The sequence below is a fragment of the Amblyraja radiata genome, chromosome 12 (assembly GCF_010909765.2).
Source record: "Amblyraja radiata isolate CabotCenter1 chromosome 12, sAmbRad1.1.pri, whole genome shotgun sequence".
NCBI lineage: Eukaryota > Metazoa > Chordata > Chondrichthyes > Rajiformes > Rajidae > Amblyraja > Amblyraja radiata.
Window position 1 is genome coordinate 2,665,827 of NC_045967.1, and position 72,089 is coordinate 2,737,915.

Sequence of the window (72,089 nt, forward strand, 5' to 3'; positions counted from 1 at the left end):
TTATCCATCTCCTTATACAATCCTAAATGTCAATTCATCATATGGTGGTCGCAAGTAAAGCTTTTCCTTTAAAATTTCCATATTAATGGACTAACTCCTCGACCTTGATAATTGTGCCATCCGCTATTGGCATCAGAGCTACCAGTTTCAATGACCTCTTGGCTGCTTAGTTCCCTGTCATTGTGATGAAAGCTGAAAAAAATGATCAATTCATTCCTATCAGAAACATAGTTTAGTTTAGTTTAGAGATACAGCGTGAAAACAGGCCCTTCGGCCCAACAAGTCCGCGCCAAACAGCGATCCCCGCACATTAATACGATCCTACACGCACTAAGGACAATTTACACTTATACCAATTAACCTACAAACCTTCATGTCCCTTCATGTCTTTGGATTGTGGGAGGAAACTGAAGATCTCGGAGAAAAGTCACACGGTCCCGGGGAGAACGTACAAACTCTGTACAGACAGCACCTGTAGTCAGGATCGGACCCAGGTCTCTGGCGCTGCAAGCTCTGTTTGGCAGCAACCCTATCGCTGTGCCACCATGCCGCCCTAGTTATCGAGTGGCATAATTGGAACTTGTAAGTAGGCACACTGTAGCTGATTTATTGACTAGCATATAATCTGTATTTCATGCTTTTTCTTAACACGAGATTTTAGTTGAGCAGTAAAAAAAATCTGGCTTTCCATACTTGCTCTGTTAGTTGTTAAAATTGCAGTTAATCCATCAACCTCAACTCTATTTTCCATCTGGATCTGTATATATTCCATTAATATCCAGAAACCTATTAATCTCTGTTTTATAAACACTGTGATTTAGCCTCTACTGTCCATGGGGTGGAGGAGTCCAAAGATTCACTGCCCACTCTAAGACTGTGACCACTGGTCATCTGCACAAATATTCCTCCTGCCAACCACCCAGTAAGGTCTCAGTCTTGTTCTTTTACTCTCTGCATTGTAAAGGTCTCTTTTCCTACACAAACTCATCAACATGGGACAGTGCAATGGATCTTAGCTGCACTTCATCTGTTGCAAGTATGTCCTTTTATAGGTGAGGAGACTAAAACTGGACACAGTATTCTAGATGTGATCTCACCAAGGTCTTACATCAAAAATGCCAATCTCAATTCTGACACATGAATCCCTGTCACATGATAGGCATTGGGATTCTGAAGAGGTTCTGATCACTTTGCACCTGTTCACGTTCATAAATTCATAAGTGGTAGGGTCAGAATTAGGCCATTGAGCCCATTAAGTCTACTCCGCTATTCAAACATGGCTGATCTATCTCACCCTCCCAGCCCCATTATCCTGCCTTCTCCCCTGCCTTTAGCCACTGACCATATAACCATATAACAATTACAGCACGGAAACAGGCCATCTCGGCCCTTCGAGTCCGTGCCGAACACTTACTCTCACCTAGTCCCATCTACCTGCGCTCAGACCATAACCCTCCATTCCTTTCCCGTCCATATACCTATCTAATTTATTTTTAAATGATAAAATCGAACCTGCTCCACCACTTCCAAAGGAAGCTCATTCCACACAGCTACCACTCTCTGAGTAAAGAAGTTCCCCCTCATGTTACCCCTAAACTTTTGTCCCTTAATTCTCAAATCATTAATTCTCGAATATTCCCTACTCTCAATGGAAAAAGCTTATCCACGTCAACTCTGTCGATCCCTCATAATTTTAACGACCTCTATCAAGTCCCCCCTTAACTGTCTGCGCTCCAAAGAATAAAGACCTATCTTGTTCAACCTTTCGCTGTAACTTAGGTGCTGAAACCCAGGTAACATTCTAGTAAATCTCCTCTGTACTCTCTCTATTTTGCTGACATCTATCCTATAATTTGGCGACCAAAATAGTACACCATACTCCAGAATTGGCCTCACCAATGCCTTGTACAATTTTAACATTACATCCCAACTTCTATACTCAATGCTCTGATTTATAAAGGCCAGCACACCAAAAGCTTTCTTTACCACCCTATCTACATGAGATTCCACCTTCAGGGAACTATGCACAGTTATTCCTAGATCCCTCTGTTCAACTGCATTCCTCAATTCGCTACCATTTACCATGTACGTCCTATTTTGATTTGTCCTGCCAAGATGTAGCACCTCACAATTATCAGCATTAAACTCCATCTGCCATGTTTCAGCCCACTCTTTCAAATGGCCTAAATCTCTCCGTAGACTTTGAAAATCTACTTCATTATCCATAACACCATCTATCCTAGTATCATCTGCATACTTACTAATCCAACTTACCTCACCATCACCCAGATCATTGATGTATATGACAAACAACAGTGGACCCAACACAGATCCTTGATGCACCCCACTAGTCACCGGCCTCCAACCTGACAAACAGTTATCCACCATTACTCTCTAGTATCTCCCATTCAGCCACTGTTGAATCCATCTTACTACTCTACTATTAATACCCAACAATTGAACCTTCTTAACCAACCTTCCATGTGGAACCTTGTCAAAGGCCTTACTGAAGTCCATATAGACAACATCCACCACTTTACCCTCAACAATTTCCCTAGTAACTTCTTCAAAAAATTCAAGACTAGTCAAACATGACCTTCCAGGCACAAATCCATGTTGACTGTTCCTAATCGGACCCTGTTTATCAAGATGATTATATATATTATCTCTAAGTATCCGTTCCATTAATTTGCCCACCACTGACGTCAAACTAACAGGTCTATAATTGCTTGGTTTACTCTTAGAACCCTTTATAACAATGGAACAACATGCGCAGTACGCCAATCCTCCGGCACCATTTCCGTTTCTAATGACATTTGAAATATTTCTGTCATAGCCCCTGCTATTTCCACAATAAATTCCCTCAATGTCCTAGGGAATATTCTGTCAGGACCTGGAGACGTATCCACTTTTATATTTTTCAAAAGTGTCAGTACTTCCAATTCTTTGACACCCGTATTAATCAAGAATATATCTCTACTTTAAAAATATCCATTGACTTGGCCTCCACAGTCCCTGACAGGCCAAGCAGAAATGCAGAGTGAATGCAGAAACGCCCCAACAACTCACTGTTTGCCTTCCCCTGACACAAATGGAGCAGTGTGTGCTTCTTTACCTGTGTTAGTGTCTGATTGCCACTGGCAAAAAGAGAGCCCACAGCAGCGATGAGGAAGCAAATCATATTCCACTCTGAGGGGCTGTCTATGAGGAAGAATATTATTAACTAGACTAAGTGGGACCCGTTGGGTCCCATGTTCTCACTGGAGGGCTGGTCCCCCGACGCAATATTCCACCTCTCCACCAATTCCAATATTGGTGGCCAGTGGTGGGGGGGGGGGGGCTTTCAGGAGCGCTAGTATGGGTGTTGTGGGCTGAAGGGACTGGTTTCCAGAGGACATTGTGGGCCAAATGGATTCTTGGGGTGACAGCTCAGTCACTCAAGCCTGATGTGCTGGCAGCTCACTCACGGCTGGTGGGCTGGCAGTTCACTCATGGCTATTTCTTGAAATTCCATTTCAAGCAGGGTGCAAGGCCACCAAATTCAAGTGCAGTTTCATACCACTTCAAGCAGGGTGCAAGGCCACCAAATTCAAGTGCAGTTTCATGCCACTTCGAGCAAGGTGCAAGGCCACCAAATTCAAGTGCAGTTTCATGCCATTTCAAGCAGGGTTCAAGGCCACCAAATTCATGCATTTTCATGCCATTTCAAGCAGGGTGCAAGGCCACCAATTTCAAGTGCAGTTTCATGCCACTTCAAGCAGGGTGCAAGGCCACCAAATGCAAGTGCAGTCTCATACCATTTCATGCGGGGTGCAAGGCCACCACATTCAAATGCAGTTTCATATCATTTCAAGCAGGGTGAAACCACCATAAAACCACCATAAAACCATACAAAACACCAGATAAACACCACATAAACACCACACTCACAGTTCAGTAGACATTCTGTGTGTTCAGTTGATTCACAGCTCAGACAGAGTCGTGACCTCTCCCTCCCCCATCTTGCAGAGACTGAGCCACACCCACACTTCTGGGTTTTATAATCCCTCCTGCCTCCCACCGGAGGGGGGGAGGGATTATTATTATTATTTTTTATTTTTAAACACTAATAACACTTTTATTTTTCATTGATGGGAAGAATCCTCTGCACCTGATGAGCGGAGGGGAACTGAGTAAGATGGCCATAAATCACAGCCATAAGTGGTAGCGTTTTATCTAAAATCAGGAAGTTGTCAAATTTAGACTTTGTGCTTTATTGCAAACCAACCACCACCAACAACCATTTGCTGTACTTTATTTCAAACCAACCACAACCAACAACCATTTGCTGTGCTTTATTTCAAACCAACCGCATTTTCAATTTCAAACCACATTAAGGGCACTCAAGGTCAGTAAAACCACACTCACAGTTTAGTAGTCATGTGTTCAGTGTTACTCACAGCTCAGACTGAGAGACGTGACCCTCTCGCTCCCCCATCGTGCAGAGACTGACTGAGGCACTCAACACTTCCGGATTTTATAGTCCCTCAGGAAGGGGCGAGGCCTTCAGGAGAGAGAATCTCAACATTTTTTAAACACTAATAACTCTTTTATTTTTCATCGATGGGAAAAATCCTCTTGTCCCGCGCAGCGGAGGGGGACTCTGAGTAAGATGGCCAAAAATCACAGCCGTAAGTGGCAGCGTTTTTTCTAAAATCAATATACAGAACAACTGGAAGTGGTCACTTTTAGTAATATAGATTTCTCTAACTTCAAGTAACCCTTGCTTTTGCTCTCTGTCCTTACCTCCCCCACCCTAGTTCTCTGACTAGTTTCACTGTTTAATTTTAATGATTGTATGCCTCCTTATCACCTTTCCCTCAACTAACAATGAACCATTCTACATTTCCCTATCATCGTCTGCATTGATCTGTCATTTTCACACCTTACTCTTCCATATCTCTGGACTCCCTCTCCCCCGATTCTCAGTCTGATGAAGGGTCTCGACTCGAAACGTCACCGATTCCTTCCCTCCAGAGATGCTGCCTGTCCCGCTGAGTTACTCCAGCATTTCGTGTCTATCTGCAGTGAAACCCAGCATCTGCAGTTCCTTCCTACACAAGACTATTATTATCTCTGCAAGTCACACTCTAACTTCGAAATCATGATGTGGATTGGGTGTTGCGAGGCCTGCCAGTTATCTTTGGCAGAGGGAGGAAAAGAGACAAGACAAGACAAGAGCACTTAATATCCATTCTTGGAGTGGTCTCCACATGTGCCAGTCAATGTCAACCCTTCTTGCGTGTGAGAATGGCTAAAATAAATGTCAAAATGCCAATTTCTGTTTCCATTGAGACATAGTTCGTAGCTTTACAAACCTGCCTACTGGGAGCAGAATGCAGTTCTGTGCCTCAACCTCTGTTGAAGACAGTACACAAAGACAGTTTGTAACTTTACAAACCTGTCTGCTGGGAGCAGAATACAGTTCTGTGCCTCAACTTCTATTAAAGACCTCAGCTATACTGATCAACGACGAGACCACATGGTTGGTTAATGAATGGCAAAAGGGGACGATTGTTGCTGTGAACCCACCAATATGGAACGCATCACATCAACGTGCGCATTGAGTCGTGCAGGAAGAGATTACACATTTCACAGGAGGTTATGGGCTGGATTGACAGATTAGACTTCAAAATGTGAGGCTTTTGTATAAAAAAAAGTCCATCATGTGTCAGATTGGCACATCTGCTACCTTGCCGAGCCAAAGACCTTTGCTGTTGGCTGTCTGGAATTCACACATTCTCCCCATAACACCTTGGATTTCCTTAGGGTACTGATTTCCTCCCACTTTCCAAAGAGGTTTAAAGAGGTTAATTGCTAACTGTAAATTGCCCTGAGGGTTTCAGCAAAGGATAGAATCTGGGGCCTGAAGGGAATGTGGGGAGAATTTTAAAAATGGGATTAGTATAAAATGGGTGGTTGAATGTCAGCATGGATTTGATGGGCTGAATGGCCTGTTTCCATCTGACTATGACTTCAACAGTTGCCATGCCAGAAATTGTCCAAAGCACGTGAGCAATATAACGAGAGCTGAGCGTACTTCAAGCAATTATTTGCATTAAATATGTATCAATCATTGTCAATAGACAATAGACAATAGACAATAGGTGCTGGAGTAGGCCATTCGGTCCTTTGAGCCAGCACCGCCATTCAATGTGATCATGGCTGATCATCCCCAATCAGTACCCTGTTCCTGCCTTCGCCCCATATCCCCTGACTCCGCTATCTTCAAGAGCCCTATCTAGCTCTCTTGAAAGTATGCAGAGAACCGACCTCCACCGCCCTCTGAGGCAGAGAATTCCACACTCACAACTCTCTGCATAAAAATGTTTTTCCTCATTTCCGTTCTAAATGACTTACCCCTTATTCTTAAACTGTGGCCCCTGGTTCTGGACACCCCCAACATAGGGAACATGTTTCCTGCCTCTAGCGTGTCCAAACCGTTAATAGTCTTATATTTTTCAATAAGATTCCCTCTCATCCTTCTAAAATCCAGAGTATACAAGCCCAGCCGCTCCATTCTCTCAGCATATGACAGTCCCGCCATCCTGGTAATAAACCTATGCTGCACTCCCTCAATAGCAATAATGTCCTTCCTCAGATTAGGGGACCAAAACTGCATACAACACTCCAGGTGTGGTCTCACTAGGGCCCTGTACAACTGCAGAAGGACCTATTTGCTCAATTACACCTCAATGGAAATTACAAGTGTTAATACAGCAATCAATATTGGGAGCCTCAAAGAATCTTGAAGAATGAACAGAATTGATTAACATCTGTAATTTTTTTTTAAAGGAACAACATTCTTGGAATAACACAATTCTTGTTGGTGAGAGGTCTCGGTAAACATGGAACACAGGACAAGACAAGACAAGTACAGGTCAAGAACAATTCCTTCAGCCCACAATCTTTGTGCCGAACATGCTGCCAAGTTAAATTTATCACATCTGCCTGGACATGAACCATATCCCTCTCTTCCATGCACTTCGATGAGCCTATCTAAATGTCCCTTATCATATATACTATGCTCCCCACTATCATATTTGCCTCCACCACCACCACAATGCAATCCAGGCCCCCACTGCTCTCTGTACAAAAACCTTCCCCGCATATCTCCATTAAACTTCCTCCCTCTCATCTCATAGCTATGCCAAATAGTGCTGGCATTTCCCCCCTGGGAAAAGAAGCTGTCTACCCCATCTATACCGCTGATAATTTTATATACATATATATCAAATCTCCTCCTAACCTCTGACATTCCAGAGAAAACAATCCAAGTCTATCCAACTTTTCCCTCTCGCTGGAACATTCTAACCCAGCATGGGAGACCAAAGACAGAGAGGTCAATTAAAATTAAAGTGACACCAACAGACATAATGGAGGTGTTCTGCAAAGTGATCACCCATCCTGCGTTTGGTTTGTCCATTACTGAGCAGAGCATGAAGTAAATGAGAATAAATACAAGCAAGTCTCTTTTACACCTGGAAGAGCTGCTTGGATCCCTGGGCGATGGGGACGGAAAGTAGAATAGCAGGTGTAACATTTCCTGGGATTGCGTGGGAAGGTGCCCTGAGAAGGGAAGTGGTTGTTTGCAGAGATTCCCTGTGATTTCCACAACCTTCAATGAGATGCTACCTTAGTGTCAAAGGCCCAACTCAGCTCTCATCCACCCCTCACATGCAGCATGCTGATGGGACTCTACCCTCCATGACCCTCTCTTTAGATGCTCCTTGAGCTGTTAATTACCTCCAATATTTTATACTCTTACTTCAGATTTTCATTATCTGCAGTTTGTTTTTGGCAGATCATATTCTGAATATTCAGCAGTGGATACAGTCTGGATATTGCTTCAGTAATGGATATGATTCGCATCCAGAATAAAATGCTTTAGATGTCTTCTTCTTCTTCTTGCGTATGGCGTGCACAGCCTAAAGTTGTAGGACAACTTGTTCTATTTGATCTTATTTGATTGTGCACGCCGGGTTGATTGCATTCGTCGAAACAGGGCTGGCGGACCACGTGAAGGTTGCAATCTCCCACCCCAGATGCCTTATTGGTATGCAATAATAGATGCATTACAGATCTTCAAGTCAAGTCAAGAGTTAAAAAGATCAAGAATGTTTAATTGTCATATGCAGTGGGATCAGAACAATGAAATTCTTACTTGCCGCAGCTTTTACAGGCATATTAACTCAACAACACAACAAATAAATATACAATAAATAATAATACAATAATTTATCATTATACTAGGTAACCAGATTGCAATATTCAAGCCACTGTACATAGTGTAACCCTTAGACAAAGTCCATGGTGTTGGGGTAGGGTTGTGGCTGGGATTGTACAAAGTGGTTCAAGAGCCTGATAGTTGATGGGAAGAAAGTATTCTTGAACCTAGAGGTAACTGTTGTTAGGCTCCTATGCTTCTATCTAATGGTAACAGCGAGCTGAGAGGGTGGCCAGGGTTTGGCACTTTGATGATAGTAGTTGCCTTGAGGCAGAGTTTCCTGTTGATCCCTTCAAGAGTGGGAAGGTCAATACCTAGGATGGACTAGAACATAGTGATCATCCACCTTGTTGCACACTTCCGACGTCAAAGTTAAATTCCATCTGCCATTCATGTGCCCACCTCCCCAGTTGATGTGGATCCTGCTGTAACCCTCGACATCTTTCATCATTGTCTACTTTACCACCAATTGTAGTGTCATTCGCAAACTTACTAATTGTATCACCTGCATTCTCATTCTAATTGTTAAAAAGTATGAAATCAACAAAGATCCAAGCACTGATCCCTGCGACACATGACTGGGCACAGGCTAACACTATCAGACTCTGTGTCCTACCACCAAGCTAATTTTGTATCCAATTGACCAGCTGACTTTAGATCCCTGGTTTCTTTTGTTTACGTACACTAAATGACGTGCAACCTCCAGTGTAGGCTTTTTGTGAAAAGCATACTGAAAGGCCACATGCAACACATCCACTGCTTCCACACTGCTTGTCTATTCCACCAGACAAATCGAAGTAGATTAGTTGAATAGGATTTTCTCTCATAAATCCACGCTGACTCTCAGGGCCGACCTTAGGAGGTGCGGGGCCCAATTGGGAACAATTTTGGTGTGCCCCAGGTTCACAGCCAAGGTTTGTAGAATCGTAGAAATATAAATAAAGTCTATTCTAGACTTTATATCTCTATGGTAGAATGGAGAGTAATCAAAATGTGCGCTTAAAAAGTGCCTGCGACTTAATGGACCAAATAGATCTAAGCTACATTTTAATATAAAATTGCATACATGTACCTACAAATAACAAACAAAATGTGTAGATCACCTCTGAAAAGTACATAGTTACAATACCACTTGGTTTAGTGACTGTGAAATGAAAAAAAAAAAAAAAAAAATTTAACTAGATCCTGGAAAACCAATAACCCATTGGCGAAAAACCAGTCCAGGCATTAAATTTTGGGCTTTAGCCCCATCCTACCCATTCGGGCTTTGATTACAGCAAACATTTTTGAGTGGAAAACTTTTAACGGATTTTACGGTTTAATGACGGTTTCCCACCCAAGTTGACTCTCTCCAACTTTCCCCACGAGAGCTCGCTTAAACCAAATAAAGCCACGTCTGTTTATACATGTGTCATTCATTTATTTCATTATTTAAAAAAAAAAATACTCGTACTGTCGGTAAATATGACTGAATAAAACAGAAAACATATAACACCTGCCTATCACTTCTTATGAAAAGCCGAAACTGAAGGAAAGCTTGAGAAAATTAATTCATCCTCATTGTCACACATAATGATATATGATCATCTTTTACCTGATGTTTTATGAACATTTTGTACTGCTCTTCACAGTAAACTTCCGAAAATCAGTGACTTCATATTTCAGAAATATGTTTTTTATCTTGGTCACTAAAACTTACCTCATTTATGGGTCTGTGATTCAAAATTAATCAGCTAGTAGTAAGATCCAGTCAGCTGTTTTTACACTCGACGGAAGGGAAACTCACACTATGAGATGGAAACAAACGTAAATCTGACGACCTCTAGAAACTTTGGTCAGTCACCAAGCCAAAGAAAACGTTTTTTACCAATGCAGAGTAAACTCGAGGAAACTGAGATGAGCCGAGGGTAGATTACTCTAGGCGTGGGGCCCAATTGGGAGCAAATGATCCAATTGGCTTAAGGCCTGACTCTGCCTAGTCCTAGTATTCTTTTCAAGATATTCTGTTATTACATACTTCATTGCAGATAACAGCATTTTCCCTACGACTGGCATTATGGGCCTGTCCCACTTCGGCGAATTTTTGGAGGACTACAGGCAACTGCCGCAAAACTTTCAACATGTTGAAAAATATTCGGTGACAGTGGCAACAAATTATGCTGTCATAGGTTGTCGTAGGTTAACGTAGGTTGTCGTAGGTTGTCTTAGGTTGTTGTAGGTGTTGTCGTAAGTTGTCTTAGGCTGTCGTAGGTTGTCGGCAGGTGTCATAGATGAATTCCACTAGAGATAGATAGTGTAGCGATATAGAGATACACCTTTGGCTCACCGAGGCCGTGCCACTTAACAATCACCCATGCACTAGTTCTGTCCTGCACACTCGGGACAATTTACAGAAGCTAATTAACTCACAAACCTGCACATCTTTATAATGTGGGAGGAAACCGAAGCACCTGGAGAAAACCCACGCGGTCACAGGGAGAACAGACAAACTCCATACAGACAGCACCCATAGTCAGGATGGAATCTGGGTCTCTGGCACTGTAAGGCAGCAGCTCTACCACTGCATCACCAGGGCCGGTGCTAGGAATTGCGGGGCCCAATTAGAAAACTGATGGCGGGGCCCCTACTCTACAAAATTTATGTATGTTTATATTCTGTGTAGTATGCTCGTCTTTAACCAAAAAAAACATTAAATGCTTGATATACTAAAATTTTAAAAAACTATATGAAAGTTTTATTTTTTTTAATACAAAGTAAGGCAATTACAGACATATTGCTTATACACAGGTCTTTTAGAAAAATACTTTTCTGGCTTTTTTATTTGCAAAGTCTCTCAAAATATTTTCAAGGTCAATGGTTTTAGCAATGTCATTTTCTATAGATATCATTGCCAAATTGTTTAGTCTCTCTTGTGAAATTGTTGACCGTAAGTATGTTTTAATCAGTTTTAGTTTTGAAAAACTTCTTTCACCTGATGCGACTGTTACAGGCATTGTTAAGTAAATCCTCAAAGCAATAAAAACATTAGGAAATGCTGTAAATCGATTGTTTACTACCAGGTATTCAAACAGAGCATGAGGCTTAATGATACTGGAGGGAAGAAAAGTTTTCAGAGCTTCAAGTTCTTCAGCCAATAGGCTATGTTTACATTCATTACAAACAGGTGATTCCTAGCCAAACCTACCGCTAGATAAATTTTGAGTCATCTAACGAAACCAAACCAAACCTGCGATTGCACTTTTCATAATATAACATTAATTTAGGCCACATGTCGCCGATCTACTTACCTGGGCGGAATGATTTGGCGGCGCCGGGCTGAAGGATTTGCCGACGGTAATGCGGTGCGTTCCCCAAAAGTAAAAACTACCCTATATAAGTATCCATGGAACACGAAAAATAATCATTATATTCAGAATCAGCTATTCCACCCACAAGCCATTTTTGATGCATTGTTTACATTCATGACAGCTGATCGTAGGCTAGACATATTTCCATTTCCATGACTAATTTCGTACTGTTCTTATGTAGTCTTTCTCTATGATATCCCAAACACTCTCTAACACTGTCATATCATTATCATGCACTAAATATATATAAATATCCATGGAACACGATAAATAATCGGTATATTCTGAACCAGCTGATCACTCACCAACCATTATTTCGTCTTCAGAGACGCACAATATTCACACTGTCATATGTCATTTATATGGCTAATTAGCCCACTCCTTCTGTTTCGTTTTTTTCTATACACTAATGTTTTGTAAAATTATGTTGTTACAGCACAATATATCCTTAAATACGTTACAAAACACGATATATCCAAAGAGCAATGATACTCACTTGAAGAAAGTCTTTACACAATATACAAGGAACTTAAAGTACGACACATAAAAAATGAGTCACCATTCAGATAATAGTCTACTTTCCTGTTTTTGCCACCAAAGTGGGTAACCTCACATTTATCCACATTATACTGCATCTGCCATGCATTTGCCCACTCACCCAGCCTATACAAGTCACCTTGTAGCCTCCTAGTTTAGAGGGGTTTAAACGGTTTAGAGATGTTTAGAGGGCTTCAGATGGGTTCAGAAGTGTTGTAGAGGGAAATAGGGGGGAATAGACGGGGTTTAGAGGTGTGCAGAGGGTCCCAGAGGGGTTTAGAGACGTTATAAGCCCCCATAAGAAATTGTATTTCTCTGAAATCGAAGATAGACATAAAGCTGGAGTAACTCAGCAGGACAGGCAGCGCAGCGACTCTGGAGAGAAGACCCTTCTTCAGACTGAATTGAACTCTCGTCGGTGAGAGTACTTGTGATTGTCTGAAGAAGGGTCTCGACCAGAAAGGCAACCCTCTCCCCAGAGCTGCTGCCCGTCCCGCTGAGCCACCTTCAACTTCAGAGCCAAACAATAAACACAGTGCTGGAGGAACTCAGCGGTCAAGGCGGCTGCCTCACCCGCTGGGTTTCTCCAGCATTTTTGTCTACCGCTAAACATCAATGATTCCGGGAATGCTGAGGGGACAGGGTGATAGAGAGGGAGTGGGAGAGCTAGAGAGAGACGAGATGGGGAGGGGGAGAGAGAGCGAGAGAGAGAGGGAGGGAGGGAGGGGGAGAGCAAAACACAGAGAGACTCAACGTGGGTCGGTAGGTGAATGACCAACCTGCACACCAGGAAGAAGCCCCTTCTCACGGTCCGGGGCCCTCACTCATGATGGTGAGTTTAAAGAAATTCTCAATGTGTCATCGATCTACATTCCTCAGTAAATGTAATTGTGTTTTAAACAAGTATTATTGACGCCGCGTGAATTTTATTCAAATGAACACGGCGTCATTAATACTCATTCAAAACACAATAACATTTACTGAGGAATGTGGATGGGATGCAGATTGATATAACAACTTGTTAACTACTTCACGTTAAGAAGTGCTAACAGTACTAGTTAACAAATCGTTTGTGTCTGATGGCCGTGCAGCGGTTGTTATACGTGTTCGTTTAAAAAAAAAAAAATCCGCATGGCGAATTAAAAAAAAAAATCTTTATTTAGCAAAGAGAATTCGTATCTCCGTACGAAATACGGAACATTAGTGCCGGGCCCCCATTAGGCGCGGGGCCCAATTGGGGGCAATCGGTCAAATCGGCTTAAAGCCGGCCTGTGCATCACTAACCAGCAGGAGAGAACATTCCTACAAGTGCACATATATAGGTGAAGGAAAAGTCCCCCCCCCCCCCTAATCTATCAGTAATTGTGCTGCAGTGATTTGTCACTGAGAATCTTGCTACTCGCAGTGACCGCAGTGTAAATGGAATGTCATCCATCTCCTTCTGAAATGTATGTTTGCCGCAAGGGTGTAGAATAGTCCTCCGTTATCAGTGGGTGTAAATCCTGCATCTTCCTGCCCAGCGGCACTGTCTGAGCAAACCTGGACATAAAGCATTGCCAGCAAAGTGTCGCCAGCCGAAACGGCAGAAAGGAGGGCCGTTCCACTGCCAATACATCAAATTCTGCAATGTGAGTCGGTGGGACAGAGGCCGCTCCAAGATCCTGCCCAAGCTCCTGTGTCAAGGCAATGAGAGAGAGGAAGAGTAAAGGGCCAGTCCCACCAGCATGCGACTGCATGCGGCTAGCGCAACCCAACGTAGTCGCTTGAGCCGTACGGCCTCGAGGGGCCGGTCCCACTTCGATCGCCAGAGCCGTATGGAGTTGTCCGGGGCTGGTCCCGACATCGCGCGGGGCTCCGAAAAACTGACACTGTCCAAAAATTCAGCGAGACAACGACCTGTCGGCCCGCAGCTGCATTGAGGCCATATGCAGCGCCTCGACGGGCGTACGCAGCGTCTCGATGCCGTACGCAGCGTCTCGACGCCGTACGCAGCGTCTTGATGCCGTATGCAGCGTCTCGACGGGCGTACGCAGCGTCTCGATGCCGTATGCAGCGTCTCGACGCCGTACGCAGCGTCTTGATGCCGTAAGCAGCGTCTTGACGGCGTATGCCTAGCGCGTGGCGCTGCGCGATGACGTCACCGCCCGGTGTGACGTTGCGTGATGACGTAACTGCCCGACGATGTGCGACATCCAAATTCAGTTGGCCCGCCTCCTGCCCAGCTGATTGGTGAGTATGATGTCGGGACCAGCCCCGCACAACTCCAGATGGCTCCGCGGTTGGAAGTGGGACCTGCCCCGCACGGCCGTACGCCTCAAGCCACCACGTTTGGTCGCGCTAGACGCATGCAATCGCATGATGGTGGGACAGGCCCTTAAGAGCAGAAAACGCCAGCAGCCAAATATCATTTTGGCTTCAATAATGATAGTACAGACTCATAGATTCACACAGTGTGGGAGAAGGCTAGTTGGCCCTATGTGGCCTTGCCAATCAAGGTGTCTTTCTGAGCTAGTCTCTTTTGCCTGTATTTGGCCAATATCCCTCTAAAACTTCTCAATCCATGAACTTGTACAAATGTCTTTTAAATATTGTAATTGTACCTGCCTCTACCACTTCCTCTGGAAGCACGTTACATATCCTCACCACCTTCTGTATGAAAAAACGTGCCTCTCTGGCCCCTTTTGAATCGCTCTCACCTTAAACTTTTGCCCTATAGTTTCCTACCCTGGGAAAAAAGTCCGACCATCCACCTTATCCATGTCTCTCAGATGTTATAAAATTATATAAGGTCACCACTTAGCAGATGCTGGTTTAAACCGAAGACAGACACAAAATGCTGCAGTAACTCAGCGGGACAGGCAGCATCTCTGGAGAAAAGGACTGGGTGACGCTTTGGGTCGAGACCCTTATCCAGACCTGCAGACATGTCACCTCCTTGCAGTAATCAAACAACACAATTGCCTTAAAAAATGTACACTGTCTTTTCATTGCGGGAGGCCAAGAGATTTATTTTGGAAACTGGCAAGGCATTCTCTTCAGTTGACACTTGTGAAAGTAGGCATTAGCTGTGTAACTTCCAGATTCTGCACTGTTGTAACTACACAGGGGAAGAAATATAAATGGGTGCGTTAACTGACCTTCATTGAAATTACTCATTTGTGGCTCACGGAAAGATTGGTTCATGGACAGTCCACAGGAATGGAACCCCCTTGCCTAATCTGGGAACTCTCTGCATTTCAGGACTTCCTCTACAACTTCCAGTGTGTTATGTTAAAGTAATCCAGTTTATAGCTTCTGACATATGTTAATGTCATCTGATGACTGTGTAGTTTGCACGTTGAAGAATCTTGTCTGATGGGGAGCAGATTGTGAGGGACAGGTGACACTCACCAACCCCTCCCCACCACATGCATTGTTAGGGGCATCCACAGCCGTTACACATGGGCCCACCTCAGCAATTCTTGCCCTTAAAAAGGTAAGCATTTCATTCAGACAGACTCATTAAAAACATTACAATAAACTCAGACAATCCACTATCCCAGGCTTTGATAATCCCCATGGTTTTGCATGTGATTCATCGCAATACCATTCCCACGTTCCAGGTCTCGTCATCGGGTGGCGCTGCGCGTGGCAGCATCACCAGCAGTTTGTCCATCCTTTCCCCCATTTTGTTATTGTTGGTCTGTCTAAAAGTATGTTTTTGTAATTTTCTTAGTCTTTTTTATGTGGGGAGGGGGGAGGGGGGAGGGGGGAAACAGTTTCCCAGTCACTTCCTGGTCGAGGATGCGTCTTTTCACTGAGTCACATCTTCGCCCCCCCCCCTCGCGGCCGACCAACTGGATTGGCGTGACCTTTCCTGCTGGAGACCGGCCAGAGCTTCAGCAGCGGCGCAGCACTGAATAACCTTCGCGGGGCGGGACGATGCCTTACCAGGGATCGCCATATTGAAGCTCCGGAGTGTTGGGCCTGCTGTTTAACATCGTGGAGCTGTGGTTTGCGGAGCTTCCAGCCGCGGGCGGCGCTGACTCGTGGGACCCCTTGCCGAGGGCCGCCAGTGTTGGAGCTCCGCCCAGCCCAGCCTGTGGACTTCAGGAGCTGCGGTCTCCGGTAGGAAGCGGCCGATTGGGAAACTCCAAGCCGCTAAGAGTGTTCATCCGTTCCAACGTCGGAGTTCCAATCATCCTGGCGAGAGGGCCTGAACATCGAGCAGCCGTAGTGGCGACTGCGGAGGTTCAAAGGCCCCGACCACGGGTGACCAAAGAGGAAGATGACTGAACTTTATTGCCTTCCCTCACAGTGGGAAACGTTGATTCCGCTGTATGGGGATATTCATGTTAAACTCTATCGTGTATTGTGTACTTTTTTATTCGTATGGCTGTATTCAAATCTCACTGTATCTATTGGTGCATGTGACAATAAATGTAACTTGAACATGACTTGAACATTCATTTAAATATACTGGAGGTTTAATCTAAATAGGTTAAAAGGGATTTGTTTTGATGGGCATCTTAGCAAGCATGAACGAGCTGGGCCAAAGGGCCAAGTTGTATGAAGCACTCTTCCCATACTTTGTTTAAACTCACTGGGCCCCAAACCAACAACCCCTACAAACTCAATGTGTATGAAGGAACTGCAGATGCTGCTTTAAACCAAAGATAGACACAAAAAGCTGCAATAACTCAGCGGGTCAGACAGCATTCTGGAGAAAAGGAATAGGTGATGTTTTGAGTTGGAACAAGGGTCCCAACCCAACAAGTCACCTATTCCTTTTCTCCAGAGATGACCCGCTGAGTTACTCCAGCTTTTTGTGTCTAACCCGTTCAAACTCAATCGGTTTGCAGTAAAATCAATTTAAAAAAATTGATTTTAACATTTGTTGCTGTATTTATATATAATACTCAAAGGTTCGGAATATTTGTCAGGCAGGCACTATCAAAGTCCCAAAGGTGCAGGATTATCAACCTTTTACCATTACACAGACAGGCCTAGAAATTCAATGTTGCTAGCCGCAATGAAGGTGACACGACAAGTTTAGATTCTTTGTCCGAATCGAATGAAAGCAGTTCATGCTGATGGCAATAAAAAGCTGGTGTATTTTATAGCTTTGGCGCAGTGATTTTACACTCCATTTTACTTTGCTGCACTTTGAAGGTGTTGATGGAGAATAGCTGTTTGACAGGGCAGCTGAGACTTTAAAACCCAGCGATCCACCTCTTCTCGCAAGTGTGTGGCCTGAGATACAACATGAAGCAAATGGTGAGGCAAAATACATGTGTGAGTCAGTGTTGTGATTTAAAACCCAACTTCTCTCGTGTGTTCAGTAGAAAAAAATATGAGTTTATATATCAATTAAGGAAACCTCAGACATTTCAATTACATTGTGATTAAAAGATGTTATACTTATTTTGGTAATAAGCATGCATTTTAATTACCAGGACTGCTCCAGAATGCTTTCAACCATAATCAGACTCATATTGCTCTTGGAAATGTGCTTCATTAAATCTTTCCTGTCGATGAACACTATTAATTTTGCTTATGAAACAGTGGATTATTTGGCCAGTAAATTGCCACCTGGAAAACAAATTTGTAAACAATTAAATGCTTACCATACAGCTGTTCAATGCGAGTAAATTGAGATTAGTAACATCACCTGAATGTGGAGAAGACATTCAAATTCTGCAACTTTCTATGTTTCTATGTTTCTAATATTTTTTTGCTCAGGAATGTATTGAAAATCCAAAATTGAAAAACAGCGACAAGTTACAATTTTTTTTAACTGAAGCCAAATGAACCTATAAACCTGCATGTCTTTGGAGTGTGGGAGGCAACCGGAGCACCTGGGGAAAACCCATGCGGTCGTGGGGAGAACGTACAAACTCCGTACAGGCCGGGTCTGTGGCGCTGCAAGGCAATAACTCTACCCCTGCGCCACCGTGTCAACCGTGACCATCATGAAGATTCATGAAGATCACAGATTTTGCACTGATTTTGTAATAACCCTGCACTAATCCATACCTATTGATTCACCTAGGTGTGTGAAACAACACACAAGCTTGATCTTATCCTGACAAAAAAGCCCATTATTTGAAAATATATATTTTTAAACTGCAGATGCTGGAAGCAAAATAAAATACAACTACTTGGGACACTGAGAAGGTCAGGTAGCATCTGTGTAAAGAGAAATACATTAATGCTTAGATCTGAGACTCTTTGTCAAAATGGTGATGATGGATCTTTCCAATGATGCTGCCTTATTTCCTGTGATTACAGCATGTTCTCATCACCGCTCCCAGCAATGCGTTCCAGGCCCCCACTAGTCTCTGTGTAAAAAAACTTGCCCTGCACATCCCCATTAAACCTTCCCACTCTCACATAGCTCGGCCCTCTGGTGTTGGACATTTCCATCCTGGGAAAAAGGTTCTGACTGTCTACCGCATCCATGCCTCTTATAATTGTATACACTTCGATCAAGTCTCCCCTCAACCTATGTTAAATCTAATACACAAGTCTACAGGAATAAGGAATCAGAAATTCTTGATGAATGTCTGAACAAGCATCCTAATACTGAAAAACTAATAGCTTATATTTATAACACCCTACTAAACAACGAGGTACCACCGACCGAACCATATAGATACAAATGGGAAAATGAAATAGGTCACCCTATCACGAAAGATATGTGGGACGAAAGTTTACAACAAATACATCAATGTTCATTAAATGCCAGACATACTTTAATACAATTCAAGGTCTTACATAGACTACACTACTCTAAAATAAAACTAAATAGAATCTTCCCACAAATCTCTCCTATTTGTGATAAATGTCTACATCTAGAGGCTAATTTAACACATACGTTTGCAAACTGTATAAAACTTAAACATTTCTGGACTGATATTTTTGAAATAACTTCAGAAGTTATTAATACAAAACTGGACCCAGACACAAAATTAATAATACTTGGAATATCAGAACAAAGCTTAACACTCACAACAAACCAAAGAAATTTCCTCAACTACAGTATAATAACCGGGAAAAAATTAATATTAAAATTTTGGAAAGGCCCTACAACCCCCACAATTAAAATGTGGATTACGGAAATGTCGGTGACCCTATACTTAGAAAGAATTAGACTTGTCTTAATGGACAAACAAGATCTTTTCCATAAAATTTGGGCTCCATTCATTAACTATCTGAAGGGATAGATTGGCACAGCACGAGGACCCAACTGAAACTTGAACTCAGAAACAGATGAAAAGCTATACTTTATAACCTACGAACCTATCTCCATTGATGTATTACAGGTAACCCATTCCACCTCCCTTGTTTTTCTGTTGTGTTTTTTTTTTTCTTTCTTTTTTATTTGTAACTTTCTACCCTCTCTTTTTCCCTCTTTCTATAAAAAATAAAAACACTAGAAGCAGAAGTAATTGATAATGGAAAATTTTAATAATGTATGACTGATGTATATGAAAAGTTTTTTTACTATAATATGTAACTACATTTTATAATATGTCTACTTCTAATAAATAAAAAATAAAATAAAAAAAATGTCTCCCCTCAACCTCTGACATTCCAGAGGAAACAATCTAGGTCTATCCAAACTCTCCCTGTAGCTGCAAGCCTCTAATCCCGGCAGCATTCTGGTGAACCTCCTCTGCACCCATTCCAAAGCTTCCACATCTTTCTTGTAATGGGGCGACCAGAACATTACTCTAAATGCTGCAAACGCTCCGGATATTGGAATCGTGAGGAAAAAATAATGTGCTGGAGGAACTCTGGAGGATTCTGGAGGATGGTTGGAGAGTGCAGCGGTAGATCTCCTGCCTCACAGCGCCAGAGACCCGGGTTCGATACTGACTGCGGGTGTAGGCTCTACAGAGTTTGTACATTCTCCCCGTGACCTGCGTGGGATTCCTCCGAGTTCTTCGGTTTCCTCCCACACTGCAAAGACACAGAGGTTTGTAGGTTAATTGGTTTTGTATGAACATGAGATTGTCCCCAGCGTGTGTAGGGCAGTGTTAATGTGCAGGGATCGCTGGTCGGCATGGACTCGGTGGGCCTGTTTCTGCAGTGTATCTCTAAACTATATTAAACTAAATTAATCTCACTGGGTTAGCCAGGATCTGTGGAGGGAATGGACAGATGATATTTCGTGTCCAGACCTTTTCTCTGTTTGAAGAAGGGTTCCGGCTCAAACATTGTCTGTCCATTCCTTCCACAGATGCTGCCTGACCTGTTGAGTTCCCCCAGCACCTTTTCCTTGCATAGGAAATACATCACCTTTGCTTCATCACTGCTGTGTCTGAATCACGAATTACCCGGCAGTACTTCTGGAAAACATTCATCCGACTTCCAGTGATTCAAAAATGTTTACCACCATATCATCATGAACAATCAGGGAGAAACGCCAGCTCCCTCATCCCAAAAATGAATGAAAATTAAATCTCAATGAACACAAATAAGCAAATAGTACTCTCCTAATGTTTGCCAAATGGAGTTTCTAAAATTATTGCAGCGCCAGAGGCTTTGTGAATTACCACTAGCTTTGTTAAACTCTCGGGATGTCTTAAAAGATAAATATGAAATGAAGAAGCTTATTGTCTGTTAATGGTCAATAAAAACATAACAGAAAACAAAATCATGCTGCTTAACGTGTAAAAGTTCCATTCAGTGGGACCATTTATCTATTGCTACTAATGTGTGCGGTCAGATAATCAATAACCTGATGAATGTTATTATCCCCTAAAGATCTCCATGGGCCTGAGGCTTTGGCTACATAACTATGTGCAAAAGGTGTCATGTTCACAGGCAATAAATCAAATTGATAGCCAACTGATGAGAGTGCTTCAGCTATTTCAGGATAATTAATAATCCAATAACACTATTGATCTCTTTCAGTTGAGGAAGGATGCAAAAATGCCATTATTGCTTTTGGACTCCGTATTTCTCTCTGACAGGCAAACTTGAGCAGTTTAGTTCAGTTTAGTTTAGAGCGGAAACAGGCCCTTCGGCCCACCGAGCCTGCACTGACCAGCGGTCCCCGCATATTAACAATATACCACTCACACTCGGGGCAATTTACATTTATGCCAAGCCAATTAACCTACAAACCTGTATGTCTTTGGAATGTTGAAGGAAACTGAAGATCTCTGAGAAAACCCACGCAGGTCACAGGGAGAACGTACAAACTGTGTACAGACAGCACCCGTAGTCAGGATCGACGCTGTAAGCCTGTGAGGCAGCAACTCTAGTAACATACATCTGAGGGATAGGAAGGTGGTTGGGTGGTGGGAGCTGGGGGAGGGGGGGGGGGGGGGGGGGGGGGGGGGGGGGGGGCAGGATTTACTGGTTATGTCAGCTGTGATAACATAACATTTAAAAAATAATAAAATGTTCATGGTTTTGGTTCAGGCCTTTGCTCTATTCAAGCCTCCCCAGGAGATGCATAAATGTCCACTCCTATATAAATTGGTTCTTGAGATATAGGCGAAAGTGTTAGTGTTTATTGCACATCTCGCCTTTGACCTGGAAGGCATCATAATCGGGAATACACTCTCTGACAAAGTGATGAAAGTACTGCAGTTCATTAGCAATATCAAGGTAGGTGGGTGAAAAGGAAAGTAAAGATGTTGGGCTTAGGGGAGAAAACAACTGGAGACACAAGATCTTGTTGGTATCTCGAGTGAAAATAATGAACTGTCTTGCCCTTTCAATGGTCCGATACAAGGCAGGGCGGCAGAATATCCTCACACGCTGAATGATTCAGTTTAGTTTGGTAGAGAGATAGAGGACTGGGAGAAATTCAGAGTCCAGCAGAGGAGGATAAAGGGTTTAATTGGGAAAGGGAAAATAGATTATGAAAGAAAACTGGCAGGGAACGTAAAAACTGATTGCAAAAGTTTTTATAGATATGTGAAGAGAAAAAGATTAGTTAAAACAAATGTAGGTCCCTTGCAGTCAAAAACAGGTGAATTGATCATGGGGAACAAGGACATGGCAGACCAATTGAATAACTACTTTGGTTCTGTCTTCACTAAGGTAGACATAAATAATCTGCCGGAAATAGCAAGGGACCGGGAGTCAAATGAGATGGAGGAACTGAGTGAAATTCAGGTTAGTCAGGAAGTGGTGTTAGGTAAATTGAATGGATTAAAGGCCGATAAATCCCCTGGGGCAGATAGGCTGCGTCCCAGAGTACTTAAGGAAGTAGCCCCAGAAATAGTGGATGCATTAGTGATAATTTTTCAAAACTCGTTAGAATCTGTAGTAGTTCCTGAGGATTGGAGGGTAGCTAATGTAAGCCCACATTTTAAAAAGGGAGGGAGAGAGAAAATGGGGAATTACAGACCAGTTAGTCTAACATCGGTAGTGGGGAAAATGCTAGAGTCAGTTATTAAAGATGGGATAGCAGCACATTTGGAAAGTGGTGAAATCATTGGACAAAGTCAGCATGGATTTATGAAAGGTAAATCATGTCTGACGAATCTTATAGAATTTTTCGAGGATGTAACTAGTAGAGTGGATAAGGGAGAACCAGTGGATGTGTTATATCTGGACTTTCAGAAGGCTTTAGACAAGGTCCCACATAAGAGATTAGTATGCAAACTTAAAGCACACGGTTTTGGGGGTTCAGTATTGATGTGGAAAATGAACTGGCTGGTAGACAGGAAGCAAAGAATAGGAGTAAACGGGTCCTTTTCAGAATGGCAGGCAGTGACCAGTGGGGTACCGCAAGGCCCAGTGCTGGGACCCCAGCTATTTACAATATATATTAATGATTTGGACGAGGGAACTGAATGCAACATCTCCAAGTTTGCGGATGACACGAAGCTGGGGGGCTGTGTTAGCTGTGAGGAGGATGCTAGGAAGCTGCAAGGTGACTTGGATAGGTTGGGTGAGTGGGCAAATGCATGGCAGATGCAGTATAATGTGGATAAATGTGAGGTGGCAAAAACAGGAAAGTAGACTTTAATCTGAATGGTGGCCGATTAGGAAAAGGGGAGATGCAACGAGACCTGGGTGTCATGGTACACCAGTCATTAAAAGTAGGCATGCAGGTGCAGCAGGCAGTGAAGAAAGTGAATGGTTTGTTAGCATTCATAGCAAAAGGATTTGAGTATAGGAGCAGGGAGGTTCTACTGCAGTTGTACAGGGCCTTGGTGAGACCACACCTGGAGTATTGTGTACAGTTTTGGTCTCCTAATCTGAGGAAAGACATTTTTGCCATAGAGGGAGTACAGAGAAGGTTCACCAGAATGATTCCTGGGATGGCAGGACTTTCTTATGAATAAAGACTGGATAGACTCGGCTTGTACTCGCTGGAAATTAGAAGATTGAGGGGGAATCTTATAGAAACTTACAAAATTCTTAAGGGGTTGGACAGGCTAGATGCAGGAAGATTGTTCCTGATGTTGGGGAAGTCCAGAACAAGGGGTCACAGTTTAAGGATAAGGTCTTTTAGGACCGAGATGAAAAACATTTTTCACACAGAGAGTGGTGAATCTGCGGAATTCTCTGCCACAGAAGGTAGTTGAGGCCAGTTCATTGGCTATATTTAAGAGGGAGTTAGATGTGGCCCTTCTGGCTAAAGGGATCAGGGGGTATGGAGAGAAGGCAGGTACAGGATACTGAGTTGGATGATCAGCCATGATCATATTGAATGGCGATGCAGGCTCGAAGGGCCGAATGACCTACTCCTGCACCTATTTTCTATGTTTCTATGTCTATGTTTCTATCTGCAGTTCTCTCCTACACATTTTATCCACATACCCATCTGGCCTCTTGTGCTGGTATCAGCTGGCATTGTGTTGGTTCTTTCATCAGCTCCCTCTTGGGATGGCACGATCATAAAATAGGTTTTGCAAATTGTTTTGACAAACCACAAGATTGAATTAAAAACATTAACAATGCTTAAGATTATTTGGAAAAACCTAGGGATGATTCATCAAATATTCATCAAAATAGTTTGCACCTACTTACAAAATCATTTGTAAATCCATCTGACATAGTGCTTTGTATTAGCACTAATGATAATGGCAGGACCACTATTTAAATCTCATTTGGTAGCCTATTGCAATCTGAATCGGACATTTGATGCCCTCGACAGTACAAAGGCACTAAGAAGATTAAAATCTGAATATTACACCTACATGATGTATTAAATGAAATGCTCTACCTTGATAAATGAAAGAGGATTCAGAAAAGAACTACTAATAATAGATGACTAGATGAATCATCCGGTTCCTAAAGGGCTTGTCCCACTTTCGTGTCCTTGGCACGCAAATTACGTGACCTCGCGGTCGCGTTGAGGCGCGTGGGCATTGTATGGCCGTGCGGGGCCGGTCCCACTTAGAAGCGCGAATGGGTATGTAGTTGTGCGCGACATCGCGCGGGGCTCCGAAATTTTTGTAGCGAACAAAATCTTCGCGCGCCAACGGCCTGTCATGGAACTGACGGCCAAAGTGGGACAGGCCCAAGACCCTGGCGCGACGCACCGTCTCACCTTCAACAGCAGCAGAAGCAGGCAAACGATCGTCGACCTCAGCCTGGGGCTCACGGCTGTTCGGGTCTGGATCCGCCCCCACTTCTACTCCCAGAACGGGTCCAAGAAAATTGAAGATAGACACAAAATGCTGGAGTAACTCAGCAGGACCGGCAGCATCTCTGGAGCAAAGCAATGGTGACGTATCGGGTCAAGACCCTTCTTTCAGACTGAAGAAGACTCTCGACACGAAACATGACCCATTGCTTCTCTCCAGAGATACTGCCGGTCCCGCTGAGTTACTACGGCATTTTGCAACCATCTTCAAATGACGTCACGTGCTCCAGACGGCTGTGCGGTCGAATGAAGTCGCGTGCGACCTTCGCGGGACCATCGAGGCTTAACGCGACCACGAGGTTGCATAATTAGCGTGCCAAGGACACGTAAGTGGGACAGGGAGCTTTACTGGGTAATGCAAGAAAGTTTTATCCTTGATTTGATGCATCTATTGATTCTATGATTTATGATGCATCTATGATTTCTATTGATGGAAAGAAAGCTTTGGTAAGTTTGCCATTTTGGTATTTATACAAAATGTTGTTTTCTGGATTTCAGGTAGTCATCACTCTAAAAATAAACCAGTGCGTGCCATTTGCAAGGTCAGTAACATGTTGCATCAGTATTCATTTTCTTTTCAATTTTAGAGAGCTCCCCATTTTGGTTAACTGGTTGCTAACCAACCATACCTGACATAGTGAAAGAAAAGTGAAATAATACAATGCTTCATGTTAGTCTTTGTCCAAGATGGCTGCCGTGAAGGGAGAGTGGACGCTGGCGCGCTTTAGCTGCCGCTGCTCTCTCTTCACATTGTGTTTTTGATTTTTTGTTTTTGGACTGAATTCTGTTTTTAATTTGTGTTTCTGTGATGTCTTTATTATTTATTTTATTCTGATTATATGTTTTCTATTCCTGTTAATCTCTGTAAGGTGTCCTTGAGATTTCTGAAAGGCGCCCAAATTTTTTTTAAAAATTATTATTATTATTCATGTAACATCGCGTTCGCTGACTATGAAATAAGATTTCTGATAACTGAGAACAATTGGTGTGTGTGTGGAGATTGGAATAATGGTGGGGCAGGGAATGATCAACTTGAGCAAATGGCTAAAGCTGAGGCTTGCCTCCAGCTTCAGTAAGTGTTGTAATTATTTATTCTACCATAAAGCAGCTGATTAAATGCCATTGAAATGAGATATCAGCAGCCCTCTGTCTGACCCTCCCGCAGCTCCGGGCCTCACTCACCCACACCTGCAACTTGACTTCGTTCTACGCCAGATCCACTCCTCGACAAACGCATACTGGACTCTACTAAGGATCACAATCTTGCCCTCCTCCAGACTGGTCCCCCCAACGACACTCCTCGACTCGACCGCCCGCAGGCCTGTGGCTCCACTGCTGGACCGTGGCGCTTGCCCGACCACCACGGGGCCAAGACCTGCAATGCCATTGCCGCCACGAGGAGCAACACCAATAACCACCGCCTGTCCGACCCTCACCGCCTTCCCGGCTAACCCCAGGCCCGGACCACCGAAACTGCCACTTCCGCCGACCATCGTCGTCTCCCCGGGGGCCTCCGCTGCTGCCGCCAACCTTCACTGTCTCCCCAGGACTACGGATGCTTCTGCCGCTGACCCGTATCTTTACTCCAGCCCCCCATGTACCTTCACCAGCTACTCCGCCGACCCACGTCTCTGAACCAGACACCACCTGGTGGACCCATGGGGTCTGACTCTCCTGGACCCCATTGCTCCTCCCTCCTGCAGGGAACCTCAGTAATGATTCCATTAGGTCTTTCCCTTCCCCCTCTTTTAACCAGGTTACCCCCACCACCCCCCATCATACACTAGTCCTCACCCCCCCCCCCTCTCTGAACATTAACCATCCCCCCCCCCCTCCCAGATCTCGCCTCAACATTTGTCCACTCCCCGGCCCTCCTCTGACCCCAACCCCCACCCTTGTCATGTCTTCACCATCCCCTCTGACCTCCTCCTTCCTGATACAGAACAGTCTGTCCTCAACAGAGGCCTCACCTTTATTCCCCTCTGTCCCCACCTCAGCCAGTTCCAGGTACGTCACGACATAGAACTTTTCTTCCGTCGCCTCAGCCTCTGTGCGTTTTTCTATGGGAAAACCCAGTGACGACCCCTTCTCCCGTCTCCACCGGTCCCCCTCCTCTTGGACTCCTCCGGACAGCTCTTTAGATCTTTTCACTTTGAACCGTCGGCATGACATCCACCGCCTCAACTTTTCCAATCCCCTTACCTACTCCAACCTCTCCCCCTCTGATCATACAGCCCTCCGCAGCAACCCCGACATTATCATCAATCCAGCCGACAAGGAAGGTGCAGTGGTAGTCTGGCGCGCTGACCTCTATTGAGCTGAGGCCAGGTGAGAAACTTGCGCTGCCTTGATTGTGAGTCCAACCATAGTTCAGTGAGTTTGATAGGAGCAGCAACTGCACAAAGCTTCCAGCAGTTGTGGTCATCAGGATATATCCCCGATCTACACCCTGGACCAGAAGCATACCACTGCCCCCTCTTCCATAGCCTTTATAGAAACATAAAAACATAGAAAATAGGTGCAGGAGTAGGCCATTCGGCCCTTTTGAGCCAGCATCACCATTCAATATGATCATGGCTGATCATCCAAATTCAGTACTCCGCTCCTGCTTTTTCCCCATATCTCTTGATTCTGTTAGCCCTAAAAGTTAAATCTAACTCTCTCTTGAAAGCATCCAGTGAATTGGCTTCCACTGCCTCCTGTGGCAGAGAATTCCACAAATTCACAACTCTCTGGGTGAAAAAGTTTTTCCTCATCTCAGTCCTCAATGGCTTACCCCTTATTTTTAAACTGTGACCCCTGGTTCTGGACTCCCCCAACATGGGGAACATTATTCCTGCATCTAGCTTGTCTAATACCTTAAGAATTTAATGTTTCTATAAGATATCCTCTCATCCCCATAAATTTCAGTGAATACACGCCCAGGCGACCCAGTCTATCATCATATGTCAGTCCCGCCATCCCGGGGATTAACCTGGTGAACCTACGCTGCACTCCCTGACCTTTCATCTTGCCTCCCTGAAGCCTAATGTTCACCAAAGCCTGCACTTTGACCTCAGCAGTAGGTCTTCGAACCAGGGGCCACAGTTTAAGAATAAGGAGTAAGCCATTTAGAACGAAGACGAGGACTTTTTCTCACAGAGAGTTGTGAGTCTGTAGAATTCTCTGCCTCAGAGGGCGGTGGAGGCTGGTTCTCTGGATGCTTTCAAGAGAGAGCTAGATAGGGCTCTTAAAGATAGTGGAGTGAGGGGATATCGGGAGAAGGCAGGAACGGGGTACTGATTGGGGATGATCAGCCATGATCACATTGAATGGCGGTGCTGGCTCGAAGGGCCGAATGGCCTACTCCTGCATCTATTGCCTATTGTCTATTGTCGACCACAGACCCCTCTCAAAATGGTTGCTCTTACTCTAAATGACTTTCCTTTTGTGTCTCGCCTATGTGGACCAGGGAATTTTCGGCCTCTGAGCATACCACAGAGTTATTAGTCTGCAATTTCTTGCTCTGTTACCGAGGCAATGATTGTCAACATGGGATCATGTTGAAATGAAGTTCAAATGAATGTTTAGTTTAGTTTAGTTTAGAGATACAGCGTGGAAACAGGCCCTTTGGCCCACTGAGTACATCCTGACCAGCAATCCCCGCATACTAGCACTATCTTACACACACTGGGGACAATTTACAATTTTACCAAACCAATTAGCCTACAAACCTGCACGTCTTTGGAGTGTGGGAGAAAACCAGAGATCCCAGAGAAAACCCACGCCGGTCACGAGGAGAATGCACAAACTTCGTACAGACAGTAACCATAGTCAGGATCAAACCCGGGTCGCTGGCACTGGTCAGAAACTCTACTGCTGCGCCATTGTGCTAAGCTTTGTACCTTGTGAGCTGACTTCGAAGGTCTTTGTTTAAAAACAATAATTGAAATTTGGAATGTCATCAAGGTTTTTATTTAGATGGAGATGTAAACATTTTTATTTCAAGGCCAGATCTTCTAAATTTGACGGAGTGAGAATCTGATGACAGGTTCATAATTAGAAACTGTGCCTGTTCTGGCATCATTCAGTGCTGAAGAAGTTGCTTGAAATATAAGAAACATTGGCAAAGCATCAAACCACTCACACTGCCTTTGCTGGTTCATTGCATCATGTCTCCATTATGTTTCATATCAAATCTCCTGCTTCATATCCCTTGCCCAACAAAAATCTATTGATCAATCTTACGGACCAGTCCTATCATTTTTCCGGATCTATTTTGAATCTAATAGTATTATAGTTAGTGGTGCTCCCCCATCGACATGTCAGCCAACTTTCCTAAGTGGAGGTGAGTGTTGAGTATAGCCCCTTCTCCAATACCTATATTACTACTAGACTAAGTAGGACCCGTTGGGTCCCAGCATCACACGGGAGGGCTGGTTACCAATGCAATATTCCACCTCTCCACCAAATCCAATGCACTAGTATGGGTGTTGCGGGCCGAAGGTACTGGTTTCCAGAGGGCTAGTTTAGACATTGTGGGCCGTATGGATGCTTGGGCAGGTATCCAACTGTTGCAACGATTTTAAAAGCCAAGGCGAGGCAAACAATTGGGCTACAGACACCCGACAACCAAAATTCATTTTGTGAACACAAACTTTTTAAAAAGGGCTGCAGCTGCTTTACAGCCGTATCGAGGGTACTCACCGTGGAGTAGACGTGCGTTCAGTGTTATTCGCAGCTCAGTCTCTGCCAGACCCTCTCGCTTCCTGGGGAATGAGAGAATGGGGAATTCTGTAAAAACATTAATATCTCTCTAATTTTTCATAGACGGAAAAAATCCTCCGCATTCATACGGCAGAGGGGGGCTCTGAGCGAGCTGGCCAAAAATGACGACCGTAGGTGGCGGCGTTCTCTCGGAAATCGCAGCACAGTCGGCCAAAAGCGGTCAAGATCAGAGATTTAGTAATATAGAGTCTGATTTTGACCACTTCCTGTTGTTCTGTATATTGATTTTAGAAAAAAGCTACCACTTACGGCTGTGATTTTTGGCCATCTTACTCAGTCCCCCTCTGCTCATCAGGTGCAGAGGCTTCTTCCCATCAATGAAAAATAAAAGTGTTATTAGTGCTTAAAAAATGTTGAGAATCTCTCTCCTGTCAATTACGCAATGAAGGCCAAGCCGCTTCTGGTGGGACGGGGGTGGGATTATAAAATCCGGAAGTGTGGGTGTGGCTCAGTCTCTGCAAGATGGGGGAGGGAGATGTCACGACTCTGACTGAGCAGTGAATCAACTGAATACACTGAATGTCTACTGAACTGTGAGTGTCATGTTTATGTGATGTTTATGTGGTGTTTTGCACCCTGCATGGAATGGTATGAAACTGCATTTGAATTTGGTGGCCTTGCACCCTGCTTGAAATGGAATATCAAGGAATAGCCGTGAGTCAACTGCCAGCCCACCAACCATGAGTGAGCTGCCAGCCCATCAGGCTTGAGTGACTGAGCTACCACCCCAAGAATCCACTTGGCCCACAATGTTCATAATAGCCCTCTGGAAACCAGTCCCTTCAACTCACAACATCCATACTAGCAATCCAGAAAGCATCCCCCCCCCTACCCCCCCAAATGGCCACCAATATTGGAATTGGTGGAGAGGTGGAATATTGCATCAGCCCTCCCGTGTGAACATGGGACCCAATGGGTCCCACTTAGTCTAATATATTTATATATGCACACACACACTCACACACACAAACACCCACGTGCACACACACACACACACACACACACACACACACACACACACACACACACACACACACACACACACACACACACACACACACACACACACACACACAAACATACACACACAAACACACACACACAAACACAAACACACACAAACACACACACACACACACAAACACACACACACAAAACATACACACACCTATATATCTGTCTAAGAAGGAACTGCAGATGCTGGAAAATCGAAGGTAGACAAAAATGCTGGAGAAACTCCAACAGTTTTGCACACCTATATATACATGTCTTACAAAACTTTCCTCAACACACAACAAATTCTAATAAATGCAGTTTGGCTTATCAGATGTTCCCTGCGTTCTGTCCTTTCCCAGGCCATTGTCCTTGCTTATTATACCCATATTTGCCTCAACTTGGCCCCCTTCAGATCAGGTGCAATTCTCCATGCTACAGATCACCTCTGCCCCCAGGTTTGAATGATCCACAAGCCTGGATCCCTTCCTTCTGCATCAGCTCATCAGCCACACGCTTGTTTGCCCTGCACTCCAATTCCTCTCTTCACTTGTAAATTGCACCAGGAGTAATCTAGAGTTTACAATCCTTGAGGTCCTGCCGTGTAACCTCTGATCTAACACCCGAAATGCACCCTGCAGAGCCTCATCCCTTTTTCTACCTGAGTCACTGACAAATGTTGACTGCTTACCCTCCCTCTTGGGAATGTTGTTCAATCGATCAGAGATATCATTGACCCTGGTAATGGTTTCTTTATTGTCATTTGTACCAGGTACAATGAAATACAATTATCACACACAACTCAGTCAGACTGTCCCAGTACAGAAGCACGATCACCCCGGTTAGTACAATATGCGCAGAACAGCCCAGGGAGCCCATCAGGAAGAGACACCATTTTACAGTCCCAGCTGCAGCTGGACACAAGGCCCGTGCGAGCCGTTGCCTCCATTCCAGTCATCCCACAAAACGCCGTTCCCCCCTTAATGCCTAGTCTTCCTCAGCCCTTGTTCCCCTGGGGGGTGCCTACCACAGCCGACCTCGAGGGGTCGGAAGGTAAGACACCACCACAACTCCTCTCACTGGGCCCTTTGTCCAGTCTCCACTGCCGTCATCATCTCCGCCCACCTCCTCTCTGATTCCCGACCCATAGGGTTTAGTAGGGGCAGTACAGCTATAAATGTTACAGCTATAAAAAGCTGTGGTTAGTCTATGTGTGATCATTTTGATCAATTTTGAGTATAGCATCTAAGAACGGGCTTCAAGATATCCTCGGTTAGATTTGCCAGAATGATCCCTGAACTTCAAATCTGCTTGTCCATCGTTTCAGGTGAATGTCAAGGGTTCCGAACATTTATTTCAGAGACGATTATATGCTAAATTTAAAACATGGGTTATATTAACCTCTAGAGGAAGTAAATAATGTACTGCACCTATGTACTGAAATTGTCTGCAACCCAATTCAATTCTTTTCAGCAAATTGCAATTTCATCTATCTATATTACTAAAAGTCTGTTCTTGACCGGTTTTGGCCATCTGTGCTGCGATTTCCGAGAGAACGCCGCCACCTACGGCCGTCATTTTTGGCCACCTTGCTCAGAGGCCCCCTCCGCCGTATGTGTGCCAAGGATTTTTCCTGACGATAAAAATGACAGAAATATTAATGTTTTTACAAAATTCCCCATTCTCTCTGCTGCTCCCGCTGGAGGCAGGGGAAGGGACTATAAAACCAGGAAGTGGTGTGCCTCAATTAGTCTCTGCAAGCTGGAGCTCTGTCAATTAGTCTCTGTCACTCTGAGCTCTGAATGACACTGAACAAATGTCTACAGCACTGTGAATACCCTTAATTTGGTTTGAAAAGGAAAATATAGTTAGTTTGAAGTAAAAAAGCACTGCCTGCAAAAGGTTGTTTGGGTTGAATTAAAAAGGCACTCTCTCTCTCCCCTCCTCTCTCTCTCCACATCCTCTTCCTCCCTATCCCTAACGCTTCCTCTCTTCTCTCCCCCCCTCTCCGCTCCCCCCCCTCTCCTCCCACCCCTCTCCTCTCTCTCCCCCTCTCCTCTCTCCCCCCCTCTCCTCTCTCCCCCATCTCCTTCTCCCTCTCCTCTCCCACCGCCACTCCTCTCCCACTCTCATCGCTCCCCCGTCTCCCGCTCCCCACGCTCCTCTCTCCCCCCCCGTCTCCTCTCTCAAACCCCCTCTCCTCTCCCCCCCCTCCCTCTCCCCCTCTCCTCATCCCCCCCTCCTCTCCCCCCCACTCTCTCCCCCTCTCCTCTCTCCCCATCTTCCTCTCCCCCCCCTCATCCTCTCCCCCCTCGAACTCCTCTCATCCCCCTCCTCCCTTCCACCCAACCGTTACCACTCGTACTCACCTCTCCCCCCTGCTCCTCTCCCCAACCATCCTCTCCCCCCCTCTCCTCTCCACCCCCTCTCCGCTCTCCCCCCCTGCCTCTCCCCCCTCTCCTCTCCCCCCTCTCTCCTTCCCCCCCTCTCTCTCCTCTCCCCCCCTCTCCTCTTCCCCCCTCCTCCTCTCTCCTCCCCCCCCCCTCCTCTCCCCCCTCCTCCCTCCCCCCCTCCTCTCTCCCCCCTCTCCTCTCACCCCCCTCCCCCCCTCTCCTCTCCCCCCTTCCCCCCCACTCTTCCACCCCCCTCTCTCCATCCCCCCCTCTCTCCTCTCCCCCCCTCTCCTCTCCTCTCCCCGCCCCTCTCCTCTCCCCCTCTCCTCTCCTCCCCCCTGCTCCCCCCCACTCTCCCCCCCCCCTCTCTCCCATCCCCCCCCCTCTCCTCGCCCCCCTCTCCTCTCCCCCCTCTCCTCTCCCCCTCCCTCTCCTCTCCCCACCTCCCTCTCCTCTCCCCCACTCTTCTCTACCCCCCTCCTCTCTCCCCCTCCTTCTCTCCTCCCCCCCCCCTCCTCCTCCCTCTCCTCCCCCCGTCTCCGTCTCCACCCCTCTCTCTCTCTCCCCTCTTTTTCCTCCCCTCCATCCCCTCCCCCACCGTCCCTCCCTAAACCCCTCCCCTCCACACACCCCATCCCCCTTCCCCTCCACCTTCCCGTCCCGCCTCCCTGCTCCCCACCTCTCCCCCTCCCCGCCTCTCACCCCCCCTCTCATAGCACACCCTCCCCTCTCTCCCCCGCTCCTCCCTCTCTCTCTCTCATCCCCTTCCTCTCTTCCCCCCCGTCTCTCGCTCCCACGCCCTCGTCCTCCGCTCTCCCCCTCTCTCTCTCCCCCTCTCCTCTCGTCCCCCCGCTCCTCTCGCCCTCTCTCTCTCCCCCCACTCTCCTCTCCCTCCCCTCTCTCCTTCCGCCCTCTCTCCTCTCCCCCCCTCTCATCTCCTCCCCTCTCCTCATGCTCTCCCCCTCAGTCCTCTCCCCCGCCCTCTCCTCCCCGCCCCTCTCCTACTACCCCCCTCCTCTCCCCCCCCTCCTCTCTCTCCTCCTCCCCCCCCTCTCCTCTCCCCCCTCTCGCTCTCTCCACCCCATCTCCTCTCCCCCCTCTTCTCTCACCCCCTCCTCTCCCCTTCCTCTCCCCCCCTTCTCTCCCTCCCCCCCTCTCCTCTACCCCCCCTCCCTCTCCCCCCCACGCTCCTCTCCCCCCTCTCCTCCTTCCCCCCTCTCATCCTCTCCCCCCTCTCCTCTCCCCCCCTCTCCTCTTCCTTCCCCCTCTCCTCTCTCCCCCCCCTCCTCTCCTCTCCCCCCTCTTCTCTCCCCCTCCTCCTCTCCCCCCTCCCTCTCCCCCTCTCCCTCTCACCCCCTCTCTCCCCCCTCTCCTCTCCCCCTCCCCCCTTCCTCCCCCTCTCTTTCCCCCCCCGCTCTCTCCATCCCCCCCTCTCTCCTCTCCCCCCCCTCTCCTCTCCCCCTCTCCTCTCCCCCCTCTCCTCTCCCCCCTCTCCTCTCCCCCCTCGTTTTCCTCCCCTCCAATCCCTCCCCCACCGTCCCTCCCCTAAACCCCCTCCCCTCCACACACCCCTACTCCCTTCCCTCCACCCTCCCTCCCCCTCTCTGCTCCCCACCTCTCCCCCTCCCCTCATCTCATCCCCCTCTCAGAACACCCTCTCTCTCCCCCCTCCCCCCTCTCTCCTCCCCCCTCCCCCTCTTTCCCCCTCTCCCCCTCTCTCTCTCTCTCCGCTCCTCCCCTCCATCCCCTCCCCCACCCTCCCTCCCTCCCCTAAACCCCCTCTATAATATCAAGGGGGGTAATTAGCGTGAGTGTGGGAGGGGGGGGCGGGGGATAGTTAGTGTGTGACGCTGCATGCCGCCTCCCCCCCCACAACCGCACGTTGGGGGAATAGACCCAACGGGTCTGCACTTGGTCTAGCATGTTACTAAAACTAAGTTCTTGACCGCTTTCTGACTTTCTGTTTCGTGATTTCCGAAAGAATGCCGCCACCTACAGCCGTCATTTTTGGCCACATCGCTCAGAGTCCACCTCCACCAGATTGCACAGGAGGATTTTTCCCATCGATGAAAAATCAGAGAGTTATCAATGTTAGAAAAAATGTTGCCATTCTCTCTGCTGCCCCCGCTGGTGGCAGGGGGGAGGATTATAAAACCCGGAAGTTTTGTGCCTCACTCAGTCTCTGCGAGATGGAGGAAGCGAGAGGGTCACGGTACTCTGAGCTGCGAATAACAATGAACGCATGTCTACTCGACAGTGAGTCCCCTTGGTGTGGTTGTAAAGTATTTTCCAAATTGGCTTGGCTTTTAAAGACTTTTCAGAAAATGTGTTGGCTATTTGCAAAGTGTTTGCCAAATTGGCTTGGCTTTTAAAGAGTTTTCAGAAAATGTGTTGGCTATTTGCAAAGTGTTTGCCAAATTGGTTTGGCTTTTTAAATCATTGCAACAGTTTTCGGATGGATAAAGCATGAATAAACCTTTTATTAGATCAGGACTGTGTTTAATTGCAAAATTGGTGCTCATTCCGTGACTTCCGCTTAGTGGCAAGATGGCGCCGATGATGATGTTGGTGTGTGTGTTTGTTGGACGTTATTTAAAGCACGTTTCTGCTTCAGCAGCAGCAGCCTCTACAGGAGGCTTTAAACGTTTGAATCATTCGGTTTATACACTGTATGTTTACCATGTTCTGAAGTTACTTGGCATTTTAGTATTGGGTGTGTGTGAATGAGTGTGTGCGTGAGTGTGTGAGTGAGTGTGTGAGTGAGTGTGAGTGAGTCTGTGTGTGTGTGAGTCAGTGTGTGTGAGTCAGTGTGTGTGAGTGTGCGTATGTGTGTGAGTCTCTGTGTGTGAGTCTGTGTGTGTGTGTGTATATATGTGTGTGAGTCTGTGTGTGTGTGTGAGTGTGTGTGAATCTGTGAGAGTCTGTGTGTGTGAGTGTCTGTGTGAGGTGGAGGCTGTGTGTGTGATCAACAAATAACAAATAGTACAAATAATACAGTATTTTGTAGTTCAGAGCTTATTTGCTCTGACGCCCCTCTCTCTCATCAGCCCACAAAAGCCCCCACCTGAAGCCGTTCCCCTCCCTCGGCTGCAGGATGTTTGCCACCCCCCACCCCACCCCGACAGCCTCAAAAAAATGTTTTGCACAAATTCTTCAGTGAGTCAAGAGGATTGAGAATGACAACAAAACAATGGAATTCTTTAATTTGCCACAACCGAGAAATGGAAGGATGAACCTTGATGATGACAATCCAGAATTGCTGCAGGAATTGCAATACGATAGAACTGAATGACAGCAATTTGTTGAGCAGAATGGGCTTCTGCTGAATGCTGAGAAGAGAGCAGTGTATGCACTCAATCTAACAGAAGCTGAAGACATTCTCCTTCAGCAGACCAAATTCCCCATTCAATCAAATTTTGCTATGACGATCCATAAAGTACAAGGACAAACAATGCAGAAGGTTTTGATCTGCCTCAACAAACCAGTATTTCAGCATGGAAAACTATATGTGTCTCTTAGCCGAGGAAAGATGAAGGGAAATGTCAAAGTTTTCCTGAAGGATGGAACATCGACCAAGAATGCTGTCATTAAAAGCGTGGTTCATTGAATGATAACTTCTGAGATAAGTTCTCCGATTTTCTTTGTTAAAATTTGATCGCTCAATCTCTTTATATTTAAATTGTCTCCTTTTTATCAACAGCAAAGAGACATAAAGACGCAGTTAGCAGCAACATGAGACACAACAAGAAATAACTTAATAATTCTCATCTTTAACATTTAAATTGTTCTTATATTTTAAGAGTCATTCACATTTTAAACTTTAATAAATCCTTTTTACCACTTTTCATGCCTGCGTATTCTTCATCACAATGGGAACCTAATGGGCAGGAATGGATGCTCTATGGGAGAGCCCCTAAGAGTGCATGTGGGGAGGTTGTGGGGAGATTGACTGAATGCATGGGGGTGAGGGGAATGGCAAGGAGCAGAGTGGGGGGGTGAAGGGAGGAGGGGTGACTGAGTGAAATGCCAGCATACCAGGCGTGAGTGACTGCACTGCCATCCCACCAGCCGTGAGTAAGTGAACTGTCAGCCCGCGAGCCGTGAGTAAGTGAACTGCCAGCCCACCAGCCGTAAGTGACTGAACTGCCAGCCCAATAATCCATTCAGTCCACCCTCTCCCCCTTCTCTCTCACAGAGTCTGTCACCTGTTTTAGGCCGAATTTCTGGCATTTCTCAGCTGCCAGCCTGCCAGGTCTGAGTGACTGTACTACCCCCCCCCCCCCCCCACCCCCCTTACTGGCCAGCAATATTGGAATTGGTGGAGAGGTGGAATATTGCGTTGGGTGACCAGCCCTCCCGTGTGATGCTGGGACCCAATGGGTCCCACTTAGTCTAGTTAGTTCTTAAATCATAGGAGCAGAATTAGGTTATTCAGCCCATCGAGTCTGTTCTGCCATTCAATCATGACTGATCTATCTTTCCCTCTCAACTCCATTCTCCTACCTCCTCTCCATAACACTTGACATCCGTACTAAACAAGAATCTGTCAATTTCCGCCTTAGTAATACCCAATGACTTGACCTCCACAGCCATCTGTGGCAATAAAATCCCAAAGAGTCACCACTCTCTGGCTAAAGAAATTCCTCCCTATCTCCTTTCTAAAGATACATCCTTTTATAACCATATAACCATATAACAATTACAGCACGGAAACAGGCCATCTCGGCCTTTCTAGTCCATGCCGAACACTTAATCTCACCTAGTCCCATCTACCTGCACTCAGACCATAACCCTCCATTCCTTTCCCTTTCCATATCTATCCCGTCCATATACCTTTTATTCTGAGGCTATGCCTTCAGGTCAGTTTCAGTTTCAGTTTCAGTGCAGTTTATTGTCAGGTGCACTCCCACAGACCTGGCAGTGAAAAGCTTTAAGGGCCTGTCCCACTTGGGCATCATTTGCGTGTCATGCAGATGGCGCGCAAAGATTTTGTACATCCCAAAATCCTGGTGCGCCGCTCGTGACCGCGCGTCATTGCCTACTGCACCATGCACGCGTAATGCGCAACATGCGCGCATCACGTGCACGTCAACACGCATGCGTCATGCGTGGTGACGCGTAAATTATGTCGCGTAAATGACGCGCAGATGACGCCCAAGTGGGACAGACCATTTAGTCTTAAGCTCAAATTGTGTTGTGCTTGGGATGAAGTTTTTATAAACTGAGACAGCTGATGACCGGAGAACTAAGCTTGTTGGACTGCATGTAATCTATACACCTCCATTACTTGAATATTCATGTGGATGGCTGTCCGAAGGGGAGGGGTGCAATAGGTGAGGTTGCACCCCCCTTTTTTTCCAGTGTAATAAAAAATCCAGAGTAAAAAAAAAAATTGGGGCGCCACATTTTTTAAATGTGGTACCCCCAACAAGTAACTACTAGTTATCCGGGATGGGTAAGCGAGGGGAGGTAAGTGTCGAGAAAATATCTCTTAACACAACTATCTCAGAACGCCTGTTGTGGACGGGGAATGTGTATAAACTTCCAGTAAACTATCAGTGGAGATAGAATTAATCAAGGGGCGCGGTGTACCCGTTGATGGAGTGTAAAACCGGATGGGGGGGGGCATATCTTATAGATTTGGCTATTGTTCTTGAGGAGGAGGGGGGGGTTTATTGTGCAGTATGTATTTTGCATTTTCCTGATAAGTTGTTGGTTATATCAGCCCATGAAATGGACGGTGATGATCACGGAATCGGTTGTGTACAGCTTGCAAGACGCTAAAGGAACTCTAATGGATTTGCGATCTGGTTTGTTGGGCTGCTTGTCCCTCGATTCACTACCACTACACCTCCCCACTTAGCTGTTTATTTTCAAGTGTAAGTGGTGTAGTCTGAAGAAGGGTCTCCACCCGAAATGTCACCTATTCCTTCTCTCCAGAGATGGTGTCTGACCCGCCGAGTTACTCCAGCACTTTGTGTCTATCTTCTGCAGAATACCATCCTCTCCAAACGCCGATACAATTCTGACTTCCAAAGTTATCCCAGAGCTTCTGTGACCCAAGGACGAGATAAATTTTATTAAACTCAGTGTGTGGAAAGGATCCGCAGATGCTAGTTTACATACCGCAGATAGACGCAGAGTAACTCGGTGGCTCAGGCAACATCTCTGGAGAAAAAGGATGAGTGACGTTTCGGGTCGGGTCTGAAGGAGGGTCCCAATGCCTATCCTTTTCTCCAGCGATGCTAACTGACCTGCCGAGTTACTCCAGCACTTTGTATCCTTTTACATCAAACTAAAGTTGTCTTGCACAACTTACCGCCCTCCCCTCCGCCACGCAATTATATTGAAATATAACTTTGCTGTACTTCCCTGAACGACTCGGGCTGTAGTGTTCTCTGTTATGTTTAGACTCTCTGTTACCTGCTGTGATAGGCAAGAAGTGTTTAATTGTATATGCATCAAAAAACGCTACAATGAAATCATTACTTGCCGCAGCATAACAAGTCTGCAAGCACAGTATTCATAGATAACACAATATCTATTCATATATCCATTATCTATTCATAGATAACACAATAAACAAAAAAACAGTAATACGTTAAAATACATTGTTTGGAGCAGCACGGTGGTGTAGTGGTAGAGTTGCTGCCTCACAGCGCCAAAGACCCGGGTTCGATCCTGACTATGGGTGCTGTCTGTGTGGAGTTTGTACTTTGTCCCTGGGACCGTGTAGATTTTCTCTGGGTGCTCCGGTTTCCTCCCACACTCCAAAGACTTGTAGGTTAATTGTCTTCATTAAGTTGTAAAATTGTCCCCAGTGTGTAGGATAGTGCTAGTGCATGGGGTGATCGCTGGTCGGCGCGGACTCGATGGGCTGAAGGGCCTGTTTCCGTGCTGTGTCTCTAAAGTCTAAAAAGCCCCAAAGTCCTTAGTGTAACCAAGACGGTTCGTAGTTCTTTGTTTAGTCCGTGTTTGTAGCGTTGAAGAGGTCGACGGCTGTTGGGTAGGAGCTGAAGAAGGATCTTGGATTCTCCTGGATATGCTTTTGGATTGTAGCTGGCTTCAGCACCCGTGGAATCAGCTTCTGCTGGGCAATCGGAATCGGAGGTCTCGTTGTTCTGGACATCAGTCGCTGGGCCGGTGAGCCCAGGGTCCCATCTCTAGCAATGTTCCTGAGATTTAAGAGATCGAGGTACACGTCTGAATTGGCAAGGTGTGCGCATTCCATTAGATGTTTTGCGCTTCTGACAGCTCGTTCAGCGAGCCCATTGCTCTGTGGGTACTCCGGGCTGCTCCTGACATGGTGGAAATTCCATCGGTTGGCAAAGAGCCTGAAAGCGTGGCTGGTGAATTGTCTTCCGTTATCGGTCTGCAAATGGACGGGTGCGCCGAATGTGGAAAAGTGTTTCTTTAGCTTTTGAAGGAACTACGTCCTCCCCAGCCGGTCCCTATGCTCCTCCACTTCAGTTCCAGCCAGTTGCTGCTGTACCTTCCACCAGCCCCAGCATGTCCCGTACCCCTCCACGACCAGCGGCTATGACTAACCACAGAATTATCTCTCCTGCATGCTCCCCCTGTTGGCCACCACGGGTGTCCCCTGCTGCTTTCTCGCTTCCGGGTTCACCACCTCCCTTTAATCTTTCTGGCGAAGGGGGAGAGGGCTTGGTCCATATGCGTTCGGTCCGGATTAGTAAACCGCCTGATAGATATGGCAAATATGTTTACATTCTTATGACATGTGTGCTCACTATGCTCACTCTTTAAGGGGAAGGATGTAGATTGGTTTATGCATGACAACCAATCATAGTAGACTAGCATCACTAACCCCATCCTACTGTACCATTTATATTAACACCCACTTCCTGTACTGCTCAGTCTTGGAAGCGGTTATGATGCTCTGACAACTAACAACCTGCTGTACCACTGTAGTTTGAATGCTGATTAAAGATGATCTTGGATCTTAGATTGTATGACTCAGTTGTTTACATTAAAGATGAGATTTATTCAGTCAAGTTCTTTCTTGTTGCGTCGCTTGTTGCATTCTGCTGCTCACTGCATCTCGATGTCTCTTTGCTGTTGATGAAAAAAAGACACACAATTTTAATATAGAGATATTATTGAGTGGTCAAACTTTAATTTGAAGAAAATCTGAGAATTTACCTCAGAAGTCATCGTTCAACCAAGCAAGCGTTTAATGACAACATTCTTGGTTGATGTTCCATCCTTCAGGAAAACTTTGACATTTTCCTTCACCTTTCCTCGGCTCAGAGCCACATATAGTTGTCCATGCTGAAATACCGGTTTTGCGAGGTATATCAACACTTTCTCCATGGTTTGCCCTTGCATTTTATGGATTGTCATAGCAAAGCTTGACTGAATGGGGAACTGGCTCAGCTGAAGGGGAATGTGTTTGCCTTCTGTCAAATTGTGCATTATCCGAGGAATGAGAACAATGTCATCTTTGAAGGCTCCGATGTTGATTCTTGCAACAATCAGATGATTGTGTATCTCTTCCACAATCATCCTTGTTCCATTGCATAGCTTTGGGGGTTCCAAGTTTCTCATTAACATGATCGGAAATCCTTTTTTCAACTACAATTTGTATGGTGGTAAGCTAGAGATTTTGAGTGAATCGAGGAATTCTGTTGGGAAGTAGCATCAGTTCCCTCAGAGACAACATTGAAAGAAAAGCACTCCTTACTGATTCCAGGGAAGCGTTTGATGTATGGAGAATTGATGCTTCTCATCGTATCGTTCTGCGGAGCCAAGATACAATTGTCGGAGAATAATTCTACAGGATTGTCAAATGTGGAATAGATTAAATCAAAACAATCCTCCAGTGTTTCTGCTGATAGAACCATGTGTTCTGGCATTTCAATGTCATCGTCTTCATTCTTTAAAATCTTGTCTTCTCCAGCTTTCAACAAAAATTGAGAATAGTCGCCTCCTCCCTCTTTCAATAGTATATTCGTCTGCAATTGAAACTTGGAGAAAAGTGTCCACAAGTAGGATTTCTTAATGCACCACACTCCTTCAACATTAGCATCATTTTCCCTTTTCACTACAGGAAGGAGTAGTCAAAAATCACCACAACAAAATGGTAAGAATGCTGCCAAAGGCTTAGTGTTGGTGCATACATCTTGAAGAGTTATGTCCACCGCTTCAAAGCTCTCCCTCCTAATCATTGGGCATTCATCCCAAACAATGAGTTCCACTTGCCTCATCAAACGTGCCATATTAGAGTTCTTTGCAATGTTGCAGAATATATCCTCAGTCACTTGGATGGGTATCTTGAATCGAGAATGTGCAGTTCTTCCACCAGGCATTAATTTAGCTGCTATCCCAGAGGATGCTAAGGCAATAGCATCACCTTGACCTCTAACTTTGGAGAGGATCAAATTGGTGATAAATGTTTTTCCTGTTCCTCCTGGTGAATCAATAAAAAAACATTGAAGGGAGCTTTCTTTTCAAGCAGTTGCACACCTGGCCATACACTGTTCTCTGCTCAACATTCAGCAGACGGTCATTCTCCTCAACAAATTGCTGTTGTTCAGTTCTATTGTATTGCAATTCCTGCAGCAATTCTGGACTGTCATCATCAAGGTCCATTTCTTGGTCGTGGCAAATAAAAGCATTCCATTGTTTTGTTGTAATTCTGAAGCTTGTCTTGAATAGACAACAGAGCCTGATCATGATGCTTCTCTTCAATCATGATATTGGGATCACATTGTTCTCCGTTCGTTGTACTTAAAGCAGGGGCTGTCGAGGGGGGGGTGCAAGCGTCCTGCAGCTGGGGGAGAGGGACGGCTTGAGGCAAGAGCTGTTGGGGGCTGAAGGGGGGAGGGTGTGATCGTCCTGCAGACTCACTCAGCACGACTTGTGGACTCAGTCAGCACAGCTTGTGAACTCACTCATACAGCATGGCTTGTGAACGCATGCATTCACTCAGCATGGCTTGTAGACTCACTCACTCACACAGCACAGCTTGTGAACTCACTCATACAGCATGGCTTGTGAACGCATGCATTCACTCAGCATGGCTTGTAGACTCACTCACTCAATCAGCATGGCTTGTGGACTCACTCACTCACACAGCACGGCTTGTGGACTCACTCAGCACGGCTTGTGAACTCATTCAGCATGGATCACGGACTCAGTCCCGCCTCTAGAGATTTATTCTCCTCGTCCCGGTGATTGACAGAGGATGCCGGAAGGGGCGCTACCTTCATGGCGACTGACAGGCGAGAAGACCAATCAGCTGATCACACAACTTTTTAAACCTTCATAACCTTTGTAATATTCCACCGATCCGAACAAAACTTGATGCGCTTGGAGCAAAGGAGAACTGTGAGTAAAGAGGCGAAAAAAGTCCTAGCGATATAGGGTACCTTTTTTGCACAAATTTAAAAACAACGCAAACCGGAAGAGGACAAGATGAGAGTTTTAGTAAAAGTATAGATGTTATATATCTTTATATGTTATTGAATCAAAATCAAGAATTCACATTTCAAAAATGGTTTCACAATTCAGTAGTACTGAATTTCAGTATTCCATACTTATATTTGAGAATACATGAGGTTGCATGAAAAAAACTGATTTTCAAAAATCCAGTGTCTGTGTAGTACGATCGATTGCATTTATGTGAGAAATACCCATTACCCCAACAAAATTCTGATTTTCAGCTATCAAAATACGGAAATGCTCGGTGAAATTTGGCAGCTCTGCAATTATTCACAATCACATTGTGTTTGAGAATTCAAAATGTGATTTGTGATCTTGTTTATGAGTCATCATGGAACTAGAATTTGTTATAGTATGACAGTAAAATAGGTTAGTTTGAAAGCTGTCATAGTAATGCAAATGCACCATTTAGTTTGACTTCAATTTTCATGACGGAAAGTCGAACTAAATGTTATATTCACATCACTATTCCATGTTGAAATTGATGTGATGTGAAGTTGTTAGGTCAGGAGAACCATTAAAGGTGCATTGCACACACTAACACAGCCTAACAGTAACAAGCAATCAAATCAACACAGAAAACATTTTCTAAAAAAGGGTTTCTTTCCTGCAAAAATTTGCAGTATTTTATTTGCAGTTTTTGCATGCTCCTTTATAACATTTTGGAAAACATTTTACAACAGTACAACTTGATTATTAAAACAAGGACAACTTCAATTCTTAATTTAAAAAAATGTATAAAACAATGACCCCAATCATCCCATTCCACCCACTCATTACTCTTGACTCAACCAAAATTATTTCTGAAATATTGGTCGTAAATTTGGTGCAAAAATGCTCCAAAATAAGGCTCAGAATGCACCAGAGGACATCTAAAACCCCAGAGTTTCCAGGGCTAGCTTAAGGGCCCTAGACCCTGGCCGCGAGGGACTTCGCACTTCGCACTCGTGATGTGCACTGTGCGCACATTATTTCACATAACATTTTTGTAATCCTGTCATGCCACCCCCCTTTTTGAGAAGCTTCATACGGGCCTGATGTGCCTATTTAAAAGGTTTTTAAATGCCACTGTCCTATTTCCTTCCACCACCACCCCAAGCAGATCTTTCAGGCATCCACCACCCTGTGAAAAAACATCCATATATCTCCTTTAAACTTGTTCCCTCTGACTATGCCCTGGGGGAAAGGTTTTGATGGTCTTTGCTAAGTCTGCCTCTCATGATTTTCTAAACTTCTATCAGGACACCCCTTAACCTCCAACGCTCCAGAGAAAACAATCTAAGTTTGTCCAACCTCTCCTGATTGCTACTACTCTGATCCATTGAGCCTTCTGGAAAACATCTTCTGCATCTGCCCCAAAGCCCACAATACTCCAGATGTGTCCTAACCAAAGTTTCATAAAGCTGCAATTTGACTTTCTGACTCAGTGGGCTCAAGGGCCTGTTTCTATGCTGTATCTCAAGCTAAACTAAACTACGACACACAGCCCTTGGAAAAAATATCACATCTTCTCAGTTCTAATTGGATGATAACATAACATGAAACAGTGTTAGTTTCCCCCCATAAGATGAGACATCTTCCCCACATACAATATGCCAAAGTCTTTCAGGATCTCAATTGTTTCTTTCAAGTCTACGTGCACTCGTTTAAACTCCAGCAGATAACCCTAGCCAGTGCATCATTTTCTCATATGTCAACCTGTTCATAGTTCATCACAAAGAGTAGGGATTAACGGGTCCCTTTCAGAATGGCAGGCAGTGACTAGTGAGGTACCGCAAGGCTCAGTGCTGGGACCGCAGCTATTTACAATATACATCAATGATTCGGATGAAGGGATTTAAAGTAACATTAGCAAATTTGCAGATGACACAAAACTGGGTGGCAGTGTGAACTGTGAGGAGGTGCTATGAGAATGCAGGGTGATGTGGACAGCAAAAACAGGAAGGCAGATTACTACCTAAATGGCGTCAAGTTGGGAAAAGGGGAAGTACAATGGGATCTGGGGGTCCTTGTACATCAGTCTATGAAAGTAAGCATGCAGGTACAGCAGGCAGTGAAGAAGCGAATGGCATGTTTTTTTGTTTGTTTTTTTTTCCCCAAATATTTATTCAATTATTAAAAAATAATATTTACACTACAATAAAACAAGCCAGAGCCCACCATCATAATACAATACAAACATATATCCATAGTAAACTATTATACAATTATGATACAATCCTTATTGAGGATACATTCTACATCCTGCGGAGCCCAGCGGTCGCGGAACTCCCTCAGGGTGCCCGTAGACAGGACGTATTCCCTTTCTAACCGTACCCGGGCACGGACGTATCCCCGGAAAATGGGCAGGCAGCAGGCTCGGGTAGAGCCCTCCACCGCCTGGTGCCTTGACTCGCGGATGGCCAGTTTGGCCAGGCCCTGGAGCAACCCAACCAGGACATCTTCAACCCTACCCTCTCCCCTATGTACAGGGTGTCCACAGATGAGGATGGTGGGTGAAAAATGCAGCCAGAAGGCAAGGAGCAGCCCCTTGGCGAATGGCATGTTGGCCTTTATAACAGGAGGAATCGAATATAGGAGCAAAGACGTCCTTCTGCAGTTGTACAGAGCCCTAGTGAGACCACACCTGGAGTATTGTGTGCAGTTTTGGTCCCCTAATTTGAGGAAGGACATTCGTGCTATTGAGGGAGTACAGCGTAGGTTTACAAGGTTAATTCCCAGGATGGTGGGACTATCATATGCTGAGAGAATGGAACAGCTGGGCTTGTACACTCTGGAGTTTAGAAGGATGAGAGGGTATCTCATTGAAACATATAAGATTGTTAAGGGCTTGGACACACTAGAGGCAGGAAACATGTTCCCGATGTGGGGGGAGTCCAGAACCAGGGGCCACAGTTTAAGAATAAGGAGTAAGCCATTTAGAACGGAGATGAGGAAACACTTTTTTCTCATAGAGAGTGGTGAGCCTGTGGAATTCTCAGAGGGTGGTTCTCTGGATACTTTCAAGAGAGAGCTAGATAGGGCTCTTAAAAATAGGGGATATGGGGAGAAGGCAGGAACGAGGTACTGATTGGGGATGATCAGCCATGATCACATTGAATGACGGTGCTGGCTCGAAGGGTCGAATGGCCTACTCCTGCACCTATTGTCTATTGTCTATTGTCTATTGTCAAGACATTTTTTACATTTCATCATTTATGTGACTTCTTCCATTAAAAGCAAACAAAATTGCCAGCACATTGTAACTAAACATCTAGGAATTTGAGCTCTGTCTGTGATCCTGTTGGACCTGTTAGGCCCTCCAGACCCCAGACCAAAAATTGCTAAATTGGATTTTAAAAATAATGTTAAGAGTAGGAATGAAATGGGATTTGTGTTTTTTTTCCTGCTGGGAACTACATGCAGAGGTCATAGTTGCTGTGTTGTCCTAACCCTGACAGCTGGGGCTGAATCATGGTTTAAAGGACTTTCACATCAGTAGACCAGCTACCACATGAGGTGGAGAAAGGGAGTAGTTATGGGAAGTGGAGAAACATGGCAGGATGGTGTTTGTCTGCGCAAGTCCACATAGTGAACTCACCTGCCCGACACCTGTGTCACCAGCGCTCCTAGGCACTGTACAAATTGGAGCCCATTACTCAAAGCACACAACGGCTAATGTAGCAATGTTACAGAATTTTGAGATTTTTAAAATCAAGTCTGTAATTTATCCCATCAGATAAAGCATAAAAAGAATTCACCTAATTCACTGCCATATCTTCAGTATTAAAAAAGTTATGGCCATTTTCATACTCAGAAATTAGCATCTTGTTCCCGATTGCTTTTGCATTGACTTAACACAAAAGCTGTGATCGAAGACAGTAAAATGGCCATTACTTTCTTAAAAATTAAGAGAACTAAAAGAAATTTTCAGTTATTATAGATTGAAGCATTTTGAAACAAATATGAAACAATCTTACTTAAATGACTTGAAATTAAAGCATATAATTAGTTAGTTACCTAATTGTAGCTAATTCCAAAATTCAATTATTAGATCTAAACATCTATCAATTTCTTAAGAATAGATTAACATTTTTAAATAGCCTAAGTGTCCAAATATCATTCACACAAGAATTCACAATATAACATAATTTTTAAATCTCATTGTCATGGATTTATAGGCCAAATGGAAGGAATTTAATGTTTAATACCTGTAAATTAATGGCCATTTAAATCAACTTGCAAGTGAGTTTTTCTGGAACGCGACCATTTGGAACATTGGTCGCAGCGATTGCAGCGATTTAGATCCCCATTGCGGTATGAAAAACACTGCCGGTTGGTATGAGGACTAAATCTCCATTTTGCAACTTAAAATGTGAACTAAAGGCATCTTAAGGACCACTTTTATACATAAAAATAAACAGCTTTCTTTTACCTGTCACCTACATGAAATCCGTCCCCGTTGTCGGCGTTGACGGCTTTAGAAGCTGATTTTAAAATGACTCCAGCGCTGAACGAGTCGGGCGATTTAAGAAAAAAAGACACAGAATGGCCGTCGGAACGATTCTTCAGCAAAAGCTTGCACTCCAACCAAATATAATCCAGGACAAGGTAGGAAAAAAAACGCGTTTTAACCCCATCCCCCCCCCTTAAAGGCGTCAAAATCGCGCACACGGCCAGTGGCAGAATTGCAGCGCCGCTGAAGGTAAGTATTGTTACATACCTATTTAATGTGTGGGAAAGAGCTGCAGGTGCTGGTTTATACTGAAGATAGACACAAAATGTTTGAGTAACTCAATGGGACAGGCAGCATCTCTGGTTAAAAAGAAATGGGTGACGTTTCGGGTCAAGAACCTTCTTCAGACTGAGAGTCAGGGGAGAGGAAGACACAGAGATAAGGAAGGTTAAGGTGTGAAAACCAAGACATCAAAGGGGATGTTGTTCAAGAAGGAATGGGTGATGTTTCGTGTTGCGAGCCTTCTTCAGACTGTAGGTCAGAAGAGATTTTTGATATAATGCTGGTCATTGAACGGTGATGCTAGGAGTGACTGTTGTTAGGATATTGAAGTGATACTGTAGTTTCTTTGATTGTCCTCGCCATCTCCAACACTGAAAAGGCTGCTCCCAATTACCCAGAGTGAATAAGAAAGGATGTAAGTTTTCCTCAAATATCACCCTGGCCCTCACCTTTCACCCACCAGCCTCTGCGTCCAACACATCACACTCAGAAATTTCCACCACCTTCAACGTGATCTCACCACCAATCTCATATTCCCATCCCCTCCCCTTTCCACCTTCCTCAGAGGCCGCTCGCTATGCAATTCCTTGGTTCACTCATCTCTCCGCACCCAAACCACTTGCCCCCCCCGGGTACTTTCCACTGCAACCGCAGATGATGTAACACCTGCCCCAACACCTCCTCCCTCAACTCCATTCAGGGACCATGGGCACCTTAGCTGTCATGGGCAAGTTGGGCTGCAGGGGCTGTTTTACTGTATGGCTCTATGACTCTGTGACTGGAGGGCATAGTTAAAAGGTGAGAGGGGGAAAGTATAATGAAGATGTGGGAGCAAGTCTTTTACACAAAGAATGGTGAGGGTCTGGAATACACTGGAAGCAGACATGATAGTGGTCATGAAAAGGCATATGAAATTACAGGGAATAGATAGATATGGATCATGTATAGGCAGATGAGATCAGGTTAACTTTGTGACAATGCATTAAACCGTTCAGTTAAATTAAATGATTTATCAATTACACATCATTAACCATATAACCATATAACCATATAACAATTACAGCACGGAAACAGGCCATCTCGGCCCTACAAGTCCGTGCCGAACAACTTTTTCCCCTTAGTCCCACCTGCCTGCACTCATACCATAACCCTCCATTCCCTTCTCATCCATATGCCTATCCAATTTATTTTAAATGATACCAACGAACCTGCCTCCACCACTTCCACTGGAAGTTCATTCCACACCGCTACCACTCTCTGAGTAAAGAAGTTCCCCCTCATGTTACCCCTAAACTTCTGTCCCTTAATTCTGAAGTCATGTCCTCTTGTTTAAATCTTCCCTATTCTCAAAGGGAAAAGCTGATCCACATCAACTCTGTCTATCCCTCTCATCATTATATTTTTTAATTTTAAATCAGATCTATTCTTGGGTCACAAGAAGTGAAAGTGCAGATAAAGTTTAGAGTACATTGAAAGAAAGGATTTGATGATGTTAATTTTTGTGCAAAGGCTCTCATGTACTTTGTCTCCAGTTTAAGTGGGGTCTTGTTAAAATCATTGACTTCAAGGAAGTAGAATTTAATAAAGTAATACCCCTCCAATTGAGGTAAACAATGGTGTAACATGGAAAGTCAATATGCTCTAAGATTCTCGGCCTCACTGGTCTGAGAAATGATTTCAGTTTCAAAAAGAAATGCCCTACAATTTTTTACCAAGCACATTTATCTTGAAACCATGCCCAAAAAGGCTAACACTCAAGAAGAAGTCTCAAGAAGGGTTCCGACCTGAAACGTCACCTATCCTACTCCAGAGATGGTGCATCATGTATTGAGTTAGACGAACACTTTAACAAACAATGAGAAACTTGGTTTGTTGGCTTTGGCCCCTTTGACTCTTCAGCACAAATATGATTCAACCTTGGGAACATGTATAATGAGATAGCTGCTTTTACCTAGCAAGTCATAATTCACCTTTTCTATCACAGTGTGCTTCAATGCACTGCATGATTGTACAGTATGTTCTCCCCCGTATCTCTGTAAGATCAGTGCACGGTACTTTCAGTTTGCTTAATTGGGAATATATAGTTACCTGAACATACTGGATACTTGGGTCATTTTGACTTGGGATTTCTCCAGGTAGTTAGATTCAATGGACTGCTACATTTGAAAAGCCAGAGCTAATAACGCACAAGAAAACGTGTGTTTGATGATTTTGCTGGGGAGGAGTTAGATTTATTGATAACAATTCAAGTAATATTTCACGATTGTAGATCAAGATGACCTCCAATCTGGCAGCTCTGTAAGGTTTAAGGTCCAATGTATTTTACCCAAATCATGTATGCCAAGTAAGTGTATGTGCAGTGGCACAGAATACATTGGGTGTTTATGGCTAGTCTTCAAGAGCAATTGGAGCAAGTGAATGTAGTTACTTGTTACTCAGCCCTAGGAACTCTCCATACAGCTGGAGCAGCAACCATCAGCCATAACAAGCCCATGTTCCACTGTAATGGGTAACCGACATGGGTTACCTCATAGGGTCCTTGTCTTGACAATTTGATGATGTCCCCAGTCTCCATCCTGGCTTCTGAATGTAGCTCCTGGCAGTCAATGTACAAATACAACAGTTGTCATGTATTAGCTCCCCTCTGTTATGTTGTCTGCTGATATTAAAAGAGAAAGCTGTGTATGTCAGAATTCTCTCGACTACTTCTGAAAGATCAGAATGATTGCTCAAAATCCACTCCTACACGAGTTACTATTTTCTCCAGTTAAACACCAGAAGAACAAACCAAACATTGAAACTCTGCCACATTGAGCTGTCTCTCTCACAACTCAGTGTTCGTAATGGCTACAACCCCCATCATAATTTCAAGAACTGATCCAGGCTCCAAGTTCATCAGCTTTACGCACAATACACCTTGCAATGAAGTAAACACACTTCAGCCCTTCATTATCCCCTTATTCATGAACCTCTCCCTGCCTGCTCTTCCATTGAGAGTTATTTATCGATGGTGGTGAAGTGGCAACAGCGGTGAAGCATCGCTATGGTGGGGCCTAGGCGTTGGTGAAGCCTCGCTGGTCGACCCACAGTTGATGGTCGATGAGTGCGCGGAGGACTGCCGTGAGGGAGGTGAGAAACAATGGGGACCCAGCGTGGGGTAACTGCTTTGGGGCATGGAGTGGGGGGGGGGGGGGGGGGAGGGAGAACAAAAGGAGGAGCCGGCATACTTTGTAACTTTGTCAGGGCCATAGTTGCCGCTATTCCTATACATTGGGTAATCAAGCAAAGAATTTCACTGTGCTTTGTCACATGTGACCTTAAAGTATTCCATTCCATTGTGGGCCGGATATCAAATAATGATGAGATGGAGTACAGGAAGGAGATCGAGAACCTCTTGTCCTGGTGTCGAGACAACAACCTTTCTCTCAATGTCAGCAAGGAGATAGCGATTGACTTCAGGAAGTGAAACGGTGCGCGCACCCCAGTTTGCATTTATGGCGCAGAAGTAGAGATGGTAATTGAACCTTTAGCCGAAAGAATTAGAACACATCCGAATATCCACGGTTATAATACAAAATATTCAAATAATAAAATATCCTTATACGCAGACGATGTACTATTGTACATCACAAAACCCCAAATTAGTATACCAAACATATTAAACCTAATTGAGGATTTTGAATCTTTCTCAGGATACAGAATAAATTGGAATAAAAGTGAAATTATGTCGATAAAACCGAAAGACTCAACACGCCTCTCAAAATTTCCTTTTAAAATAGCTACAGAAAAATTTAAATATTTGGGAATTGAAATCACTAGAAAATATCAAGCTATGTATAACGCTGATTATAGTTCCCTACTTAAGAAATTAAATACTTTAATTAAATTCTGGAAAATGCTTCCGATGTCTTTAATAGGTCGAATAAATGCTATAAAAATGATCTTTCTACCATAAATTCTATACCTATTTCAATCAATCCCTATATATCTACCAAAAAAGTTTAAAAAAAAACTGGACTCAGACATTACAAATTTTATATGGGACTATAAATCCCACAGAATACAAATAACTCACTTGAGCAAACCTAAAGAATTGGGTGGTTTAGCACTTCCTAACTTTATGTACTATTATTGGGCAGTAAATATCAAAAATATGATTCACCTACTGGACAATTCTGCCCAGATTATAATGGAGAGAGAGGACTGCTCCCCTTGTAATATTGGAGCGATCCTCCTCTCGCCAATGAACTTGAATAACACAAATTATAATAAAAATCCAATTATACACAGTACAATTAGAACCTGGAAACAAATAAAACATAACCTAAAATTAAGAAATCTATCTCTGTTATCTCCAATAGTTAATAACACGTCGTTTAAACCCTCTATTATAGATAAATCATTTACACAATGGGACAGAATAGGAATTAAAACGCTCAGAGACTTGTATCAAAATGGAAAATTATTATCATTCCAACAATTACAATTAAAATATAATTTGAGAAATAACCACTGCTTTAAATATTTTCAATTATCTGACTATCTGAAAAAATATACACAAGATTATTATAATATGCCACCAGATTTACTGGACGAAGCAATGAAGACAAAGGCCGAATCAGCAAACTTAATATCATACTTGTATAACACCATTTTAAATATAGAAATACAGTACCATCAACCGACAGTATTAGAAGAGACTGGGAACAAGAACTAGCTATAAAAGTAGTTCCCTTCTGATAGTAGGGGAAAACGATGGAATTGGCTGTGGCAGCAGTATCAGCTACAAAACAGCTCCTCGAAACTCTGGGGTTCGTCCTACATCCAGATAAATCTAAGTTGAAGCCATCCACTATCATGGACTACCTGGGCTTCACAATTAACTCAGTCCATATGACTGTTACCTTGCCAAAGGCAAAAATGGTTGAATTAGCACAATCATGCAACAATTTAATGGTCAACGAGCGACCAACTATTCGACAAGTAGCAAGAGTAATTGGGGAAATGGTAGCAGCATTTCCGGCTACACAATTCAGACCTTTGCACTATCAAAATTTGCTGAGAGCAAAGATACAGGCACTAAAACGACATGTCATGAAATGTGTCATGAAATTACCCACTGAAGCAATATCAGTGGTGGGCAGAAAACGTTTGGCATAGTTTCAGCCCTATCATCATCACAAACCCTACTTTAGTTATTCAAACAGATGCCAGTGCTCAGGCTGGGGAGCGACTAACTCCATATCCAGCACAGGTGGTAGATGGACTAACCTAGAGTCATCATTACTACTTACACTGGGCATTAACTATCTAGAGATGTTGGGCGCCTTTTATGGTTTAAAAGCATATGTATCTAATATGCAGCACTTGCATGTTCGGTTACAAATTCATAATACTATGGTGGTGGCTTATATTAACCATATGGGCGGCATAAAATCGTTATCATGCGACAAAATTGGTCAACATGATTTGGCAAGGGTGTGTCGAAAGACATATTTGGCTATCAGCTACTTACCTACCAGGTAAGTTAAACACCCATGCCATGAGAAAATTAAACTCCTGGGTTGCAGGTCTTGAACAGACCTTACCTGGAACTAGGATTGTCCGAACAAACTATCACCACCATGTCGGCATCCCTTCGAACATCCAACAAGAGGCAGTACTTAACCAGCATCAAAAAATGGGATAAGTACTGCCAGGAAACAGGGACAACGTATGCAACAACCAGCACCAGGACAACAGGCGATGGGATCCCATCCACTGGTGGTAAAACTGATGAAGGGCATTTACAATATCAAGCCCAGGTATACCCATATTTGGGATATCAGTGTGGTCCTGACATACCTCAGGGAATGGCCACCAGCCAGATCCCTCGGCCTCGAGCAAGCTACACTAAAGACGCTCATGTTGATGGCACTTGTATCCGCTCAGAGGGTCCAGTCACTACACAAGTTGAGGCTGGACAACATGGTGACCACCCCAGATCAGATCACATTCATCATACAGGGTCTGGTGAAACAAAGCAGGCCAGGAACAGCTAATCCAGTAGTGGTATTCCGGGCCTACCCACCAGAGCCACGGTTGTGTGTCGTGACCCATCTACAACATTACATAGACACAACCCACAATATCAGGAGGGAGTGAAAAAGCCTTATGGGTCAGCCACAAGAAACCTCATGGCCGGGTAATGAGCCAAACCATTTCAAGATGGCTCAAACAGGTACTGAAGGCTGCCGGAATAGATACTAATACATTTAAGTCTCATTCCACTAGGGCAGCATCTACGTCAACGGCCGAGAGAATGGACGTTGACCATATTCTGAATACAGCAGGATGGTCGAGGGAAACGACATTCAGAATTTTATAACAAGCCGTTGACAAAACCTGATTTATTTGCAGAGAAAATATTACAAGCTGCAAATATTTAATTTAAGCCCGGGGGAGCAATTTAATTTGTTATTGTTAAAAAATACCTTTTTTGTTTCTCGAAAAAACAGATTCATTGGTTGATTACGATAACACTTCCTCCCTCAAGAACTTCGGCAGTGAGTGAAATAAAACTGTTACACGGTTTGAAATCACAGAGCTTTGAAGTCTTCACGTAGTCACTCACGTGACTCCGAAGTAAAATAGTAAGATTAAACGAGAACTTACCAGTTTGAAGTTTGATCTGTATTTTATGAGGAGTTACGATGAGGGATTACGTGCCCTCCGCTCCCACCCTCATTGTATGGATCAAACTAATAACTGATGTCTCCTTTTCTTTACTATGTTTACTTCAAATAACTGTGTCTATCTGTGATTCCACACCGCTGCTTGGAAGTATGCCGCGCATGCGCGCTGAGCGGGTTCTTCACGTAATCCCTCATCGTAACTCCTCATAAAATACAGATCAAACTTCAAACTGGTAAGTTCTCGTTTAATCTTACTATCATTTTTCCTAACTAATGGGTTTTTTTTTATTGATCACTCTTTTACACTAACACAACTTTCTCTCACTTTCTCTACTTTCCTTATTTCTATCTTTCCTTAAAGCTTAAAAAATGAAGGGGTACAATAAATGTAATAAGATATATCTGGCTTGTACTACTGTAATTTACTGTACTTCTAATAAATTATTTTTTTTTTTAAATAAAAAAGAAGTAGCGATGGTTGAAAACTTCAAATTCCTTGGAGTAAATATCACCAACAACTTCTCCTGGGCCACCTATACTGAAGCAATGACCAAGAAAGCACACTAATGCCTCTACTTCCATAGAAGGCTTAGGAAATTTGGCATGTCTCCAATAACTCTCACCACCTTCCACAGAATCCCCATAGGAAGCATTTTATCAGGATGCTTCACGGCTTGGTTTGGGAACAGCTCCATCCAAGACCGCAAGAAATTGCAATGAATTGCATACGCAGCCCAGACCATCACACAACCCAACCTCCCTTCCATTGACTCTATTTACACCTCACGCTGCCTTGGCAAGCTCAGCAGCATAATCAAGGACGAATCGCTCCCTGGTCACTCCCTCTTGTGGGGGAGAGGGGTGAGGAGAGGGAGATGGAGAGGGGGAGGAGAGAGGGGTGGGGGAGGGGAGAGGGATGGGGGAGGGGGAGGAGAGGGAGAAGGGTGAGTAGAGGGAGACGGAGAGAGGGTTGGGGGAGGGGGGGAGAGATGGGGAGGGAGGAGAGGGAGGGAGATGGGGTAGGGGAGGGAGGGGAAAGAGTGTGGAGGGAGAGTGGGAGGGGGAGGGGTAGGGACAGTCCATCTGTTCCCCATTCCCTATCACCCCCAATCCTCTTTCTCTATTCCCACACACGTGATCACGTGCTTCGACACAGGCTGCAGGGGTGGGGGGCTGGGGCTGGGATTGGGGAGGGAGGGGAGGAGGGAGATGGGGTAGAGGGGTGGGGGGAGAGGGAATGGGGGTGGAGGAGAGAGGGATGGGGGTGGGAGGAGGAGGCGGAGGAGAGGGAGAAGGGAGAGGAGAGGGAGATGGAGAGGGGGAGGAGAGAGGGGCGGGGAATGGGGAGGAGAGAGGGATTGAGGAGGGGGAGAGAGGTGTGGGGGAGGGGGGAGGGATGGGGAGGGAGGGGAGGAAGGAGATGGGGTAGGGGAGGGAGAGAGGGGGAAGAGTGTGGAGGGAGGGGGATAGGGGTGGGGGGAGTGAGGGGAAAGAGTGGGGAGGGAGAGTGGGAGGGGGAGGGGTAGGGACAGTCCATCTGTTCCCCATTCCCTATCACCCCCAATCCACTTTCTCTATTCCCACACAAGTGATCACGCGCTTCGGCACAGGCTGCGGGGGTGGGGGGGGGGGGGCTGGGATTGGGGCTGGTGCAAAGGCATATGTAAATGAGATCCATTCTGATTGGGCTTCTGTGAGGGATGGCATTGTGACCTCACACGATGGAATGTTCACCAACATTCTATGGGTGAGAGCTGTTTTTTTTTAACATTTTGAAAATTTTTGGGGGGGGGGGGGTGGGAAGGGTTTTATTAAAAAATGTGTACTCAAACACGACGAAATTTAATGAGGAGTGGATTAGCGAATGTAAAAGTGAAATCTCTACCGAAATGGAAATAATCTCGGCGTTTCAGAGTGTGGTATTGGCGGACCAAAGAATCAAAGGCCAAAAATCTAATCTGAAAATGGAATCTGACATACACCCACAAGCACACACACACACACACACACGCAGTTTTAATATATAGATAGATAATAGATGAGCATATCATCATAATTGGAAATGGAAATATTAGAATAGAGTGGTCTGATTATTCAGATTACACATATTAGGCAAATTCTTTAAGAGCTGACATCTGACATGAGAGGCGTAGATAGGGCAGACAGTCAGAACATATTTCCCAGGGTGGAAACGTCCAATATTAGGGGGCATAGCTATAAGATGTGTTTAATAGAAGGGGGGAACATTTAAAGGAGATGTACAGGGCAATTATTTTACACCGAGAGTGCAAGGTGCCTGGAACACATTGCCAGGAATGGTGGTGGAGGCCGAAACGATAGTGGTGTCTAAGAAGCTTTTAGATAGGCACATGGAAGTGCAGGGAATCAAGGGATATGGATCATGTGCAGGCAGATGAGATCAGTTTATCTTGGCATCGTGTTCAACACAAACATTGTTAGCCAAAGTGCCCGTTCCTGTACTGTACTGTTCTCTGTTCAATGTTCTATATCTCACGTCTGTGCTTCTGTTACCAATATTTTAACATCTTGGTGGAGTCCACGACAATTAATCAGGATGGATAAAATAATCTTAAATTCAGTTTTCATACAGGGATGGACGGCAGTAAACTAAATCAAGCATTTCTATCATGAGTGAATTTTTTAACATATGGTCTTTCAGCCATACTAGTTACATACCAGTTACTAAATGGATTTAGCAGCAAGGTATTGGTCTGTTGTGGAGTTGGTTCAAAGCACAATTATATCCAAACACACATTCAGGCATGTATGTACACGTGTGCAGATGTGGCGCCGACGGACGAGAGGTCGAAGCAAAGAAGTTGAAGCCAAAGAACCGAATGGAAACGAGGCCGAAACGCCAATAAACCGAAAGACTACGAAGACGAAACGCCTACTAACTAGAAAGGATGGGACGCCTAAATGCAAACTAACCAAAAGGGCGGGACGCCTAAAAGCCAACTAACCGAAAAGCTGCGTAGCCTAAAAGCAAACTTACCAAATGGCCGCTCTGTTGAAACGCCACCAACCCGAAAGGCGGCATCGTCTACAAGCCAAAGGACCGACTGCCGCTCAACAGAAACGTCCAATAACGGACATGACGTTGCCGGGGGGCGGGACGTGTCAGCGATTGCTCCAGACCCCCGCGTCCATCACATCACTGTGAAGGCATGAACATTGCCCCAAACCTCCGCTCCACCCGACCCACAGCCCACGGAGGGTGGCCGTGGGAGAGTGGGGGCTGTCCCGAGGGATGCGCACCTTCGGCCGCTTTCAACGGTGCTTGGGTTCAGATTGACCAGTCACCTATGGCTTGTGTGGGAAAATGAACCCCAAGCTCCCTTCTCCCAGGGTACAAAACCAGCGGGACGGAGCAAAAACAAGAGAGGGGAGGAAGAGAGAAGAAGGGGGAGAGAGAAGAAAGAGGGAGAGAGACGAAAGAGCGCCAAGAGGTCAAAGCCGATCGCCTATAGAGGATAGCACCGTGGGAGCGAAACTCTCGCTTCGACTCCTACTCTCACTAGCTTCTCACCTCTTATCTCCTCCTATCTCTTGCACCTCCACTCCCCTTAGACTCTATCCCCTTCTCTCCCCCTTCTCTCTCTCCTCCGTCTCTACCCGCGTGAAGGTCCCACAGTCACTGACCGCGATGCACCGCCATCGGACCCCAAACTCCACACCAGGATGATTCCTCCCCCTCCGACCCCCGGACCCCTACACCCACACCGGGTGATTCACCCCGGCCGCGGGGACAGACGTTTTATTTATTACCGTCTCGGTGCTTGCGGAACGCACCCATGCTCCCACGCACAAAACAGGCAGCACCTCTGGAGAGAAGGGATGGTTGACGTCTCGTGCCGAGACCATTCTTCAGAGTGCATCTGAAAGGTCTCGACCTGAAACGCCACCCATTCCTTCTCTCCAGAGATGCTGCCCGGTGAGGCTGCTGTCACACAGTGACCCAGCCGGTGAGGCTACTGTCACACAGTGACCCAGCCGGTGAGACCGCTGTCACACAGTGACCCCGCCGGTGAGACTGCTGTCACACAGTGACCCAGCCGGTGGGACAATGTTCATGCCTTCACAGTGATGTGATGGACGCGGGGGTCTGGACCAATCGCTGACGTCCCGCCCCCTGGCAACGTCATGTCCTTTATTGGACTTTGCTGTTGAGCAGCAGTCGGTCCTTTGGTGTGTAGAAGACGCCGCCTTTCGGGTAGGTGACGTTTCGACAGTGCGGCCATTCGGTAAGTTTGCTTTTAGGCGACGCAACTTTTCTGTTCATTGGCTTTTAGGCGTCCCGCCCTTTCTGTTAGTTTGCATTTAGGCGTCCCATTCTTTCGGTTAGTAGGCGATTCGTCTTTGGACTCTCAGTTTATTGCCGTTTCGGCCTTGTTTCAATAGACAATAGACAATAGGTGCAGGAGTAGGCCATTCAGCCCTTTGAGCCAGCACCGCCAATCAATGTGATCATGGCTGATCATCCCCAATTAGTACCCCGTTCCTGCCTTCTCCCCATATCCCCTGACTCCGCAATTTTTTAGAGCCCGATCTAGCTCTCTCTTGAAAGCATCCAGAGAACCTGCCTCCACCGCCCTCTGAGGCAGAGAATTCCACAGACTCACCACTCTCTGTGAGAAAAAGTGTTTCCTCGTCTCCGTTCTAAATGGCTTACTCCTTATTCTTAAACTGTGGCCCCTGGTTCTGGACTCACCCAACATCTCGAACTTGTTTCCTGCATCTAGCGTGTCCAAACCCTTAATAATCTTACGTTTCAATAAGATCACCTCTCATCCTTCTAAACTCCAGAGTATGCAAGTCCAGCCGCTCCATTCTCTCAGCATATGACAGTCCCACCATCCCGGGAATTAACCTTGTAAACCTACGCTGCATTCCCTCAATAGCAAGAATGTCCTTCCTCAAATTAGGGGACCAAAACTGCACACAATACTCCAGGTGTGGTCTCACTAGGGCTCTGTACAACTGCAGAAGGACCTCTTTGCTCCTATATTCGATTCCTCTTGTAATAAAGGCCAACATGCCATTCGCTTTCTTCACTGCCTGCTGTTTCCATTTGGTTCTTTGGCTTCGACTTTTTTGCTTCGGCTTCTTGTCTGTCGGCGCCACGTCCGGGTACCGTATGTACATACACTCCACATGCAAACAGAGACACACCATCTTGTTGTACCACTTTAGCTCAACGCTCCACCCTTGCACCATATTCTTCTGCTATCATCCCCCACCCTTCCACCATCCCTTACTCAGTAATCCCAGTTCTGTTGCCCTTTCCTTAATTTCTTCCCTCAGTCTTCCCCTCAACTCCCTTTCCCCTTTTCTCACCTCTTTCAATCTTATCCCCTCTCTCTTTCTACCCCTCTCATCCTGATCACCACCCAGCATCCGCTAGCAGCTGCAAGTTGAGCAGAGTTGCCCATTGACTGTTGCTTCACACTCTCTTCAATGCTGCACCAGAATACTGGAACAAAGAATATGGGTCAACTCAGCAAATCTGTTAAGGCAAAGTGATGATCAATCTTTTGGTTCGAGATCCTGCACCAGGATCTTGTTTCAGGTCATTGCAATGCTCGCTGCGCTTCCACTGAAAGTGGTGGAGACTCTCACAACTTTTAAGAAGCATCTGTCATGCACTTGAATAATTAAGATATCATAGGCTACAGATCAGGTGCTGCCAAATGGGATGACTGTAGGCAGTGATTTGATGGTATAATTAGACATGGTTGACTGAAGGGCTGTGTCATATGACTATTTTTGTTGCAAATAATGGTGTGTGCCTGGAGTAAGCTACCAGAGGGAGTGGTAGTGGCAGGTACAATTACAACCTTTAAAAGATACTTGGACAGGAAAATGGATAGGAAATGTTTGGAAGAATATGGGTCAGGGGCAGGCAGGTAGTGCCAGCTCGGTTGGACGACAGGCAGAATGTTGGGCCAAAGGGCCTGTTTCTGTGGTGTACAGCTCGATGACTCTATGGTAAGATATATGTGTGATACTGATCAATTCTGACTTGAAAATATATTTAGTTTATAGCTATCAGGTCCAAATCCTCGAACAGCCTAAAGGGAACTGAAAGAGTATCTTCAACATTAGTAGTTCTAAATGGTGCCTCACTGTGCATTCTGAAGATCTATAAATGACTAACTGCGTAGATATGTCCATTTGGGAGTTTGTTCAAAAAAAATTATTGAACTGATTTCACCAAAAAAATAAATCCCTTTGGAAATGAAGCAGAAATTCTTAAGCAGGAACTTGATATGATTTCATTGAGAATAGATTAATTAGCTTTGGTCTCCTAGATTTCCCCAACCTCCTCCCCCACCTTCACCTTCACAACACACACTTTACAATGAAAATATGGTAAATATTCAAAGGAGCGCCATGTAATTATTCCAAGATTAATACACCTTAGCTGTACAAATAGGTTAGTCACACAAAAAGTCAATTAATTCAATTCATGATGGATCTACTTTTCCCAGGGTTTAATAAACCTTTGGAACATGTCATCAGTTTTTGTGGTTAATGTGGGTTTATTGTATCTTCGGCTTCAAGAGAGAATTGGATCAAATCCTGGGTGGGGTTGAGATTGTAGCAGGCAAGAGGTGCATGCCAATTAAATAAATCATAGTTACTGTGGTCTCCTGAATTTGTTTTAGTCATCAGATATAAGGTTGCCAATTCTATTTGTTCCTGCAAGCATGACTACATGGCACTCGGATTACATGACATTGGATCCTTAAATGCTTGATGACATTTAAAGTTTAAGGAGTTTGATTACCTGTAGTTGGATATTTGTATTTGATTTTCAATGTTCAAAGAAACACAATGCCACCTAAGCATGTCAAGGCGGTGGTGCTGATGTAGAGAGGGAAAGGGGAACCGAGAGATGGGAATGGGGGAATGGGGGGCATGGGAGCAGAGGGAAAAATTGAAAGGGGAAAATTAGTTTAGTTTAGTTTAGTTTAGTTTAGAGATTCAGGGTGGAAACAGGCCCTTCAACCCACCGAGTTCGCACCGACCAGTGATCCCCGCACACTAACACTTTCCTACACACCCCAGGGACAATTTACACTTATACCAAGCCAATCAGCCTACAAACCTGTACGTCTTTGGAGTGTGGGTGGAAATCGAAGATCTCGGAGAAAACCCACGCAGGTCACTGGGAGAACGTACACATTCCGTACAGGCAGCACCCGTAGTCGGAATCGAACCCGGGTTTCCGGCGCTGCAAGCACTGTAAGGCAGCAACTCTACCGCTGTGCCACCGTGCCACCCACAAATGATGAGTGGGGTTTTGAGAGAGCACTAGAATGACCGGCCATTCTGTAATTTCCAAATTTGATGTTGATGCTGTGTTATTGAACAGAGTTCAGCCAGCAGCCTAGAAATGTTAGTGATGAGTGACGATTGAGGTATAGCTCTCTGTGGAAAAATTCCCGAACTCTGAGCCATTGCGGGATATATTCACAGCTCTCTGAGCTAGCTGACTTTGAGTTTACCCAAGTGTAAATCAGGTATGATTGAGATACCTGATTCATTGCTGTCAAATCTGGGCTGGAGGTTCAACTTCAATGCAAACTATTACTGGTTCTGGTGACACTGTTATCCCATCCCTGCGTTTCCCTCCCTCTTCTGCCATTCTCAAGACCTCCAATTTTCACTCACTCCACGATGTTTAATGTCTCTCTTCCTGCAGGGAAAGTCTTTGGTTTTCAGGAAGGAACAAATGGCCAATAAAAATGTTATGCTTAAGAAGGAACTGCAGATGCTGGAAAATTGAAGGTAGACAAAAATGCTGGAGAAACTCAGCGGGTGAGGCAGCATCTATGGAGCGAAGGAAATAGGCAAAATTTTGGGTCAAAACCCTTCTTCAGACTGATGTGAGGGTGGGGGGAGGGGAAGAAGAAAGGAAGAGGTGGAGCCAGTGGGCTGAGGGAGAGCTGAGGAGGGGAGGAGAAAGTAAGGACTACCTGAAATTAGAGAAGTCAATGTTCATACCGCTGGGGTGTAAACTACCCAAGCGAAATATGAGGTGCTGCTTCTCCAATTGTTGGTGGTCCTCACACTGGCCATGGAGGAGGCCCAGGACAGAAAGGTCACATTCGGAATGGGAGGGGGAGTTGAATGGAACAAAAAAAACTAAAGGTAACTCTATGACTGTACTTTATTCTACCAATAAGCAGCCATAATTCACAAAAGGAAATTTTCATTTCATGGTGAGTGGGGTAAATATTTGGTCAAGTATAACGTAACAAAAGCTGCCGATTGAGATGGGTGGGTTGGTGAAATGGGTGTGCTAGCCAAGCTGAAAAATATCACAAACCCCTCTGGACCCTCTGCAGTTTGCATATCAGGCCAATAGATCTGTGGATGATGCAGTCAACCTGGGCCTGCACTTCATCCTCCAGCACCTAGACGTCCAGGAGACAATGCGAGGATTTTGTTTGTTGATTTTAGCTCTGCATTCAACACCATTGTGCCAGAGCTACTACACTCCAAACTCTCCCAGTTGACTGTGCCTGAACCCCTCTGTCGGTGGATCACCAGCTTCCTGACAGACAGGAAGCAGCATGTGAGGCTGGGAAAGCACATCTCGGACCCGCAAACGCTCAGCAAGGCTGCGTACTCTCCCCTCTCCTTTCCTCTCTACACCAATGACAGCACCTCCACCGACTCCTCTGTCAAGCTTCTCAAGTTTGCGGACAACACAACCCTGATTGGACTGATTCAGGATGGGGAAGAATCTGCCTACAAACAGGAAGTGTCACATGTTTAATCAATAATGTTTTATTATTAATGTTTAATGTTTTATGTGCCATTCCTAACTGTCACTGTAAGTCATGTTGGAGCACCAAGGCAAATTCCTTGTATGTGAATACTTGGCAAATAAACTTATTCATTCATTCATTCATAACTTGAGGGTATAGCTATAAGGTGAGAGGGGGAAAGTTTCATGGAGATGTGCAGGGCAGGTTCTTTACACAGAGAATGGTGGGGGGCTTGGAACACACTGCCTGGGGTGATGGTGGAGGCAGATACGAGAGTGGTGATTAAGATGCTTTTGGATAGTGTTGTGTCTTCGGGTTTGATTTCCTGATAATAACGACACAATTCAGGTTGTTTCAGTTGCCTTAATTTACTCCTTTAATCAGCTCCTTTGCCTGTGTGGCGTAGTGATACTGAAAGTGCTTACATACCTAATCACAGTGTGTGTGTGTGGTGAGTGTGCCTGATACAAAGTAGTGCAAAGTAGTGCAGGAGGTTGGGACTGCTACAATGAATATGTAGCATATGTAACATCCCCCCTTCTCAAAAGAAAGGAACAAAAATTAGTGACACTAGAGGATTGCCAGAGCGAGGGTGGCAATCCTGTAGCAGATACCGTGGGATTATTCTGCCCACATTCATGGCATTCTGCTTTCTACTATACTACACAACAAAATATATAATGGCAGCTTGTTTTCTTTCAGGTAGTGCGTAGCCAGTCAAGAGTCATGTCTTGGCGTGACTTGTCCCTTCCAGTGCTAGCGATAACGCGCTGGGGGTAAGATGTTGCTCCTGGATCTAGTAGATCTGGTTGTTGCCTGCAGTGTTGCACTCGATGTATTGGTAACTTGTTGAGTTGTTTCCTGGCCATTGGTTGGTGCTGGTTGACTATATGACTCACAGGTAGCAGTTTGTGAGAATGTGTTGTCATCAATGGCAGGTGTTGCTGCTGCTGTGGGTGGTGTCCTAGGAGTTGCTGGTGTTGTCTTTGAAGTTGCAGGTGTTGACATTTCAGGTGTCGGGCGGATGTGAATTCTGTTTCGTCTCAACTGCCTGCCCGGTTCTGTCTCTATGATATATGATTTTGGGGTTCCAGCCCTGTTGGTGATTTGTGCTGGGGTCCATTTCTTTGTTGTTGGATCCTGAGCATGTACGTTTTGGCCTTGAAATAGTTCTGGCAAGTACTGTGCATTTTTGTTGTATTGTTTCAGCCCCTCCTCCTGGGCAGCTGCCAATTTTGCCCTTGTTTCTTCTTGGTCGATAGGGGGTTGGATTTTGCTTGGCAGGGTGGTTTTGTATTTCCTGCCATTTAGCATTTCTGCAGGAGACTTCATGTCAGCCTTTAGTGGAGTTGCCCGTAAGGATAAAAGTGCCAGGTTTGGATCCTCCTTTGCCTCTCGGCATTTTATTAGTGTTTTCTTGGCTGTCTGTACTTGCCTTTCAATAAACCCATGGCCCTTTGGGTAATGTGGTGAAGATGTTGTGATTTTGAACCCGTATTCGGTGGCCAGCTCTCTGAATTCCCGAGATGTGAATTGGGTTCCATTGTCACATACGATCTGCTCAGGTATTCCTTGCTCTGCAAACAACCCTCTAACAATTGACACAATTGTTTTAGCTTTCAAGTCCTTTATGTTTCTCACAAATGGGAATTTGGAGTAGTAGCAGGCCATAATCAAATACCATTGCTGGTTCTCTGTGAACAGGTCTGCTCCGATGGTTTGCCATGGCCGGCTTGGGATATCACTGGGTGTCATTTCCTCCTTCTGTTGTGAATTCCTGTATTTTTGGCATATGTGGCATGTAGATACCAGCTTTTCTATGTCCTTGTACATGCCTATCCAGTACACAGCGGATTTAGCACGGAGTCTGCACTTTTCCATTCCTAAGTGTCCCTGGTGGATCTTTTCGAGGATTTCTTTTTTCATGGACTTGGGTATGATGATTCGTGATCCGGCCATCAGGACTCCATTCTCTACCGAAATATCATCACGGATGGTCCAGTATTCGCGGAGGATAGGCTGAACTTGTTGTCTCTTTTCTGGCCACCCCTGTATTACCATTTGGGTGAGGAGCTGGAGTTCTTCATCTCTGGCTGTTTCCTCTTTGATCTGTTCCAGCTTCACGCTTGTCACACTCACAATGTGGTGGATCTTTATGCTCAGCCCTTCCATCTCTTGTTTGTCATGTGTTGATAGTCTGGATAGGGCGTCAGCTAGCAGCAGGTCTTTTCCTGGCTTGTATCTGATGTTGTAGTCGTAGCTCTGTAGCCTCAGTAATAGTCTCTGTAGTCTGGCTGGTGCTTTGGTGAGGTTTTTTTTTTCGATTTGTTCTAGAGGGCGGTGGTCTGTTTCGATGTCGAAATACCTTCCATATAGGTAAGTGTGAAATTTCTCGCAGCCATAGACTACTGCTAAGAGTTCTCTCTCTATGTTTGCGTACCTTGATTCTGTAGGAGTGAGTGCTTTGGATGCATACACAATAGGTCGGCCATTTTGTGTCAGTACTGCTCCAACTCCTCTCATGGAGGCATCAACTTGGAGTGTTACAGGTTTCTGTCTGTCATAGTACTGCAGGATCGTTTCTTTGCTGATGAGTTGTTTTAATTTCCCAAAATCTTGGCTATGTGAAGCACACCAATCAAATTCAGCGTCGTCTTTCATCAATTCACGGAGATTTGCTGTGTGATTAGCAAGCTTAGGTATGAAGACTCCCATGTATTGTATGAGCCCTAGGAAACTTCTTAGCTGTTTCTTGTCTTTGGGTTCCTCCATGTGGTTGATAGCATCCACTTTTGTAGGGTCCGGTTTCACTCCTTCTGCAGAGTAAATCAGTCCAAAGAATTTGCACTCCCTTTCTTTGATTATGCATTTGTCTGCATTGAGCTTTATGCCGGCTCTTCGAGTTTTTTCCATAGCCTCATGGAGGTTGTAATCATGCGTGTTTTCATCCCTGCCGTATACTTGGATATCATCTGCTATCCCGATTGCCCCTTTACAGCCTTTGTATGTTTCATCTATTTTCCGCTGGAAGACATCTTGACTCACCTTCAGCCCGAATGGGAGCCTGTTGAATCTGAATCTGCCAAATGGCGTGTTGAAAGTGGTGAGCATTGATGACTTCCGGTCTATTTTGATGTTCCAATATCCATTGCTAGCATCCAGCTTGCTGAACACCTTGGAACCGGCCAGTGCTGGTGTGATCTCTTCAAGGGTTGGAGTTGGATAATGGTCGCGCTTCAATGCATTGTTCAGATCCCTGGGATCAAGGCATATCCTTAGTTTTCCGTTTGGCTTTTCTTTGATAACAATTGAATTTACCCAATCAGTTGGTTTAGTTATTGCTGTGATGATGCCCTTTTCTTCCATTTCGTTTAGTTGTTCCCTTAGCCTCTCTTTCAGTTCAAGGGGAACACGGCGGGGTGGGTGGATCACTGGTTTCACACTGGGGTCTACTGTGATATGGTATTCGTATTCCTCAAAACAACCAACGGTATCGTCAAAACACTCTGGGTACATGTCCATCAATTCTTCTTTGTTCCTGATGGGCGGCCGGTTTTTGATGGGTATGTTTCTGTCAATTCTGCAGGAGTTTGTCTTGATTTCATGGTTGATTGACACAATCTTCAGTCTTTGGCACGTGTCCAGGCCGAGAATAGCAGGTCCTTTCGATTTAGTGATGTAGAAGGGGCATTTCACTTCTTTCCCTTTGTATGTTCCTGCTATGATTGTTTTGCCTAGCTGTGGGATTATGGAACCTCCGTATGCAGCTAGGACTACATCGCTACTTCTAAGGATTCCTTTCCTGACGCTGCCATCTTTTGTCATGTGTTCAGGGAATATCTTTCCGTAAAGATTGACTGGTAAGATATTGCTCTGGGCTCCAGTATCAATTTTGAGCCTTAGATTAATCGTTGTTCTTTTCTTTCCCACTTTTTTCTGTAGTTGTATTATAGTATATGCTTCATCTCTGTTGCTATGTGGTTTGTTGTTTCCCATTTCGTGGACGTCAATGGTCCCAACGGCAAGGAATTCTTCCTCAGAGGTATCTGAGGTTATCTCCTCTTCCTGTTGGACGTGTGCGTGTATTTGTTTCCTTCTCGTATTTCTATCGTTCTTTGACCATTGCTGCTTTGGCTTGGTGCTGTATGATTTTGTTGACCTACACCTTTTCTTCCAGTGGTTAGGCCTCCCACAGGAGTTGCAGGTAGTCCCGTATGCTGGGCACTCCCTGCGATCATCAAATGCATGCTCTGTACCGCAGTTCCAGCAGCTTCTTTGGCTTGCTTGTTTGTTTGCATGCCTAGAAAATGTCTGCTTTGGAGCCTTTAAGGTGGAGCCAGGGTCACGTTTTGAGAGAGCGTCTATATTCACTCTGGTGCTGCTCTGAGATGAGCCAACTTGAAGGCAGAGGGAGGACATTTGTTTCCTTGTGGCTTCGAAAGCTCTGGCAGCATCTACGGCGTCTTTTAGGTTGAGGGTGTCTTTCCCTATTAGGGACTTTTGGACCTCTTGGTGGGCGCACCCCCATATTAGCTGGTCGACAATTCTGTCATCTTCATCACCAAATCTGCATTTCTTGGCCACGTTCCTTAGTCTCGACAGGAAAGTGTCGGTTGTTTCTTGTGGGTCTTGTCTTAGCCCTTGGAACTCATACCGATGGATTCTGTGGTTTGATTTGGGCTCCATATGGTTCGCAAACCTTTCAAGGACTATTCCCGGATTATTGCAGTCGGGCTCTGTTAAGCTCCAACTGTTAAAAATGTCTAGACCCTTCTCCCCGAGCCATAGTAAAATATAACTGACCTTCTCTTCATCTGCAGTTCCTTTCAGGAAGCTTTTGAATGTCAGCTGGCTCTTTTGTTTGAATTTCTTGAACGCCTCCACCACATCATCGGCGTCCCAGTTCATCGTAGGGTGGAGGCTCATTGCTGCTGTGGAGGCCGCCATCTTGTGTTGTTAGGTGGGTGCACAAAAAAAATCAATTTCTCTGCAGCCGCTGTTCCTAATTCACAATAGCGATTCACAATAGCGCGGGTTTTTACTCGAAAGTCACCGCTGCCACCATGTTGTGTCTTCGGGTTTGATTTCCTGATAATAACGACACAATTCAGGTTGTTTCAGTTGCCTTAATTTACTCCTTTAATCAGCTCCTTTGCCTGTGTGGCGTAGTGATACTGAAAGTGCTTACATACCTAATCACAGTGTGTGTGTGTGTGGTGAGTGTGCCTGATACAAAGTAGTGCAAAGTAGTGCAGGAGGTTGGGACTGCTACAATGAATATGTAGCATATGTAACAGATAGACACATGGAAGTGCAGAGAATAGAGGGATATGGATCATGTACAAGCAGGTTAATTCAGTTTAACTTGGCATCATGTTCGGCACAAATATTGTGGGCTGAAGGGCCCATTCCAGCTCTCTGTTCTATATGTTAGTTTAGTTTAGTTTAGCGAAACAGCATGGAAACAGGCCCTTTGGCCCACCGAGTCCACGCCGACCATTGATCACCTGTTCATGCTAGTTCTATGTTATCCCACTTTCGCATCCAAATTAGGGGCAATTTTACAGAGGCCATTAAACCTACGAATCCACGCGGCTTTGCGATGTGGGAGGAAATCGGAACTCATAGGGTCACAAGGGGAACTCCACACACGCAGCACCCGAGGTCAGGATCGAACTGGGTCTCGGGCACTGTGAGGCAGCAGCTCTACCAGCTGTACCATGGTGTCAACCTTGAAAGACTTTTGGACAGATATATGGATAGGTTTATAGGGCCAAATACAGGAAAGTGGATTAGCCCAATATGCCAGATTGATTGACATGGGCAAGGTGGGTCGAAGAGACTTTCCTTGTTGAATAGCTCTATGACTTAATAACACACTGGTCATTTGACACCAAACTGTTTGCCAGAAGTGTTTTTTGGGGAAGAAACGTGATGTAACATAAAGGTTTATTTATCAATATGTTATACCCTGGGTTAGAAGATTTCAGTTATGAAGAGAGTGTAAGTAGGTTGAGTCTTTTTGAGTTCGGAGGGAGAGTGAAGGAGTGCATGGTTATGAGGGGGGGGATAAGTAGGGTGATTGCTGAGGCACCTTTGGCCATTAAGGTGATGTCTAAAATCAGATGCATGTTTTTTAGCTGGGGGATAGAGGTGTTTGAGGGGATAAGGGGAATTTGTCTTTATCCAGAGGGAGGATGTAATCTGGAGTTCAGTGCTAGAGAGGGTCATGGAGGTAGGTACTGTCTCAACATTTAAACGCCATGAACCAAAGATGGTAGCTGGGGTTAGTGCAGGTGCATATGTAACCGTTGGCATGGGCATGGGGGGTCAAAAATCCTATTTCTGTGTTCCATGACTTTGTTCTCAATGAATGAATATGAGATGGTGCAGAGAAAGTAGAATTATGCCCCTGTCCCACTTAGGAAACCTGAACGGAAACCTCTGGAGACTTTGCGCCCCACCCAATGTTTCCGTGCGGTTCCCGGAGGTTTTTGTCAGTCTCCCTAATGGTCGAAAGTGGTTTCCGCTTCTTCTATGTTCTTACCTTCCACTACCTGCAACCTCCGGCAACCACCTTCAACTAGCATCGCAACCGGCTTCGACTAAAAAATTACCGATTTTTAAAACGGCAACCTATTTTTAGTCGGGGCCAAAACGCGGTTTTGAATTTTTTGAAATAATCGCCGGAACATAGAAGAAGCGGAAACCGCTTTCGACCATTAGCGAGACTGATAAAAACCTCCGGGAACCTCCGGGAACCGCACGGAAACCTTGGGTGGGGCGCAAACCCATGGTACAGCTGCGGGATAGGGGCATAACAGTAAATAGCTAAGCTTGGGGAGTTTTTAAAGCAATGGCTTCAATTTTTGTGCTTTGGTATCACACCTTGGATTCACTAAAGCATTATTCTTCTCCTAATTCTCCACTACCCACTTTAATTCTACTTTCTCTATTTTTTGAAAACACCTTAAGGCTTGTTCACAGAATTTAAGGGGTTCATTGACAAATATTTAGAATCATTGAGCTGCTGTTTTGAACTTTGCTTTTAATGACTGCAATTACCTTCTTGCTGCAGGCCCAGCATTGCAGGAGCAGAGATTTGTGGTTTGAAAGAAAATCTTCTTTACCACACCAACTGCCCTGCAGGTCTGAACACCAATTCAAAGCTTCTCAGTCCCTTATATAGTTCAGCTTGAAACATGTCGGCATTTCATTTACATTTGCAACTAAAACGTTATATTTATTTATAATACCTCACAAAATAATGTTTCTTTTTGGCAATAGTACTTATTTAAGGTTAAGTAAAAGCATCATCTATACACGTTAGTCGTGACTCAGCTGGTATCAGTTTTTGCACTATGTCACTTTGCGGTGGTACATGGTGCTGGCACATCAGTCTTGTACTGGGTCAGTCCTGGGTCAAGACGAGACCAGTGGAAGTCAGCGGAACCGTCTAGGCTACACCATTACATCGATGACCCCATGGACGTCCCTGGCCAGGACCTGCCCCAAAAGCAGTGGACAACCCTCAACCGCTTGAGGACAGACATCGGACGCTATGGAGTAACGATGAAGAGGTGGGGCCTCGTGGCCAGCGCCTCTTGCGAGTGTGGGGACCCAACACAGACAGCGGAGCACATCGTCACCAGTTGCCTCAAACACCGGCCACTGAATGGTGAACGAGGTCTGATTGACTTGGACGATGACACATTGGCCTGGCTCACCTCAACGGAGCTGCAGGTCTAAAAGACATACGACAGAAGAAGAAGTCTTGTACTGAGTTTGTGCTAAACTTGTTATCTTTCACAACTATTAAATCAAGACCACTTCTTCTCACAGATGGCGATAAATATCCCGAGACACCATTTTGAAATATTGACCCAGTACAGCCCACTATTTATCTGCCAAACAATATCATTATTTAATAAAATATGGCAGCACAGTGGCGCAGCGGTAGAGTTGCTGCCTTACAGCGCTTGCAGCACTATATACCCGGGTTCGATCCCGACTACGGGTGCTGTCTGGACGGAGTTTGTACGTTCTCCCCGTGACCTGCGTGGATTTTCTCCGAGATCTTCGGTTTCCTCCCACACTGCAAGGAAGTACAGGTCTGTAGATTAATTGGTTTGGGTTTGTATACGGTATAAGTGTAAATTATCCCTAATGTGTGTAGGATAGTGTTAATATGCGGGGATCGCTGGTCGGTGCGGACTCGGTGGGTCAAAAGGCCTGTTTCTGCATTGTATCTCTAAACTAAACTACATAAACTAAACTAAACAATCCTGAGACACCATTTTGAAATGCCGAGCCGGTACAGCTCACTATTTATCTGCCAAACAATATAGTTATTTAAAAATATATATTAATTATTATCATATTACTCTTGACATTAACTTGGCATGAGCAAATTGGCTGCAGAATTTCCTGCATAATGACATCGCAATCACAATAATACTTTATTAGCCAAGTATGTTTTGCAACATACGTGGAATTTCATTTGCCAAGTCAGTCATACAAAGAAAAAGC